This window comes from Thermobia domestica, chromosome 5, assembly GCF_964235325.1.
Source record: "Thermobia domestica chromosome 5, izTheDome1.hap1.1, whole genome shotgun sequence".
Classification (NCBI taxonomy): domain Eukaryota; kingdom Metazoa; phylum Arthropoda; class Insecta; order Zygentoma; family Lepismatidae; genus Thermobia; species Thermobia domestica.
In genome coordinates this window covers 123,335,933-123,408,021 of record NC_137458.1, presented here as the reverse complement: position 1 = coordinate 123,408,021, position 72,089 = coordinate 123,335,933, and the positions used below count along the sequence as shown (strand labels likewise).

At 35.8% G+C, this 72,089-nt stretch overlaps 1 protein-coding gene across 1 annotated transcript; it reads right to left on the bottom strand.

The window, feature by feature from the left end:
• Positions 1-19,755: 19,755 nt before the first annotated feature.
• On the bottom strand, positions 19,756-60,197 carry Rtc1 (RNA terminal phosphate cyclase 1). Its single transcript, XM_081759032.1, has 6 exons — positions 60,000-60,197; positions 36,456-36,691; positions 34,500-34,670; positions 26,486-26,660; positions 25,237-25,492; positions 19,756-19,924 (listed from the first exon to the last, which is right to left on the bottom strand). Exons 1-6 carry the CDS (start codon positions 60,133-60,135, stop codon positions 19,762-19,764), a joined length of 1,137 nt encoding a protein of 378 aa, XP_081615158.1. The 5' UTR covers positions 60,136-60,197; the 3' UTR covers positions 19,756-19,761.
• Between the last annotated feature and the right edge of the window lie 11,892 nt (positions 60,198-72,089).

Genomic DNA, 72,089 nt, shown 5'->3' with positions numbered 1-72,089 from the left:
TTCAAAGATCCTGACTTCCTTTATATATACGGTAAACAATTACGGTCACATTTACTGACCAATTACCGTCAATTCTGGCTGCCAACCGATTACCCTAAAATTTACAGTATTACTGTAAAATTTACTGTTATAGGCCACAAAAAGGCCGTATGTATGCCCTATTACCATAACTTTAATACTAATACCATAAATTTTAGGGTACCGGTTGGCAGCCAGAATTGATGGTAATCGGTCAATAAAATGTGACCGTAATTGTTATAGTGTAGTACATTTTATTGCTCACAAGCTCGTTAACGTCTTCCGTGCGTCTCAAACATAAATCAATATCCAAGAGACCTACAAATACTTGAACTTCCGTGAACATAAAAAAAATCTAATCAACGAAGTACATATATAATAAAATAATAATTGGTAAAATATTGGCCTAATATTACAACACTATTTTTTTATGTTGTTCTTGCATCATCTGGCAACGTTTTGCCACACGGTAGGGCTATTTACAAATTACTTGCTGAACACAAACTGTGACGCTTATGCAACGACTTTGCGAATATATCAATAATTGTATCTTCTTCATGCTTAGAGGCTATCTCTTGTTCTATTTCAAGTGCGGCTAACGCTGATGTTCTATCCTAACCAGACTTACAACTAAGATATGAATTGAACCTTCTATGCACGCTCAAAGAACACTCACAAGAAGCTGATGACACAGGTAGCGTCAAGGCTATTTCCACCAAATTCGTAGTTGGAGGAAAATTGGCTTGGGCAGAGCAGCATGCAGGTCCGAGATATTTGTAATTTCTTTCTCCTTCATAAGAGATTCTACATATTTTTTTTATAACAATTAATTCATGTTGAGGAAAATCTATTTCGAATTGCGCAGCAGACTCTTCCATTGCCTCCTTCATCAAGAACAGTTTTGATTTAGGATGACACGCTTGAATGCCACGAAATACAGATATATTTTCCTTACAGAATCGTCTGTCAAACTTGCTCATAATGTTGTCAACCATTGCATATAGGAGTTCTGTACGAAAATTCTCTTCAGTATAACCCTGTGTTTTTTTCTTCGGAATACTACCCGAAACCAGAAAATCTTTTATACTACTATTATCTCGCTTTTCTCTGCTCTTTGGTTGATTAAAACATTTTACGCCATTTTGTTTGACAAACGTCTATGCTTCAATGTAGAGACGCAAAGAATATTCCTCTGTTCTAAGTTCTTTTATGGCTTCAACAACCGAACAAATAAGTAGCTGGGCGTTTGCTAGGGTAATATCCTCTCCTTGTAGAAAATTATTCAGGCCACTAGTAATTCCCAAAATCTTACTAAAAACAATCAAGCATGAAACAGTTGCAAATGATTTCAGTTTGTTCGCAATACCCTCAACTTCAGTAGTCTTCTTAGAATCCTTTCCCTCTAATGCAAAGATTATAGCTCCATTATTCTTTTTCATAGCATTCAGTGAATGAACATGTGAAGTGCAACGAATACCTGAAAGGCCAGGTATGCTGGACTGCTCCAGACCTAACGCTGTCTGAGCCTGCTGTATTCGTCTATGAGCTTTTACGACGGACAAACAATTATGTAAAGTCTGCATTAATAAAAAAAAATTATTTGCTTTTTCGAACGAACACACTTCTACAATAAATTTAACTGATGTGCATTGCAATGGATATACAGGCGATTGGATGAGACTTCCGAAATTACTTTTGCACACCACCTATGTGGCCTCTCATAAGGCTCCGCCCATCGTAAGCTTGCCCCAATGCATTTTGAGTCCTTATTAACACCTACCGGTACAGAAGCCAAAGTTTCGATAATTGTTTTCGATATGTATTCAGCATTTACCTCATGAAGTTTACCAAATTTCAAAAAGTGCTCTATCGGTTTAGAATTTTTCACTTATTTCACACAAACACTAAGTTGTTCAGAAACATTAACATCTCGTGTTTCACAGCCATAACACTGAATTTTCCAGCGGCACTTACAATGACATTGATGATTTCCTCACCGCAGCACAAGATAACTTCATTTTGAATTTCTGGGGAAAATTAATTGATATTCCCTGACGCTGTATAATTCTTTAGAAAAGAGTCAAAACGTCGTAACAACTCGAATGTTTGTAAAAGATTCCCTTTATTTAAACTGCTGTCATCTTCATCTTGCCTCGGAAAGCCAATCCCTATCGACTCAAATGGATCATAATCACCACTATACGCTTTAAGCACTCTCGACTGGTAGTTTTTCTTCTCTAGATGCCTGGTTTTGCAGATATAGGACATCTCCAGTTTCTTTGGACCTCTGAAAGCAGTCATTCACATGAATGTTTTGCTGTGAGATGCTAGCAACTTCTTTAGCAATACTGTCCGAATGAATATTTTCCTAAGCAACAACACGCGCCTTATCAGTTTCGCTGCAGGTACTCACCAATAGTTTATCACTTTTATAAATCTATCTATATTTAACTTAATTTCAAGAACACATGTAGCCCTATAGCAAACTTAACACTGCGCACTCCACGTTCGGTAAGAAAATAGATTCTTTCCCGCTTAGCCACAGTTGCCAGCGCCAGCACAGGTAGGGTATGAGTAGTTTACACATTCTATCCTCCTCTGTTTTGCCAGAATCGCTGTTAAATATAATAAAAATAAGAAAGTAAATCTACACTCAATACCTTCTTGTAAAACAATTAAAATATAATATACTATGTTGAAAAACCCAGCAATATGGGAGAGGTATTCTCCTAGTCTTTGAGTCGAATCGACTTTTCATTTTTTTTTCTTAGTCGGTTATAGAAAGTGCATTCGTATAGCTTTTTAGCCTTAGTACTTCAAGACGATTATAAGGCTGTAATCACTCTAAGGGCTAGAAGAACCTCGCAATATTAACGAAGATGGCGGTGTAGAAGTCATTACCGTTCACTTTTAACGTTTAAGAAATACCCATAAATGGATTTTTAAAAAAATCTTTTCTTAGAAGTATGCATAATTTCGGTTTACTATGGATATTTTTTTCATTTATTTTCGGATAAAAACAACAATAATAACATAATTTTAAATACATGTTTGGGGGGGCCAAGCCAAGATTTGGGGAGGCCAGTGCCCCCCCGGCCCCCCCCTTAGCTACGTCCCTGGTTATAAGAAACTGTCTAAAAAAAAAAAATTAAAAAAAAATACTGGACCAAAGCTCTAGTTCACTTAACAAACTCAGGCCTCATATTTAACACATATATTAAAAAAAAAAGCAATATGAAGAGAGATGTGAGCACACAAGACATTTCTGCTGGTTTCAGAAGTTATTTTAACGTATTTACTTTGACAAGTATATGTATTATACCTATGTATATGTATATTTATTTATATCTAAACTCGAGAATCTATAGCTTTTGCGCGGACAGTATTAGGGGTAGGATGAGCTGTGACGTCACGCACGGAGTAGTACTTTCCCATTCTCGTGACATCATGCGAATTTTTAAGCAACTTCAAAGCCAATTATCTCATAAACTATGTACATTTTATTTAACATTTTTGGAGGGTGGTTTCGAAAGGACATTTTCTCCTAACCAAGCAGATAAAAAATATTTTTGGTCGTAGTGGAAATCTCCATTGTATTGTAATTTCAGTTACTCGTGTTCTCCATTTATTTGTATTTTCATACAATTTATAACAAATAGTATATTACAAAAAATAAATTTCACTCATATTATGCTACATTTTAATAGGACCTCTTGTACTTATTATTATTCGATTATTCATAATAATAATATCATTGCCCTTAAATTTGAATACCTTATAACACGTATGTACTGATTGTCTTTCAGATGACATCCTCATAACCAGGCAAAATCTCTGAGAAGCAGAAAACTCAGAGATGAGTCAGATATCTACACCGATCCAGGTACTTCAGCAGATCGACCACAAAGGCGAAAGATACAATGGAGTAATGATGAAGACAATTAGGCTGATGAATTTATAGATGATTTATGTTCGAAAGGAATCTCGAAGAAACCAAATCCCCCTTCCGACAAAAACGAGGAGAGCGGATATGTGCAGGCGTCAGCGATCCCAGAGGGACGTGGAACCACAGTCTCTACACATGATGATAGTGAGATGGCCGGTGGATTGTGGTTTCGGGTGTTTCAGTACGAACGATCGGAGACAGAAGATATAAAGTGGACTCATTGACTAATCAGCATAACTATGCTATGTGACATGTTAAATAAAATTCTGTTTTCTTTTTTTTTTAATGCAGAACATTTTATCTGATTAATCACCTTATTTAATTAGTAAGTTCATTCTCCTCTCTTTGTTTGGAGCAAATCTGCCTAATACATGCTGGTTGAACTCTAGTATTCTTATGAGCTCCGTGGCTAAGCGGTAAGCGAACTCCTTTGGCGTGGGAGACCTGGGTTCGATTCCCGGCGGGAGCTCACGTGGTTCGGATTCCACGTTAATCAGTAGGTCCACGTCTCATATAGCCTCGCTGCTGAACGGGACGTTAAACTCAAAATCAATTCAACTCAACTCTAGCATTCTTATTGTCAGGCCTTTTTCGATGGAAAGCATAACCAATGGTGATAACCTTTCTTGGGACATTGAATTCCTTGAAAGTGGCAATTCTTTTTGATGTGAAAAAAAAAAAAAAACTTTTACTGACGCCATAGGTACAGTTAATATTAATTTCAGAAGTTTTGTAGATTCACTGAATAATTTTTCTAGATTATTGCGAACAATTCATTCTAGCAAACTCAGTCCCTAACAGTGATCCGAATTCCTCTTCAGTGTAGGCTGAAGAGAGTTCCTAGCAAAGATTAGTGTTATAAAAAATGTACATTGAACACGCTTTATTCACAATTTATCTAGGAAAATTTAAAATAAATTGTGGAAATGTATCTAGTGCATACAACATTATTGCCATAAGATGTCCTGTAAATTTAAACCGTTTTTTTTTTCGAACACTCATGACCGTTTTTTTTTTTCAAATTTGCATCTACAGGGTGCGGCACGTAAAACCGGCCCGTCGTAACATTCTGGTATATTGTGTTTTTGGCCACATTTAAATAATCTGCCTTCCTACCAAGAGATGGCGTGTCGAGGTCGGGTCGACTTACGTGACCTGCAGCAGTCACGTGCAGCCGCAGCCAGTGAAACTTGTCGAAACCAGTTGAGAAAAAGGCCTCGTTGTGTTAAGCCGGGTGAGTGTCAGTGTGTGATAATGCCGTATTCGATACCCGAGCGTGTTGCCATTGTTGAAGGGTTCATTCTCACTGGATCTTTTGTGTAAACAAAGAATTTGTTTCGGGAGAACTTTCCAGGACGTTCTGTGCCAGCAAAAAGCACCATTCAGGAATTGATTGAAAAATGGCGGCGTACAGGATCGGTTCAAAATGCTCCCAGGAACAGACGACCATCTATCTGCACACCTGAATTAAAGATGCAGGTGGAGCAGATAATGACAAGAAGTCCTCGAAAGTCAACCAGGAGATTGAGTCAACAGGTTCATGCGAGTGAGAGAAGTTGCAGACGTGTTTTAAGGGGACTGAAGTTAAAACCGTACCGGATAAGTGTTGTGCAAGAACTGAAGGAGCCTGACCTGCAGAAGAGGGTGCATTTCTGTTCATGGCTGTTGAGCAATGTTGCCAGTGGTTTCTTGGATCCACTAATGCTCATCATGAGTGACGAGGCGTGGTTCCACCTGTCTGGGTACGTAAATTCCCAAAACAACCGGTATTGGTCGACAGAAAATCCACCAGGTACCCTTGCATGATGAGAAGATTGGTGTTTGGTGTGCCATTTCCGCCACACGCGTTATTGGGCCCATATTCTTTGAGACGACAGTGAACAGTGACGTGTATATGGGAATCCTGGAGGAGTTTTATACACACTTGACCGAAGAGGAGCGTCAGTTATGTTACTTTCAGCAGGACGGTGCAACATGCCACACATCAGCTGCATCATTGTCCCTTGTGCATGAGATGTTTACACCAGAGAGGACAATCAGCAAAGGCTTGTGACCTCCTCGGTCACCAGACTTGATCACGTGTGACTTTTACTTATGGGGACTGTTAAAGGGAAGAGTATACGAAACAAATCCACACACAATTGAAGAACTCAAGACCAGGATCCAGGATGTCACCAATAGCATTACAACACAAGAACTGACAAGGGTATATATGAATCTCCTCAATCGTGCTCACATGTGTGTTGAAGTGGGCGGAGGACACTTTCAGCACCTGCTGTGAAGGTGAGTAGTCATATTCAATACATTACATTTCATTTAAGTGTTGTAGTTAATCATATTCAATACATTACATTTCATTTTATGTGTTCACTTTACGGGCCGGTTTTACGTGCCGCACCCTGTAGTTCGAAGCAATTTCATCTAGTTCGAAGTATAGATATTGAAAAAGTAGCTGTCATTCTGTAAATACAATCAATTTAAAATACTGGTAAATACAATCAATTGTTCAATGTCGATTAATCAATTTCAGTTTCTCATTTATAGCACAATGTATCTATTAAGCTTATTAGTGAATGTTCTAAGAATATATGTGCTAATGCACTTTTGTTCACTATAGTAAATTTCCTTTCCGTGGATAGGTCCGAACAGAGATACTTCACGCCTAGACCTATATCATAGGGAATTTTGAGGAGGTACCGTTTTTTTATTTTACAGAGTTGGCAACCCTGTTCATACATCAACACACGCACATTTGTGTAAAAGAAAAAAAAACTACATTCCAAATCATCCGTCTTGGTTGTTACGCAATGCACGATGAACACAATATACTTTCACATGAGGTGAAACAATGCTTATGAATGTCATACGTTCTGGAAAGCAAACATGAAACCCGCCAGATGTAGGAACAGCATGTTAGCTGGGAGGGGTCCAAAGTATTTGAGGGACGTCCAATACGTCTACGTAATATCGAACCTGTCTTATACTGCACCCGAAAAGACGATAAGTAATTGTTAATAACTGTCATCTATATTTTTAGAAAAAATGATAGAATGATTATTTTTATAAGAAAAGAAAGAGTACATGATGAGGCGTAAAATAAAATATTTAGCTACATCAATCATTTCTCTGTTAAACAAGTATAGTTCGTTAACAAAGTCTACAAATGTTAGTCAAGTTTCGAAATTTTTGGGAGGTCCGGACCTGGTGCCCTCCTCCCTCGTGGCTACGCTTCTAAGCATTGCTAACTAGTCCCAAATACAATGTGGTGTTCCCCATCATACAGTTTTATGTGGAAATTATCAAGAGTATAAAATATACTTATTTTATAAAAGAAATATGTATATACTAAAATACTATCCACAGATGGGGGTGGAGTGGATTCTACATTTTGACTTATTAATATTTGGTTGACAAATTACTGTAGAAGAAGCCTTCATTATCTATATGAACTAAGAATTAACTTGTAAACGCGGGTCTACTTTCATTTGTTTTCTGCTCTACTACATATTTTGTTTTCTTATTTTGTAATTCTGCTAGCATTTTTTAAAAATTGTCATTATATTGATTTGCTTTAGTATAGTCCCGTAATTTAAAAATATGAATGCATAAAAACAAATTCCACTTGTTAATTGCTAATGAAATAAAATTCAGAAAGCTTATTTAGCGCGAAAAACCTTCTTCACTGGAAACCGTGCTGTGTTGCAGAAGCACTGCAACGACCAGAGCTTTTAACTTCTGAGATAGGGGAAAGGAGACTTAACATTCGCTCCAATTTCCGCGCTGAAGGAATCTGGTCGTTGTGAGCTCGCTGCAACACAATATAAATTAGAGGTTCTGTGATTGATTGTTTTTCCCTTTTTAAAACAGATTAACAGAACGGATAGTTCCAGAAGTAAAAAATATGTTATTTAAAGTATATATGGGAGTATTAGAAAGTATTTTTCTGTTCTTTACTACAATTGCTGATATTTTTTTTCTTGAAATATTTTGGTCGTTGAGCAACGGAAAGGGGGGGGGGGGTTCTGACGCTCACAGCTTAAAGGTCATTATTTCTCACGGAAAATAATTTATCTTGTCTAATATGAACTTGGGATGTCTAAGATATCACATATTATTATTCTCTATTGCTACTAGGTTTCTAAGTACAGTGTTGCATCAAACAGATCAATAGCAACTTAGTACAGTTTAGTATGTGTACAAAGGCGGCTTCTAAAAGCATTTTGGTGTGATACAGTAAAATGGGGTAGAACGGGGACGAGTGAGGTATATTTCAGTATTCCAATGAATTCAGGATTAATCTTGTGTAATTCCATCCCGGTTATCCTTGGAATGGCGAAATTCTTTCAAATTTTGTTTCCACGAAAAGATGGATAATGTGAGGGACGTTCATTAGACATTATAGGGAATGTCACCAGAGAAGCCGTGTTGCCAACCCAACAAAAAGTTACAATTTTTCTAGTAGTACAACGTCAGGTTTTTGCACCTATGGAATGAACATGTAAGACGTAAGTAAACAAGCTAAGACTTGTCTGTCAGTTTTGTAAACTTACACCACTACAACATCATGAATATTCAAAGGGATTCACTGCAAGGCATAGTTCCTTTCCATCACTATCGAAACTTGATTCTCTCTCTTTTATATATATATATATATATAGGGGAAGGTAGTACACAGTGGATCAGAAGGCGTTATTCATTTATTTATTGCACAAATTCATCTAGCGCATGTCAGTTATTCTGTTTTCACATTACACACTTATGAACGAAATGTCAACAACAATGGATGCTTCTCATTTGTGGTGAAGTGAAAAATCTGTTTTCCTTATGCTGAAGTAAAAAATGAAGTAATAGGAGTGAATGCTCTGACGCTGTGATTTATCTTGTAATTTAGAATATCACGGACACGGGAGGTAGGTAAGAATGTATTTGTAATATAGCATTGTTTATTTTGTTCTTCTACTTTAGTAGTTCCTTGTTGTGGGAAACTGTTTGGGTTGACACCAACAAGTACACAGTGGATCACATCGGTGTGGTACACAGTGGACTGATCCCTCTGTACCTCATTGTGTTTATAGAAGTCAATGTATTTGGCATACTCGTTTAGAAACAAGTCATGGTATTGGCATTTCACGGAGCTTTTAATATCATGTTACACGTTACAGATTAATGGTTTAACCACAAGGAAATATACGCAAGGCAACATGAAAGACATTTATTTAGATGAGAGAAGCAGTGCAATTAGTGGTGGAGCAGGGATATTTTATTAGCAGCGTTGGTAAATTAAAGAACATTGCTTACACAACTTTGAGCAGATGTGTCAAAAAATAAGAAAGTACCAGGTGACAATGTTAAAATGAAGTCAAATTATTCTGTACGACAAATATTCACTTCAGAGTTGGAGCATTTATTTCCGAAATACATAAAAATGTGCAACAAGATGTCTTAGTCTACGTTGCCGTGAGGCGTTTGGCATATGAAATTGACAAGAACAACAATATATCGATACCTGCTTAGTGGGGAAAAAAGCAAAATTTCAGGTCTAGAGTGAATCGTAATAAAGATCTTAGTATTCGAAATCCCTAAGATGTGTTGAATAGCGTCAATCTTAGACTCTCAAGATTGATGTCATTCAACAAACACAATGTTGAGGCATTCCTTAGTAATTTACGTAACTTATCTACGAAATATCCCAAATTCTGTAGCCTTTCACGTATTTTCAACTTGGACATGAACTAGAACAGATCAGACATCCAAGAAAGTAATAACAGAGAAAGAAGCCAGTGAATAAAAGGAGTTCAAATTCAGCAGCAATCTGAAGCAAACCGGATAAAATAAAGAAAATGATTTTTAGATTTCGTTTCTAAGAAGTGAGAAGATACACGAAAGTTTCGTCCACCCAAATAATCCAGATATTTCACCCACACACAATATTTGAATAGTAAGACGGCTTCCAAAATCTCTTATTGTGAAGAATAAAATACTGTCTGTTAATATCAGGTTGCCGGTAGAGTTCCATGGAATTGATCTCCGCTAACCTTTTGAAGTTTCAAAGAATGATATTGTCGAGCTGGACATATATTTTTGTCGTCATAGTGAAACTAATAATTTGCATAATAAGACTAATTGAATTCAGTACAGAAAGTTAAATTCTCCATTTTATAACAAATTGATTATGCTATTAAGCATAACTACTAAATTTACTAATCCAAAATCAAAGATTCTCCGTACAAGATACCAATTTAATTGTCTAAAAAGTTTGTTTTATAACAGTCGTTTGTATTGTTTATTTTGGTAATCAATTTCTGAAATTAATACTATGCTATTAAGATGCTTGTAATACTTCGATTCTAACTATTATTTAGAATTTTAAAATTTATTTTGTATTGTGAGTAATAAAGATTTTGACAATAATGTTTATAATTTTATGTAGATTTGGAGATTTTCAGATGGTGGGCCCCTATCATACGGTTTCTGTTCCTTTGATCCACTGTGTACGCATATATGATCCACTGTGTACGATGGTGGTACACAGTGAATCACTTTACAAGCATTAGCGTTAACTGTAGTTGTAAAATACAGAGCAGCGCTTCATATTAATAAATTACTTACGAATGTAGTGGAGACATGTGTCCATGTTCTACACTAAACACATTCCAGTAATAGTTGCATTAAATGGATTTATGCTGAAAGTTTTAAAAATTGATCCACTGTGTACTACCTTCCCCTATATATATAGCAAGTTTGAAGGAATAAACTAGTAGAAAATAAAATATTTATGTGCCAAAAAATAACCAGAAAAAATATATATACTAATTTATATAACGTGCAATTGGCAACACGACACCAGAATAATAGCTCAGAGTGACCTTGCATGTTGTAATACCAAAATTGTTTCAAACGAAAGTAAAATAAAAGTAGCCAAAACACTGGAATATAACAGTGTATGCGATGAATAGCCCCTTAGTCATACCAAGGGGGGCCTCTGAGGCCCACAACACTTTCTTTATTTATAAATAGAAAAAACAAAACATTAAAAACTAAGCAAGTGCGTTTTCTGATTAATGGGGTCAAGCTTGACAATATCAATTTGTTTCAGATTTTTTAATGCAATTAGAAATGTTAGAAAATATAACAAAAATAATTTGTGGGCCTCCGAGGCTCCTAGGTGCTCCTAAGGTTAAGTAAACGGTGTTTCTGTAAATGACTAAATTTACATGAGATGGCAGGGAAATCTTAATGATTGTCATTTCCTATGGAGCTCTTATTGCAATATTTTCAATAGTTGAGATCCATCTCTATTTTTATTACTAGTATTCAGGTTCTTTGAACAGTAGATATCGCAATAAATAAGGAAAGTCTAATTTGGATTCCTAAATATTTAGTTTTAGAGCACCTCCTTTTATTATTCGTTGCCTCGGAAGCATGAAGGGCTAGAATGATTTTAATACTATGTTTTCCTACAAGAATATTAAAATGAAAGTTTCCCAGGATAAATTTAATTTAGACTTAAATGTCGAGGATCTGTGTTTCTTTCCTTCTAAAAATAACAAACAATAGAATGAATGTGAATCAAAAAGAAACAAATGAATCAGTTTGTTAAATTTAACATGAAATCGAAGGTTTCAGATACTACTGAAGAATTTGTAGTTCACTGGCGTCTAGAAAGTTTCGTAGGTTGGGATCATGGATAGTAGATGATGGAAAAAATTGTATTCGTGGGTCATGTTACTTTACAAGAACTAAAATGATAATGGGGCCAGGGATCTTGAATTAAATGCTTGTCTTAGAAGAAATTGCTTCAAAAGAGTGTCCAAATGCATTTTTTTTTTCGGTTTCTGTGACATGTTATAGGAGAACAAGGAAATAAATGTTATTTTTTCAAGTTTTAAAGCAAATTCTTCAAAAACTCGATTGAAAAGGTTATTGTGTTGGATAGAGCAAAATCTATGACAACGTAAATTTAAAGAATCTAATTTCACTCACAAACTGAAAGCGGTGCTCAAATATGACAAGGATTAGTCAAACCATTTCTAGAATGATCCTTTTGCTACATATTGCCAACATATGGGGGGGCAGCCAGAACAGTGAACATTGTCAGTAACAGTGCTGGCGTAAGGCAAACTGGGGCCCGGGGCCAGTGAAGTAGATCGGAGGCCCTTCTCGAACAATCATGATTTATGCATTGCTATTTTTGACATTCATTTACATAATCATTCAAACTAAAAAGCGTTGTGGCAAAAGATTTTTCATATCGGTCACCGTATTCAAGATTGCCGCCAAAATATGGTGCCAGTACCAGTTAAAACGTCCAGTACCCTAATATGAAGACGGTTGAACATAAAAGAACCGAACAAAAACAGTTTTCATATTACTGGTACTGAACGTTTTATCTGATACACGTAACATGTATTGGTAGTCATTTTGAAAACGACGACCCATATGAACAATATTTTACAATATCGCTCTTTAGTTTTAAAAGATATGTCGAACGAGGTATCACTCATCCCGTTTCCATATACAATTTTGAAGTTGGGCCCTGGGCACCGTGACATTACCATTCGATTTGCCTCATGGTATTTCCTATTTGCCATAACGTTTTTTAGTTTTTAAAGGTCTATCGAACGAGGTATCACTCGCCCTATATTTCTATTTAAAATTTTAAAGTTGGGCCCCGGGCATCCACGAAGGGCGGCCCTGAGTTGCACCGTGACATTACTATTTAATTTGCCCCATGGTATTTCCTATCTGAGTTTTTGTTTGGTTCATTTGTATTCAACCGTTTTTGAGATATTTCCGTGGAAAGATTAAAATGGGCCACCCTGTATATATACACAATATAGTCTACACAGTGAGTTATTAACGCTTTCGCATTCTGAAGTAGGACTTTCGGTTCGTTTTTAGTACCAGTACATAAGAGTACGGCCCCTTAAAAAAAACCTGGGCCCCCGAAGAAAAACTTGTTGGGTACACACTGTCTACAGTTGTTTATTTTGGAGAGGCAAAGGAAACATGATAGGAAGTGTTTAGGAATACGTTGAAATAAAATTTGAAATACGTAAATTTACTTATTTACCTATGATGTTTACTTACTTCATTTCAGATCTTGTGACAATGTAATTTTAAAGTCAATTCAGTTTTTAACGTAGTCTTCTCATAGACTGATACAATGAAGTCTTAACAAGCACTTTGATGTGGTTCAGAGGAGAGGAAATGAGTTACTATACGAGGAGTGTACTATAATGATTTACAATTTCTTTTCTCGTTCTAAGTGCAGAGGACCACTGAAGTTGGAAAGGCAGTCACATGCACTTAGGACCTTCACCTACCATTTGAGAGCGTCACTGGCAATGAGGACGGATAGTAGTACACTGTGCAGCCCATTTTTTGAACTCCTGTGAGTGTTACTAATGGACAACATGAAAAATTATTATGGAGGACAACGTTGAACGTCGTGGTTCCTGTGGAAAGAGGACGTGGCCGCTGCAAGAATCCATAGGCAATTTGTAACAGTGTGTGGAGAACTGTGTAGAAGGTTGGAAAGTGGGTAGCACCACGACGGAAAAGAGCAGCAGTTCTGAAAGGATCAGTAAGTACGCCAGAAACTTTTACTTGGGGGGGGTGTTCAAAATAAAAGGGGGGGTGCTCTCAGAATAGTGATATAATTTTTAAACAAACTCAAACAAGAAAACAGTATATTTGGTTACGCAACTATTGCAATACTACTACTACTACTACTACTACTAATAATAATAATAATAATAATATCAATTCTTTGCAGTGATAGGTTCAATAAAGAAAGTTCACACATTTGGGCATTTATTATTATTATTATTATTAAACTAAGTAATACAGTGAAACCTCTCAAAACGGACGTCGGTGGAACCGATTATTTCTCCGTAAATGAGAGGTGTCCCTAAAAGGAAGGGTTCTCTCTCATAACACCACACCACACATATTTATGGCATTGGAAAAATAAGAAATTTTGTCCTCTTATGAAAATGTCCACTATTGAGAGATGCCCGTTAAGAGAGATTATTAGGAATTAACCTCCTATTTTACCCAGTAATTACATGTGAATTGATTACATACGAATTATTGTAATTATTTTGCAAAATTCTGCTATTTCAATTTATTCATCCCCAGCAAGTTTTAGTGGGTGATTTTTTCCGAAATATTAATTGGGAAAAAATTTCCTCGTCCCATGCTCAAAACACATTCGTTTAGTAATTAATACTGTACATAATTCCAATTTCATTATTTTAATATTCTAACCCTGTTGTTAATGTTAATTGTTGTAATATTATTTGATCTCTTAATCTCCGTTCCTGCCCCTTCCTGGCTACGTTATTCGCTCTGAATATCTTTCATAAGACAATTATCCATTGATTTAGTTGTTTTCCAGAAATCCAGTTTTTCAATTTACAAATATTTTGTATCTTTCTGTTTTGTCTTCTTTAATATACCCTAATTTTAATAATCTCAGGGCTCATAGTGGTCTCTGGCCTCTTGTAAATAGTTGAAAAGTGACCAAAAATGGCCAAAAGCACACGAAAAAATTACCAAAATCTCATCATGACCCTTTTTTTCTTTGTCAATTTCTCCATTACCTCTCTCTTTATTTGTTGTTTTGTTTCTTCTTTACTTCTTCTTTTTGAGCTTCCTCCTTTCTTAGATTTTCAAAGTATGCTTTGTAGTTACGTTAAGCAGACTTAGCAGATGTAAAAAGCTTCTGAGTAAGTGGAACCAGTTCTGGCCTATTTCCGAATTTCTTTATCCAAGACATTATATTTAACTTAACATTAAGAATTCTCAAAAACGTGAAGTATTCAAATTCATCACCTACTCTGAAGAATAACATACAAGAAGCATAACACAAGACGAACATGATGAACCACACAAACACACACATACACAACGTTGAGCGGAGCGTTAACTATTACGAGAGAAAACTAAAAGACTATTATTATAGAAGAAAGAATAGACACAGAAGGATTCTCAACCCCACCTTGAGAGCTTAAGCACCCACCAACCATCCACTGTGCTTTAGAAAGAATAAAAGCTGAAGTGAGAATAAAGCTGACTGTTTCACATGTGGCAGCAAGTATTGAAGCTTCCAGAAGAGTAATGAGTAACAAGTTTCTGCCTTTCTCCATTTGTTTATATATATATACACAGTGGCGTATTTACGATTTTCTTTCGGGTGGGGGGCTTTGCCTGAAAATGTGAAAATTCTGCAAGATATTTCATATACTTTACTATAGTAAGTAAGATTTCGGGGGGGGGCTTAAGCCCGGAAGCCCCCCTAAATACGCCACTGCATATATATATATATATATATATATATATATATATTAGAAAACTCCCAATGTAAAACATAAATCACACGAAAAAGTCACTTTACCTCTCAAAAAAGTAACTTTTAGTGAAAAAATTGAAAAAAAAGTAACTTTTAGTGACCAACTTGAAAAAAAGTAGATTTTAGTTTTAAAAAAAGTGACTCGCTATGAACCCTGTTCCGCTCAATAAATTTACGTGAATAAAAATATACTTTACAAAAAATTAAGCTAGTGCCAAATTGTTCCTGCATAACACTAGACAGTCTAAAATATATATAATTCTTAATTCGACCGATCTCTTCATTTCTAAAAACGTTTTGACTACACTCTTCTAACGTCTGTCTGTTGATACACCACTTGCAGAGCAGGCTCGAAACCAGCCACATAGCTTTGGGGGGGGGGGGCATGAATATGTTAGGAGGGGCCAAGTCATTAAAAATTCTCTTGCAAATATCTAAATTGTGCATTTTGTATTGAGGTCTGGAGGGGACATGAAAATTTTAGGGAGGGCCAGGGCTTCCCTAGCTCCCCTCTGGTTGCGAGCCTGTTGCAGAGTAGCACTTACCAACTGAATCTGGTATAGGCTTATTACTATATTGTCACATTTTTCCTTGAGGAGGAGGTAGGTGAATGACCGCTCAAGACGTTGCCAATTTCAGTCATCTGCTCTGTCCATCAATCTCTTTTCTCGGAAACGACAGCGGAGCCCAGAAGGGTAGGTATCAGCGGTCTGTTTTGTCAATTGTTTCAATCGAAACACCGCCCGAAACAATGAGGTCATGTGGTTCTCGAAGCCGTACATGAGAACGAAGTCGCTTCTTATTTTGAAGTGAAATAAATAAATAAGAATATTGCCTTCCTTTCTAAACGCTAAACCTTTTTTATCTTGATGTAATAAATAACCTATATGATACTGATTGATACAATTGGATTTGTGGGAGTATTCCTTTTCCATACAGGGGTGTGTGTAAAGAAATTTGGAGGGGTGTTAGGGGGGTGTTGGGGGGCGTAGATTACTCTCTGGAAAGGATAGTGACAGTGACAACACCAGCCATCTTCATCGAGGTAGAGAGGACCATTCAAGAGAACAAATGCACTACAATCTCTGAAATGGAGGCTGCTACAGTACTAATTAGAAACACCCTGCAACGCATCGTGCACAACCACTTTCAGTTGGGGAAGATCAGTGCAAGATGGGTTCCAAAACTCTTCTCTGCAGAGCAAAAAGAATGTCGTGTGTAGGGAACTTTTGCAATGACAATCATAATCCCGAAGATTTCATGTCTGGGTTTGTGAATAGTGATCAGATCTTTCTCCACTACCATGAGCCGACGACAAAGCAGCAACCAATACAGTGGAAACATCATGACAACCCACCACCAAAGAAATTTCGAACAATACCTTCATCTGGGAAGCATATGGTTACAGTGTTCTGGGATACGAAAAACATTATCCTGATCGACTGGCTGGAAGGTGGAATCACGATTAACAGTGCAGCATATATGGAGATCCTCAGATACCTCGTGCTATTCAGAAGAAGCGGCCAGGAAAATGGCCGAAAGGAGTGCTTCTACATGATAATGCATGTCCTCACACCAGTCGGGAAACCACTGCTGCCATTGATAAACAGGGTTTACAGTACTGTCATAGCTTCCCTACTCTTCGGATTTGGTTTCCACCGATTACCACCTGTTCGGGGTTATGAGAATCTCTCTTCCAGGTCGTTAGTTTGAAGATGCTCATGAACTTGGATAAGTTGTCCAAATATGGATGCGTGGGAATCCCAACAATTGGTTCCAGGAGGGTCTTCTGAAGCTGACACATCGCTGGCAAAAGTACATAACGATAAAGGGAGATTGTATTAAGAAGGTGGACACATCAGTTGCTGTGTAACCTGTACGAATATGTCTTAAAAAAAAAGTTAAAATCATTATCAGTGCCGGACTGGCCACGTTGGCTATTTGGAGATCGCCAAGGGTCCATGGCCTGAGGGGGCCCGGCAGAGATCACGAGGTGCAGGACCTGTAGGCCTTAGTCGAATTTTTGCGATCGCAATTGCTTTCTTGAGTCTTCCTACCAAAAATGTTACGGGAGCCAAAGTTCGTCTTTCCGACACTGGGTGTGAAAAAAATGAAGAGTATTTTAAATGTCTATCATGCACATTTTCTCTTCTATTTCAGCTTTCGCAACAGAGTGATTTGTTTAGTAATTTGTACACTGCTTTCAAATTTATTCTTACCTTCCCATGTACTCACGTCACATGTGAGGGGGCATTTTCTAAATTGAAAATTGTTAAAACTAGACTAAGATCTACGATAAGTCAAAACCATTTGTCTACTTCACGTTTTATATTTACAGAAAAAAAGATTTATTCCTAAATGCAGACAAAGAAAAAGTAATTGATTTGATTACCTCATCAAGTGAAGAACTGCGTAAAAAATTGTCAAACTGAAGTAACTTCACGATTACGTTTGATTGTCTCAGTATTATTGTAACTTTTTTTGCGACCTAAAATATTCACAAACATTCAGTCAAAATCAAGAGACTGATTTCGAAACTTATGAATCATCATTAGTCAGAGACTCTTCAATTTGACTGTGCTATTGGCGACACTGGAACCTTTACACTCACATTATATATATATATATATATATACACTCACATTAAAATGTGGGCGAATCGCGTGAGTGTCGCTGGCAGAGTTGGAAATAGAGTTTCATCTGTCACATGGCGCAATGTAGGGCATAATTCACGAACCTTTAGGATACAGAAAAGTGTGCAGCAGGTGGGATCTGCGACAACTGAGAGACTACGATAAGCAAACTCATATCGGTACTGTAATCCCTCTCACATTTTCGTTTTAATGAGGATAAAGTGTTTTCCTGAGCCAAATCATTTACTGGGGACGAAACGTGGGTGTACTACTATTGTCCAGTCAATGGCATAGAAGCATCAAGGATCTCCAACAGTCAAAAAGTTCAAGACATCACTCAGAACTGGCAAACTGATGGTAACCGTCTTTTGGGACCTATGGTATGTTCCTGGTAGATTTTTGTACCTCTAATTACATAGTGGAATGGAGCATCGTACCAGAAAATACTTTCCACTGAAGAGATATGTTCCACGCAGAAGGCCTCAACTGTTAGGTAAGACGGCACACACTTGCTATAGGACATGCGCACCTGCATACAGCTCAGGCGATAGTGAATCTTTTGCAACGTGGGGCTTGAAAATTCTTGCGCAGATTTTAGATTTTTCCCCAAAATGAAAGAACATCTACGTGGCAAAAGATTCATATCACATGATTCCTTCATGTACGCAGTCGAAAATTGGTTCGTGTCAGGATTCCATCTTCTATTGCCAGGGTTGTGAAAAATAGGTTTTCCACCTAGACAAGTGCCTCACCAGAGGAGGTGATTATGTCTAAATATAGTGGAAGGATATACATCTTCGTTCTACAGGTATTTCTCTCTATATCTACTATCAATAATATACCTAAGGTGGGAACCTTACTTTCTGACTTCTTGTATAAAAACATGGCTGGCTTGTTGGTTGATTTAGTGCATGAAGTGGTTATCGATGGCCACTAACTAATAACCAGGACAATAGCTAGGACTATTGATATTTTTCAGAAATGCGTTTAGCATTCTGTATTGGGCAAATAGCGACATATTTTAAGAGCACTAGGCGTACTTACCATAAAAAAACATGATAATGAGTGTACGTTGTATCCACAAGGTGATTAATGACTATTGTATGTAATTCGCCATAGAAGAGTATTCCGTGGAGAATGTAGGCAACATTTACAAAACCTCTTCTCATACGATGAAAATGTATATTGCGTCATTACGTCACATGGTGATTTGTGTTTGCCTATGGTTGTTGGCAGTTATCACTCAGTATATCTTGGGAACGAACTGGATGTCTTCGCGATGAGGTCCCAAGTTATTGACTATTTATAATGAACAAGCACGCCTGCGATCATTCCAACAAAATCTGCAGTATTTTTAACGAATCTGAAAGTTACTAAGGCAGATTTATGAGTGAAACATGAGTTCATGACTTCCATTCGGAATAAATCCCTCTTCTCTGATATCAAAGTCAAAAGTGGTCCTATCTGCTGAGAAAGCGATGGTGTCCATCTTTTGGGATTCCAGGGTTCTTGCTAAAAGTCAAACTGCGACTGGGAAATACTATACTTACGGACACACTGCTCTCTGCAACCAAGGAAAAACTTAAGAGAAATGTTGAGAAAATGTATCTTGTTGCATCTCAACGATACATCCACTCATGGCTCGGCTATTACAGTGGCAAAAGTGCATGAGTAGCTTCGATGTGATTTCCCATCCCTCTTATTCTCCAGATGTTGCTCCTTCAGACTATCACCTTTTCCAAAATCTGTAAGACATCTTTCTGATGCTGAACATGGAGGAAGGTAGTTTAATAAAGACACGATTTAGGCTATGAAATAGTTTTACTCAAATTTTGGAAACCAATTCCTAAACAAGTCATTAATATTTTGTTCATACCTAGACGGAGATCTTCCTCTTCCTCAGTCTTCTGTTGTACCTCTAACTTAAATGTAACATCGAAAAAATCACGAAGATGGCGCAAGAACTGGATCCTGTAAAGAACGAAACAAGACAATCTTAATTACAAACTTCCAATATTTGTAGAAACAATGAAAAATTTCAGTATCATCAATGCTATCCTTTAGAGTTTCGTTAGAATTCAGAGAAACAAAGATCTGAGCAGATATTTACTGTAAATAATAAAGAGATGTCGGTGGCATAAAACCATGTGAACTAACAGGATGAATAACACAGAAGTTTTTACTAGAACTATCCATACGTAAACCTAACAAGAAACATGTTCAGTTCTTCATATATACACACACTTTATTCGTACGATATTTGTGCTCATTCATACTCCATATATATAGGATAGAAGATCTTCCAATTCTGTGTGTCCTCAATCTTTCTTAAAATGCGTTTCCTCCATCTAAAACTAACTGCACCATTCCACTTAAACTACTCATCTACAAAGGAGACAACAAGTTAATCACTACAGTTTACAGAAAAACATTTAGTAATTTGTATACTCATAAAAAATCAGCATATTTCATAATTACTGAATCACATGTATAGATCAACTTCTTCATTACAACGTACAAACTAGTAGCTTCAGCTATAATTTAAAAAAAGTGAGATCAGCCATATTTTTAACTTACGTATCTTAATTAAAGAAAAATGCAAAGAAAAATGGTATAATGCAGCTCAAAAATCTGCAAAAATGGTAACCAGTATGTTGAAATCTCAAACTGAGCGTAAGTGGATTGCACTACCGCTGTTTCCAAGGTTATCATTTACAGTAAAGAACACTGTTCCAAACATTAGTTTATTCATCAAGATATTGATTTTGGTGTTTGTGAAGTTAGATGCAAATGTACAGTTCCTACATTAACACGACAAAACGCAACATCAAAAACTGAGTTTAGATATTAGAAATTCTAAGAAAGAAGTAACATTTCAAAGTGAACATGACACACAACATTCACATTTTACATAAATCGTACACATTTAACACTGTCGTACATTGAAAGGAACACATCTGAATCGTTTGGCATTTGCATTACAAATCTAGATCTTCACACACATATATTCTTTAATACGGTACTATTACAGATAGCGTTATTAAAATATGACTAATGAAGTTACATATAATGCTGTGGTCAATACCACCATATTTGTTTCAAGATCACTAATGAAAGTTGCATTAAGAGAACGTAACAGTTGAAGTACTACGGTTATTTCGTTATGAAGTGTAATTATTTCAGAGAATACGATATTTGAAAGTAGGACCTTTCCATTCTTATTTTATTTACGTGGCATTTGTAGTATGTAAAATTTCTTCAATTCTTATTAGAGAGATTCACAGGGAACACTTGTAGGAAGCGTTATAAGTTACAACATTGGAAACTACAAGGTTTGTCTGATTTCATTCTGAATAAAATGTGTGATTTGAGTACGTTGTCACAATTTATTCCCTGATGTTAAAATTTGCCACACAAGAATTGGAAAAAAATTTGATTCACCTCTTACGACTACCAATATATGATTGTTACAAAAGCAGCACTCCTCTTTTCTCATATATGTAAAAAATAAAATAGTTTGCAACAAACTTTAGACCTAAGATGACTAAGTTTTGAAAAGCAAAAAAAGTTGAACGTAACTTTGGTGATAATTCTGTACACGAATGCACTTTTTTTTTTTTTTTAAATACCAATACACTGCTGCCTCCTCTATAGACTTACGAAAAGAATTTACAACGAGATGTACTAAAAGCGCAATGAAATAATGTTCCCGTGTTGCCGTTATAACAGACTTTGGTTGTCTCTAGACGATATAAGAATAGCTTCTTTTGTTTTATGTTCAAAATATTGGATTATTCCACAACGTCCTTTTATGCACGCCGCGGAAGCACGTATTATTTTTTTAAGTGACAGAGATATAAAAATCTACACAAGAGACGCAACATTATCGCTGTACAACAGTCCATTGCGTAAGTGCGTATGAGGGAGAGCAGACTGCAGCAAGATGTACGTCAGTGACAAATTTTTGAACTTCCAGTAAAAACTAGGGAATTATTATGCTTTATAAGTTTCATCAAGGACATTCAGCGACTGTAGCGGTACAGAACATCAATGCAATAAGAGACTCTTGCTGTCCTAAATTCAAACATAGTTCCGGCCCAGAAACAACAATTCACTGCTCTGCTTGACAAGAGCAACTGCTGAATTTCACAACAACGTTCTGTGAACAGCTGTGGATGAGAATCCACATCAAACAGTGGAACAACAATTGGCCAAATACCCTCCATTCATCCATTCATTGTAGTCTTCAAGGCCTTGCTTATGTATCTAAACTGGAACATTGGGTACCTCATCATATGTTGGCACCACTGCAGAGGCAACAGGGTGTGGACATCTGCAAGCTTCCTATTGACAGTTACAGAAGAAAGTAACTTTTGGACAGGATGGTGGTGGCTGGTAAGAAAGACAAACGTAATTTACTATATTAAATACAAATGTCAGTTGATCCCTAAAGGTGCGATGGGAATAACAGGTCAAGGGGCGTCATTCTGTACGCAAAACTTTGTTCTGTAACGCGATGCAGAAGCTGGACCAAGCAATTGTTAAGTGCTCTATCGATTATAGCAAACTAAAATGCACATTTTGCTTACGCAAACCGGTATTGATGAGACCCAAGAAATCAACCTACAGAAAGCACTCTTATGTGTGTCGTGGTATATGTGTGATATATTTTAAACTGCTGATATCGAAATAAGATAATTACAACAGAGATTATTGTCAGCACCTACATAGATGGTTAGACGCTACATTGCTAACATTAGTCCATCTTCAAATGTGCGGAGACAAACGTTACCCACACACGGCAAGCATTAATTATGCGAAATTACAATCCTGTGCAGGAGAAAATCCTCTAATCCACCTTCTTTGACAAATCTTGAGCCTGCAAATTTAAGACTGTTTCGCAAGTCTTAGAAACTACCCAGATCAGAAAACACAGCGAAAAGTGGAGTACGTGCGCTAATAGTAGTCCAGTTTTCTTCAAGTAAGAGCTCTTTTCCAGAGCGGTATTCAAAAACTGGTTGATATATTACACAGTTGTAGATAAAGATGTGATTATTATGCTGAGAGCACTGTATGCGAAGTATGTTCTTAATTTCTTTTTTGTCAAAAAACGTTATTTATGGGATGAGCCAATAACATACCAAACATGAACCACAATAAAAAAGGAATATTATGATGAATGACTTCAACAGAAATAACTGTTGTTTAAGCATATTTTTATTCAATACTTTCTAAGTACTTATTCTTTTCCCGCACAATGTTGCTATTTGTCACGAGGTTCTTTTATTTCCGCTTAGAACTTACTTTCGGATAATTGTTGTGTGGTTCCAATAATGGTACAACATGTATATTCAGAAAAGACCTGACAGACGAAAAGCAACTAGCTACATATGATTACTTGAATGTTTGATAGTCTCAATCACTTATGAACTATACAATGATTATCTTTCAGATTGTTTAACAGAACAAAACTCTTGGAATAAAGTTGTTTAAGAAAATGAAGTTTTTGATTTTTTTTCTTTTTTTTAACTAGCTCAAGTTCACTTTCTGAGAATTTTAATAATAAAAACTACACAGAAGGATGGGTCGACTAATCAATCTCTATGTGAGTATAAACTATACAGTGTGTTCAATTTAAAACCGGCTCCCGGTACATACATAAAATTTTGAGACAACCTGTAACTTCTAAACCAATATATATAAAACCCTGAAATTTTGTACGAAGCAAACATCGATAGGGGGAAATCGTTTGACGTATTCCGCAGTATCAACAAATGAATAATGTTACTAACCCAACAGGTTTGCAACACTACTTAAAATAGCGTATAGTGAAAAGTACTTAAAATTACTTATTTTCCTTTGCTTTTATAACATTACAGAAATAACTCTTAGTAGTTGTAATTACAAGTTCTCGCAATTACATAACCCTAAACAGTGTTGCAAACTATTTCAATGTTTATCATATCATCGGAACAGGTTGAGATATCAATTTGCTGTAAACGGTAACATTATTTGTTCGTCGATTAGAATTCACAGAAGTATTCAGAATATTTATTCCATTTTTTCCAAAGAAGTAAAATTTTCAATCTTTTATCATTTCCTTCCTATTTACTATTCCAAATACATCACATCATAACCATGGTATCAAACGCTACGATACTTTGGATATGCATTGTTCCGTTCGTCTTAGTTGTTAGTATGATAGCTTCCAAAATTTGGACGTTTGTGATACTGTGGCGTTCTTAGTTTGCAACATTGACTAATATATGTGCTACTGTAAGTTTTCGCTAAACAGTAATTTGAAATTTGTAAAAATCTGACTAGTGCCATTTGAAAAAGTTAGCTTTATGTTGAGTCAACACTGTTCATTCGTTGGTTTGGCAAGGTATATCAAAGAATTTCTACCTGTTGATATTTGCTCTGTACAAAATTACAGCGTTTTTCATCTATTAGTTTAAAAGTTAAACAATAGTTTCAACTATTTGGAAAAAAAAAGTGAAGCCCAATGGAAAGCTGTGGGCTGTGGAAAGGATACTTTCTTTAATAAACCCAATTATACAAAATGAAACGAAATCTTTATTTTAACTTTCAAAGTTGTGCCTTTTAGGCCAAAGGAGACGAATGGAAATGTGGGAGGAGACGGAAGAACTCCTAATAACTTTACGGATACAAAAGTAATGCATTAAAAATAACAGCTTCTTCTAAGTAGTCACGCAACACCACTGATGTACGACAGAACAGTAAACATGCAAACACATTTACACGTTAAGGAAAAAAAAAAGTGTACCAAAGTTGGCAACACTCGCAGTAACTTTGATGTATACAACTAAGATTGGGAGTAATTCGTCAACTGCGCTGTATCACTCTTGTGTGATACCGAATCCCGCCAGGTATGAAATGCGCATGCGATCAGGCTTTTGCAGGCACAAAGAAAGCATCCGACCAGCCACACTGCCCCGACCTCGCATCTAGCGACTACCATCTGTTTCTATAACTAAAGAAACATGTTGGTGGAAAACACTTTGGCGACGACGGTGACGTAAGGAATAGTCACTACGTGGTTCAGATTCAGATGCCGGATGTTTATGATTCTGGAATACAAAAACTTTATACGAATGTTTGAATAATGTTGGTACTTATGTGGAAAAATAGCTTTCGTACCAGTGTATCCAGTGTCCAATACATTTCTTGTATACCTTATTTTTCATTTGCATCTTTACTTTCCTGATAAACCTCGTACATGAATAGAATTAAGTTACCTAATGAAAACTTGAAATACTTACGTGTACGGAGAGAGAGGTCCTGATTGATATTTCGACACATCTTTTTGTCCTAGGGCCATGAATAATACAGCTAAATACTGGAAATTAGAATCCACACAACCTCCACGATTTATTTCTTCTAAAAGCCTAAATGCAGCTTTCTTTCCTAAATCTTCTGGAACAATCGGCGTTTCTAACTCACTTGATGGTTGTGACGTTGCCTCACCCGTCAAGAAAATGCCTTTTGTCGTTTCTGCTACAAGACTAATTCCAAAACCTGTAAAATAATTATACGGAAATTTCACTAATTTATAATACGAAATTTTTCATGTGTTCACTACGTAGTCCTACAAATATTAAGAACCTGGTATTAATGGAAAAATAAACAAGCAAAAAATGCTGGCAAAATTGGAAAATAAAATAGCAAAAATTACACAGAAACAGCTTTTCATACAGTTAATTAAACTGGTATTAAAACATTCAATGACAAGAATACAATCGATCCACCAATTGAATAAATAATTTGGATATTATGAAGTAAAATGAAATTCATTTTGCAATTATTATTTATTTAAAATTCTGGAAACTTAAAAATTGTGAAATGCATACGCATACGAGACGACCTCTACATTCATTAGTATTTAAATGTAATGAAATGCAATAAAATTGTAAATGCATTTACGCCACATTCAATTCATACACGATTCATGAGATCAAAATTTCCTTCAAACATACTGGAACAGTAAAGTATACTAGCAATAAAAGAAAGAAAAGAACCGCATACGCTAGCAAAACATATTCAAATAATGCCGGAGAAAAGAAAGGTGCTCACGAAAAATAATTTTGTCACCATTTGCCCTGACCATAATGAAGGATTTAAATTATAATAATTTTCAATAACTATTCTATTAGGACTTGTTTCCATTTTGTACTAAAACACAACACACACTGAGCAAGGCTATGTGATAATGTGTTAAAAAAAAAAGTGATTGTGTGTGTGTGTGTTTTTTTTAAAACATATTATCACATAGCCTTGCTCAGTGTGTTGTGTTTTAATAATTTTCAACGTTAAAAATTTATGTTAAAATCAGTATTTAAAGAAGTCCACACAATCTGATCGAATTACAGTGTTTCTCCATGTTTTCTAGCGCACAAAGTAATTTCAGCCTCATTCTAGGGTTTCCAGGTGAGTTGTAGGTTCAGAGGTTCAGGATCAGGAATACTAGAGTGAAAAATATTATCTACATTTACTTGAAAATATTCATTTTACCTGGCGATTTGCCTGAATTTCCTCCTCTGTAATGGTCTGTGTAAATATAAACATCGGGAATAAACTGCAGAAGAACACCTTTAGCAGCTTCCACAAGTCTATTGCTTATAGCTGGAGAGACTCGAACTGCAAATGCAACGCCTCGAATTCGTTTTATTTTTCCTGCATCTGTAATCTAAAAGATTATGTTAAGTTTTACAAATAAGAAAATGTACACCAAATTATTACTCTAGTCAATCATAAAATATTCATCTACGAGAATTTATACTTTGAGCACCATGATTTTATAGAATTAAAAGTGCAGAGAAATCTGAACCAGCACCATTTTCTCAGTCCCAGCCTTAACAAAAGGAGGGGAAAAAAATCATAAATAGCCTCTATTCAATCAACCACGTAAACTCAGTTGGTAGGGTGAATGTTACAACCAAGGACTTTTGAATATTAAGAACAAATCTGAAGTATATTAACTCAATAACACAATGACACCAGCAAACAAGTGAATTTCGACGTACTTAATTAGTTACTAAACTTAACTGGGTAAGCGTTTGATAGAGGTTATATTTTTTCTTTCTTCTGTTTCAACAAGTACTTCTAATCTTGGTCGAGTTCCTTTCCTATTGTTATTGACTGTAAATGAATTCATTGTAAATTGCTTTCCCCATACTGTATCTGAAATTTGTTAACTAAACGTGGGGCACGGTGGCTCAGTGGTACAGCCCTCATCTCTGATGCGTGGGGTCCCTGGTTTCATCCTAAGTAACGTGAGTTTGTGATGCGTAATCAAGTTCGATGTTTTACCGGTGTTCTCCCGTTGCCTTTTAATTTCTCATTCCACCAGTATTTCATTATCATTTACTTTCATTACTCATTCGTCTCCTTTAGCCTAAAGGACATAATTGTGAGACGTTAAATTAAATATTTCATCTTTATTTCTAGTTAAATAAATATGAAAATATGATTAAATGATAGTGATATGAGCGTTTAAATGTGTGTTTGACAGTTAAATGGTCGTCTGTGTGGCTAAAAAGTGTTAAGTAGTAAGAAGAAATGATTAGTAATATATCTGATATGTACGATAATTATTAAGTAACTCACCGGAGAACAATGGCTATGTGGTAAAGTGCCAAACTCTGGTGCGAGGGGTCCCTGGTTCGATCTTAGGCCAAGTGAATTGAACAACATCGTGTCCGAATTTGCTTCGGTTCTTCTTCTCCCACATTGTATTGCACCAATTTTTTCATAATCATTCATTTCAACTAACCATCTGTATCCTTTAGCCTACATGACATAACCACGAGATGTAAAACTTAGAGGGGAAAAAAAATAGATCCAAGTTTTTGCCTTGCTTCCGTCTATTTTCGTCTTTCTTCGATTCTTTTCCAAAGTTTTACTTAAAATTACATGACTAAACTACGAATAATTATAATCAAAAATATATTTTCAATTAAATATGAAACTGGTTGAAGCTTGGACGAATAGACAATGAATGCTAAATTAACATGTTATATACGCCTACACTTTACTTGTGGTGTAAGGGAGATTCGTAACGCATTACCACTAATATTCTATCTATAGAGATCAGCTTCTTTTATATAAGAGTTCTCTGTGAACTGTGTTAACAGAAGTGATAAACCAAATATTGATTTATTTTATTATTTATTAACGTTCAGTATTTATTTTGATTTATTATTCTTTTCATTCTTAGAAAATCAACAACACTGTTGGCTTTAACTAAATAGTAAATGTGTCTTAGCTAGGAAATATTCTCTCCTTAAGGGGGCAGACTACTAAATATTTTTCAAAAGCTAACTATTTTTCTTTTGCCAGTTTTTCGTAAGTGAGGAGAGATAATGAAATATAACTTACCTCAATAATAGATAATGTTATTCTACACCCGAAAATACGAATCGGCAGAATTTTCAGTGTTGCCATCCATAGAAATTACAGTGTGACCAGAATTTGAATTACCCAATAATCTAGGTTATGGAAGCGACTAGAAAAATTGATTCAACGGCAATTGATGACCTATCATGCTGTCTGTGTTCCTTGTTAATTACTTTTTAAATAATATTTGTATTTTAATTCTACTGATAATTAAAAGTTATTTATTTTGTACCCTTTATTACAAAATAAATACAAATATTATGTAAAAAGTAGTTAACAAGGAACACAGACAGCATGATAAGTCATCAATTGCTGTTCAGTTCATTTTTCCAGTCCCTGCTATAACCTAGAATTTTGGGTAATTCAAATTCTAGTCACACTATAATTTCTATGGATGGCAACACTGAAAATTCTTCCAATTTGTATTTTCGGGTGTAGAACAACATTATCTATTACTGAGATAAGTTACATTTCATTATCTCTTTTCACTTACGAAAAACTGGCAAAAGAAAAATGGTTAGCTTTTGAAAAATATTTAGTAGTCTGTCCCCTTAAAAACAAGGAACTGAAAATAAACTTTGATTTGACTTCTATTAAAAAGTTGCTTAAAAAGATAACGATTTCTAATTAAAATACGCATTCATTTAAATTTAACTATTGCTGCTAGCAATTTACGAAATATAAGAAACGAAATATAAGCAACTTATATGAATTCATTGAGCTGCTTGCTTCTTTTGCAATTCTATTATGCACATTATAGCATTATTAAAATAATTTCTTCTGAACTTTATCCCATTTTCAGCATCGAAGATGTAAAACAATATCCAAGTGTTGAGTATAAAGCTGGAGCCAAGTGCACAGAAAGCACGTAGTACTTGTAGAAAACTATTAAATACGTAACTTCAAATACATCATTTTACACCAGTACCATTATATGCATATTTTTACGCATTTTTACATACAGTTTGCAATTTACGCATATTTTTGAACACTAATAAACTGAAGTCATTGTCATGGATAAATAAAATTAATGCAGTAAAAATTAAGTACGATTTTTATTATTTGTGTTCAATGGTTCAATGTACCATGTTTGTTAGGCTAACACTAACCGTCTCCAGATGAGGAATCGAATCTATTACCAAGTGCAGCGAAAACTAGAGCTGAACTTCCATCCACTTGGGAATATAACTTCAGAAACTTATCAAACACAAGATGAGAGTTGCTATTTTCATGGTGTACAAAAAGTTGTTTCCACTGCATTATAAAATTTAATCCACTAATCTTAATAATATAACTTGCAGAACTGCAGGGATGAATGTGGTGCAAATTCAATAAACTACCGCAAACCAATTTCTGTAAACAACTGATATATTTGGTCTAGGAATTAATTCGTGCGGGTGGACAAGAGATGGCGCAACGAACGGAGCGTACCACAGTTCCGTGTATCCACACATGTGTTGCAAACCCCTGTCATCGCGTATCGTTCGTAGTATAAGGCAGTGGATTAAAGCGTCAACAACACCAGTTTGTAGTTAAGTGAACATGGCGCAATTTGTGCCTGATAAAGTGTTTTTGCGGGGTGTCCTGCTGCATTACTTTAACATGCAGAAAAGTGCGACTGAAAGTCATCGTATTTTGGTGGAAGTGTATGGTGACCATGCTCTAGCTGAGCGAACGTGTCAGAAGTGGTTTGCACGGTTTAGAAGTGGTGATTTCGGCTTGGTAGACCAAGAGCGAGCTGGACAGCCAAAAAAATTTCAAGACGAAGAATTGACAGCATTGCTCGAGCAGGATTCGTGTCAAACGCAGGAACAACTTGCAGCAGCATTAGGCGTTGATCAAACAACAGTCTCCAAACGCTTGAAAGCCATGGGAATGATTCAAAAGATGTCACATTGGGTTCCACATGAATTGAAAGACAGAGACGTTGAAAGACGAAAAACCATTTGCGAATTGCTGCTTCAACGACAGAGCAGAAAGGGGTTTCTGCATCGAATTATTACGGGTGATGAGAAGTGGATCCATTACGAGAACCCTAAACGAAAAAAGGCCTGGGTGAAACCAGGTGAACCAGGTCCATCACAACCAAAACGAGATATTCACTGTGCAAAGGTTATGCTGTGCATATGGTGGGATATGAAAGGTGTGGTGTACTATGAGCTGCTGCAACCGGGTGAAACTATAAATGGAGAACGTTATCGACGACAATTAATGCGTTTGAAGCAAGCTCTGGCCAGAACACGACCAGAATGGGAGAACAGACATGATAAACTTATTGTTCAACATGATAACGCTCGCCCACATGTCGCAAAACCGGTCAAAACCTATTTAGAAAATGTCGGATGGGAAGTTTTACCCCACCCGCCGTATTCACCAGACGTTGCTCCTTCGGACTACTACTTGTTCGATTGCATGAACAACGATTTGATTGGACAGCGGTTTACTTCTTCAGAAGATATCGAAACATGGGTCTCTGACTGGATCGCTTCCAAGGATGAGGACTTCTTTCGCCACGGAACCCGTACATTGCCTGACAGATGGGCGAAAGTGGTGGTTAGCGATGGACAATATTTTTCTTAAGGTATTTATGTATTTTGTGTTTGTACTACAGCTTCAATGTGTGCGTACCAACCGCACGAATTAATTCCTAGACCAAATACAAGAGTGAAAAAGTTGCATGATTGGACCGAGAATCGAACTCACGGTTACCGTGCCGATACGTTGTAGTGTGGTTTAACCACTACACTATTTCAACAACCGCACACTCCATCAAAGGAAGATGATTGGGTAGTGTAGTGGTTAACTCATCGGCACGGCACACTGGAGTCCTAAGTTCGGTTTGTGGTCCATATTTACATATTTTCACTCTTCATACATCACTAAATTCGCAAGTAATGAGGAATTGGTGTGTTACAAAATAGGATATTTCCTCCACTTATCACATAATTTTATAAACACTGTTTTAATTTAACTCATGTGAAAGGCTCGGGGCTTTATGCCTTTGTTGTTACTTAATAAGTAAACATATTCTTTATACGCAATGCTTGCCACAAAAGTTTACGCCATCTTAAATATGAAACCTATAAGACGACGACTTTTAGTTTAGTGTGGGATGCAAATTTCATATGCAACTAGGAATCGAACCTAAATCTTCTGCATCCACGACGAGAACACCGTCAGCACAGTCTTAGCAAATAAGAGTATGAAATTAAGAATGAACACATTATATGTTAATATGTTTGATTTGTATCTTGTGATTCTTCCATATAGATTAATACTGAAGTAGAATTGGATGGAAAGGAATTAAATTTTCTATCACATACATAGATGATTATGAGATTTATGCCAGCCTGTGCAAACAGTTAAGATGGAGATTCTGTACAATAATGTTGGATATATTATCCACAGTGAGAATTGAGTAGTGTGGTATTTCATGTGAGGATTAGTAGTTGAAGTATTAATATATATAGTAGAGGTTGTGGAATGTGTGTCCAAGCATGTAGAATTATGAATAATTATTAGTGGAATATCTGTGGAGCAAATAATACAGTCAGTAAACATATCAGGACCTTGGAAGAGAAAAGGCGAATCCTGAAATCGGGGTTTTGGGAAATCAAGCTGAAAGTTTTGCAAGTACAAATCTTTGTTTATCTTGATAAGATAGCATGGGCAAATCTTTGCTTATCTTGAAACTGTGAGGATACTAAGGGCGAACCAGGGCACAGCGCGGTATTTATGCGTTGTCCAGACTTGTCTGATGTGAGGGGGAAAAAAATCGAACTTTCGAGTTCGCTCTTTCTCTCCCAGCGCGGCCCCGATTTCTTCGCCATTAGCTAAACTTTTGGAAAATTAATATCTGCCTAAAGCCTATTTACTTTAAATAATCCATTTCCAAGTTATTAGTATAATAATCCATCTCAAAGGAAACACTACACACGAGTAGCGACAGGTAACGCCATTGTGGACCCACCGTTGTTCAATTGTGGTCTGCGTGAGACGCGTTATACCAAGTGAGTATTAGTGTATCCGGTTCCAAAGTGATACCAGTAAAATGAACGAACAAAGGATCAATTTGAAGTTTTGTTTTAAGCTTGGCAAGACACCGAAAGAAACCCATGATATGCTGGCAGAGGTTTATGAAGATCAAACAGTGTCCTTGAAGTGTGTTTACGAGGGTTCGACGGTTTTCGAGAAGGGCGGGATAGTGTTTCTGAAAACCCCCGTAGCGGAAGGCCGTCAAGCTCTCGCACAGACGAAAACACTGAAAAAGTGAGGACACTAATCACAAACGATCGCTGATTAAATGTGCGAATTATTAATGAGAAATTGAACATTAGCCGTGAATCTGCGAGACTTACCCTCACCAAGGACTTAGGGAAGAGGAAAACGTGTTTACGACTCATGCCACATTACTTAACTGATGACCAGAAACACGCACGTGTTCTTGACTCACTGGATTTTATCGCTGTGGCGAATGAAAATCCAAACTTCTTGAACTGTATTGTTTATGAGGATGAATCCTTGTCTGTGAGGTACAATCCGGAAACATAACATCAAAGCATGGAATGGAGTTCTCCTGCATCATCTCGTTGGAAAAAGGTCAAAGCAGAAAAATCACACATCAAAATGATGCTAATCACCTTTTCTGACAGTAATGGCATAATCCACAAGGAATTTCTACCTGAGGGTTCACAATGCTCACCCTCACACAGCCAATATCTTTAGACAATTTCTGGCCTAAAAGAGGGTGGTGCAAATTGATCATCCACTATATTCGCCAGATCTGAATCCTCCTGACTTCTTCCCACGCCTCAAACTCGCGTTGAAAGGAAAGAGATTTGACGATATTCCAAACATCCAACGAAACGTGACGAGGCTCCTGAGCACAATCCCGAAAGAAGACTTCTCAAAAGGTTTCCAGGACATGTACAGTCGTGTTCAGCGCTGCATAGCTGCGAAGGAGACTACTTCGAAAGACAGTAAGGTAAGTTTCATTCACATTGTATCTACTTTCTATTTACGGGATCATTCACCGAACTTTGTCAGAGGTTGTATAATGAAAAGAGTAAACGAAAGATTACTAATCGTAAGTACTGATGGAAATGGGAGTACCCCTAAAAAAACTCAAATATCCCAAGTTTGCCTATATGGTCCAAGTCTAGGTTGAACAGATATACCCATGATTCCAAGGGTTTTGTCAATGGACAAGAGGATTCCAAATGTTAACTTCGGCATTCATCATATTCTCCTTTAATCTAGAGGGCACAACTGATATCGATAACCTTTAAACTTCTTTCATTTTCTTCCAGAAAATCTCTAGGAAGGCGCTTCCTGTCACTCAGGATTACGAATATATTGCCTAAAGAAAGAAAACTTAAATATAATCAATTATAGTAGTAAAATCTTCCTTAACGGACGCCTCCATAATACGGACTTTTTTCCTCCTGGCAAAAATAAATGTAATTTTACGGAACATAACACTTACTTCTACGGACACGGAGACTGCTCTTTTTCCTCCAACGTTTTAGTAACAGATATTCTCAGTTTATACGTATTTAGCGCACACGTACAGACACCCACACAAACTTTCTGCAATTTGAAAATAAATCTGCAATACAGTATAGTAGACAAGAGATGCTTTTCCCACAAAATGTCTTTGCCGTAAGTCAATACCTGGTGAACTACAGCTGAAAGCTGAACTTACAACTATTCTTTTACCAGGGGGAGAAGAAAATTACCACGCAGCATTATACATTTGCAGTACACCCCGTGGCATCCAGCGATACTTTTGTTTCTTTACAGAGGAGACTTCATTATCATCTCCCTATCTCACTTATTCTGTGTATTAGCCTATATTTACACCTATACTTATTATAAAATGTGTAATTAGTTACTGTATACAACTACCGCATAGGTGTAATTTAACTTTGTGTAACCTCTCTCTAATGGACACTTCTAATTTACGGTCGAACTATGATGACCCATCGGTGCCAGCTATTTAGAGGTTTCATTTTAATGGTTTTATGAAAATGAGAATGATAAACAGTATTTGTAAATTATTTTCTCAAATCTGGTTATCAACAACAGTTCTTCATCGCTAAAACAAAATATTTCCTATATTGCTCCTTACCTGAACAGGCCTCAGCTGTTTCCTCACAGGGCACTTGAAAATAATTTCCCCTCCTCCTTCTGGTGCCATGCCTCTCTTTGTGATTTTAAACTCAAGGCCATCGTCTACTATTAAAAATGTTTTGAGGACTGGAAGCATTCCGTTCTTAATAGCGTCAACGGATGGCTCTCTCTGTTATGTAAAATATATACTACAGTTAACAATAGAATTTATTACTAGCACTGATCGGTAACTTATTATTTATTGAATTCACGCCTTTTACTACACAGTCTTTGAATAAATGTACAGGGTGTTTCAGTAGGATGTCACACCTTTTAAAATAGATATGCTGTTGGAATGAATAACAACGCATAACATAATCAAAAGTAAACGAAAAATTAGCAGAAATAATTAATATTTACAGAACGTACTGGGAGTACCTCTCTTCCTACCACGATCAGTCAAATACACACCTTAACATTTTACATGCAAACAATGGGCAAAGAGTTACAATTATTTAAAAACTGGGACATTCCCCCGAAACAGTCTGTACTAAAAGAGTATGGAGAAGGTACACGCTTGCTAAAGAAATTAAAAAAAAAAAAAAGTGTAAATAATGTCTTTACAAAGTACTAAGATATCATCAAAATATTCGCTTCTTATAACTGAAAATTCTAAAGAGAACAAAACAATATATAATTCACGACCATTAACTTGTAGTTTAGGCAGTTGTGCAACAACACAATTTTGGTCTTATATCAATATTTTATCAACAATTTCAGTTTTAAGTTTATTCTGAAAAGAAATTTTACAGATTAACAAACTGATTTATATGGAAATTTAATCAAATTATAATCTAAATATGAACTGATGGGGTTTAAGAATGAAATATGCGAACGACATCCATATTTTCTATGTACAAAAATTTATTTAACAATATTTTCACCAAGTGTAACAGTACCACGCAAGATACTTAACATGCATACACATTGTAACTAAAATAAACCCCCGATTATAATTTGAACACATATCATACATTAAATTACAACAGGAGCCAACGTAACATTTTTGGAACATGCAAACGCCTTGAGAAATAATATGACGATGTAATTACACAGAAAAGTCTGGACATCTGACTCGAACTTCGATTTTCCGCTTGTCGAGAGCTTCTCTAGCCAATTAAGCTACAAGCAACACAGATAGTTTTCCTCCGGTTTAATGCCTTATTAGCAGTGATCCATTTTGCTACAACGTAAATTTTGTTTTATGAAATACCTTCTACATAATTTTACTAATTTTCAATATTTTTCAGTCAGAACTAAAGTTGCGAGATCGTATGTGCTCAAGATACAAGTTTCGTACAGAAGGAAACAAAGTATTATTGTAAAATTTCTATATACACACAAGTGCAAGCGCCTAGCAGTGTCTTTTGACACTTAACTCTCAGATCGTCAAGATCACTGGCATCGTATGAGCCGCCAAGATAGGATAATTTTTGACCCATGTATATATTTGTCGTAACTAGATAAGCAAAACAGCCGGCTTTTGAGGATGGAAGTATTTCTCCCCATAAAATACAGTTTAAAAAACGCTATTTGATTTTTATGATTTTCTTATTCAAGTACTAAGTATCACACAGATTAAGTTATGCCCTTTACTGGAAAATTAAATCTTGTGTTCCTCATTGGAACACCCATTACACAAACACATAAAAATCTATTATATGAGTTCATAACCATACGCTGGCACAACTAATACAACCTTCATAATGCGCATTCTTCAAAAAATTATGTGATATAAAGAATTGTTATTAGTTATGTACTGATAATAATAACTGTCTTGAGCACTCAAATACATTCTGCACTTATGGGGACAATTAGGAAGTTCACAAACATTTGGTTACTATCACACTGAATTCTACATATCAATTTATTACACTGTATTTCAGGTTATTCTGCTGCCATCATCTTTACTTACCTCATGATTTGTTATCCCTTTAAGAGTGACGGACAGTGGCTTCTTACAAAAGGGACCCAATGCCATAAGGACTTCTAAGTAATAACCGATACTTCTCAACTTGCAGCATTCATGCTCTATGTGACCTCCATATAACAACCCAGGGTGATAATACAACGAAGTACCAGTCTCACTAACTTCAATTCTTGTTCCATTTGTTATTTTATCTAGCAGACGTATCAGATTCACTTCAAATTCTTAAAATAATGGAAAAACAAATAAATCAATGATAATAACAGAAAATGTAATAGTGTTTCGCTTGGTAAATCAATAACATTTTCAACTGTAGTGTTTTGATTGGAATCTTATCTTAAGTGCTAGGTAAAGTTACAAATAAACAATAAACAAAAATTTCTACTCGTGAGAACATCCAAAACCTCACCCTCTCCCTCAACCCACGTAAAAAGATGCTTGACAAATTTCTGTCGACATATATTGTGTCATCGGTATGCAAAATCATTCATCGAGTTCAAGACCATTAAGTGAATGTTAGTTCAAGATTGTCAACTGAGTGCTTGGTGTTTGTGATCTTAAAAGATTGTTGCATGTCTGTAGAAATTAAAATAAAGAAAAATAACTATAAAATTTCGTACGTAGTGTTGGAAATATGCATAAGAAAAGGAGTATTTTCAAAAAGTATTTCAACAAAAAACTTCAAAAATTAAGGAACTAAGAATTTTACGATGAAATTAAAAAAAAAAAAAAAAAAAAAACTTCATTTTGAGTTCCTTTTATGTAAATGTGGCAAACGCACAGTGAAATTTACAAAGAGAGCGAAAATTATGTGCTTAAGGTTACTGTGCCCACCCCCTTGTCCGAGCACTTCGCCTTTTCGCCACCAGATGCTCACTTTTTCATTTAGCAATCACTGCTGGTACCTCTACTGGGAAGAACTGAAAGATCGTACCGCTCAGTTTAAATGTGTCCAGGATATCCACAATTGAAGTGGGCGGGGAGAGGAATCCAACAGTTTTTTTTTTCCTTCGTGCACCTTCAGTCAGTCAGCAAGCCGTGTTGTTCAGCCGCAGGGCAAAATCTCAACCATTGACGGGTAACAGAAATCTTTTCTTTTTGCAGGTAGGAATAGAGTTTTTGTACGAAAAACGTGAATTAGGTTGCAAAGAGCGTCATTCGCATCGCGTTGACAAATTTTCTTTCGTCCGTTTATCACATGAAGCTCTTTTCTTTTTTTTCGATTATTACCAGAATATGAGATAAAAAACCTAAATGGTTCTTTGTATACAGAAAACAAACAATACCAATATTTTCTTACATATCAGTATTATATGATTTTTTTTTTTTTTTTTTTTTCATGAAGTGTATGATGCTTGAAAAATGGACAGAATGAATTTTGATTTTTCTATTTGTCCCTATCCTTCTGAGTAGAGAGAATGCTGTGGCGCAACTAAAGGGCCTGCAGGGCCCGCAACATTGAGAGGCCCAGAACAGAAAGAGGCCCATTTCAGTTTCGAAGTTAAACTTTATAATGTTAGGATGTTAAAAATTATGTGATGTTTCAACTATATATCACTTTTACCTGTGAAGACGGTAACACCTGAGCGATTATTTAGTAAATTAAATGCCAACAAAACTTATACTGACCAGCGAAAACATTATGACCACTCGCTACTTTTTGAACGAAATCATCGGGCTGAGATAAGAGCTACAAGGCACATCACAACCGCGCGCCAAACACGACAAGAATCTCACTCGATTAGTCAGTGTGGTGCTTGTGCCTTGAATGGGGAAGGACGACGATATATCAGGGTGAGTAAATGGCTGGGAGCTTCATTTCGGAAACAGCGCGACTTGTCGAGTTTTCGCGATCTGCAGTGCTTATGTATTTCAAAGATGGGAAAAGGACAGTGAAACCAGCATCGAACCAAACAACAAAAAGTGGGGCGACTACATCTCATTAAAAATGTCGTAGACTCTCGAGGTTGGTACAGAAGAATAGACGAAAACTATAGCACAATAATAATAATAATAATAATAATAATAATAATAATAATAATAATAATAATAATAATAATAATAATAATGTGCTTTTTTTGCATATGAGCAAGTTGTGACTCACTGATAGAACATAGAAAGTCAAAACTGTTCTCTGTAAATTTTACGTGACTCATGGATGTGGATAGAGGGGGTCCGTTTAACATTTTTGCGGGGAGGCCCATTCGTCCTTACTTACGCTACTGAGAGGTAAGGTAAAATAATAACACCAATATATACATATATATAAACTCCTGGCGCAACAGTCCCTTGTGATCTGAGTCTGCAGCGGGCTTATGTTAGTGGTCAGCACAACTACACCCAACGTAGCCAGCTGTCTAGATTGAAGTCCGCTATCTTTTAGTTTCCCAACTTTTCTCTCGATGTTTGGTCAACACAGCAATGTTTGAGTGCCACACCGGGAATTAAACTCTGGACGACGCACACCGTATCACTTTCGCTAATCTTTTGGTAAAATTCAGGTTAGGGTGGTACTGAATTATTTTTGGAATATGCCATTTCTCATAAGGTAAAGTTCAAAAGTATTGTGACATAATTAAAAAGCTCATTATCAACCACGTATTCTTGCCTCTAATATCACTAAAAGTTTTCGAGATATGTGTCAAAAATGGTTGAAACACTTGAAGTTAGTTTAGTAACTTGAAGAAGATAGTGGCCTTATACATACACAATTGCTCCAATTTTTATTTTTATTCTTCTCTCTCGTAAAGAAATACAAAATCATAATTTCAACCATTTTGGTACATTTTTCATAATTTGAAGGGCGAACAGCCGGTTTCTTTCCTTACGTTTTGAACTTGGGATTTATATTCTTCTTGTCACTTATCGTGAAAGTCATATAATGACATAGGTCCCAAAGCTAGAATATATTATGCGACAGAGGTAATGACAATTTCATCTTTAAGATCTATTAAATTTGACATTTATTGAACGTTAGCGGTTTTATAATACGAATAAATTTTTTGCAATAAGGTGCATATAGTGGTCGTAAGAAATGACAAAAGCTACCATTGACCTTTATAGTTTGACTGATGCTTTTTCGATCATGGTATTCCCCTTAAATTTTGTAAAGGATAGTATCATTTTAATTATCTTGGCCTAATTTCCTAAAGCCTCTCATTCGTACGCTAAAAGAAAAATTTCTATTTTTTATGTATAAGAATTCAGGGAATGCAAATTTATTCAAAATTCGTTTACAATTAAAGTCGGCTAAACAGATATTCCTTTGAGATTTCTGTATTTTGAAAACAAATTCACGATTTCAGTTCTTTGTCTTTACTTGTTTCCATGTTTTTTTTATATCAATACTGTATGATCAATTCCAAGAATTATTTTAGTTCCCCGGTACATCAATTTATAACAAGCTCCAAATACTGCTACAATTTTAATGTGGTTTCAGGAGAATCTGCATATCTCATCCTTTTGTTACTCTCTATATATTCATCTACTATGTAAACAAACATCAGTGAAAGAAAGAGGCTGAGAGCTAACACGTGCTCCGTGAGGAACGTTGTCATTCCTTTTACTGACATATCTAGAGAGTCTAGTGTTGCCACGAGACAAGACGAGATTTCTGGCTGTGTCGTCTCGTCTCATATCGAATGGTTCTGTCTCGTCTCGTGGCAACACCAGAAAGGCTGAGGCCCACAAAAAGAGCTGTTATACCAAGTGGTTAAAATTACAACTTTTAACCAAGTTTTGTTTGGTAGCACAACACACAACACGACTGCAATCTTCCAGCAACGGCTGCTTAGATTCGACTGAACCAGTAATTACTTCGATAGGAACATTTGTCAATACCGTCAGTACAGTCGAAAGGCAAGATTTCCCCATTTATTCTGATATCCTTTTTTCAGAACCCCTGGCGCCACTTCAACAAATAAGGAGGCCTATGTAACTTTCCCATTTAAAAAATGATTTAGCTTCGAATAACATCATAAAACAATAAAAAAGATAAATTTTGTTGTCAAATCAGCATCTTTTCAAAACTCAGTATCGAGAAAGGCTGACACGTTTCTGTCTTGGTTCGGAACGAGAAAGACAATGAAACAATAGTTAGTTACTGATAAAATTGCCACTTCTACTTGCACTTCTATAACAGGATTTTTATACGTAGATATCTCCACCAGCCCCCGGAATAAAATCTTCTGAAACACTGATCTCAATGAATGCTTTACATTTGTATTTGAATCTAGAGCACTATCACAAAATAATTAAACTTGAATCGATTGAAAAATGGAAGTGAAAGTTGTTTGTAAGAATCATTTTCAAAAAATTCTTTAGGTATTCCCTGTTCTTTGTAGGATTTGAAACATTGAATCATTTGGATCATTTGAAATAATAAAAGATGGAATACATTTCGAAGTCAAATAATTTATTCAAGGGTTAATAAATTTTTAAGCAAATTCAGAAACTGTGTTTGTATTTTTCGAGACACGAGACGAGACATTTCACAAAAAGTTTCGTATTGTATCGTGTCTCGCTTCAAAGAGTCGAGTCCCGTCTCGTTGGAACACTAAGAGAGTCTTACGCATTCTCTTTCCACGAAAGTGAAACTTGAAAAGCACATTCAGTCAATTGTTATCATAGAATATACTATGGGCATAGTCACTGATGTGTAGAAGGTGACACAGGCGGAATTTGTTCTTATGGAGCCCTTGGCGAGTTGGAGCCGTGGGGCTCTATTATTTGGATTGGAAACATTGGTTCAAAAATATTTTACATTTAGTATACATATATATACACATATATATATACATACACACACACACACACACGTACATGTGTGTTACATATACTTTAATTAATGTGTGGACCTGCGGACAAGGTATAGTTCGCCCGCCCAAAAAACCGCCTCTGGGGGGTGGGTTCGAAGCGCATTCCTGAAACATAGAATTATGCTAATCGTAATTTTCTGAGATAGACTACCCCCCGAGGAATAAGTAAATAAATAAATAAATAAAAATAGTTTCGTAATGTTTATCTTCCGTATACGAGTAATTGAAAAATTTTAGTGTCTCAACAATGAGAGCTGTATACAGGTGATTCTGGCCCAAATTTTCGGCTCTCTCCCCCACGGTTGTTTTAAGAATTTTTATCTATTATCTACTCCCTTGGAGTAACTGTTGCTCTGTATTTTCATGGGCTTGCAACCGTCAGAATGAATATCCTGGCTGCTTTCCCAGCTACCCATTCAGCATGCAATAGATACATGCAATAACAATCAAATCCCACACAAACTACTCTACCCATCAAATATTTTAACATGGAAAATTCTTTTACGCAACGTATTTCGTTTGTTTAAAATGGAATAGACCTAAATACAACTTTTTTTTAATGTTCTTCTGGAAATTCGATAGCGAGATCGCTCACATCAAAAAATGAGATAATTAGTGCTCTGACAATCTGGTAGAAATACAACATGCCATATATACACATTACTGTGATTACATTGCTATTTATTCAATGATTATTTTGCTTAGAGCTTTCTTACTCTCCAGGGTACTCTTCAAGGGTATATAATTACTCTTCACTTATGTAGCGAAAAAATATTCAGCTTGCAAATTTATTTCGAGAACTTCTCATTCCCTAATGCATGTTTATTCTCTGAATTTGTACGTACAGCCGACAAACTTACATAGAATCTCAACAGAGTTCAAATGTGAGGTGTCTGCTGGGAAGCACAGGTCAGTTGTATGGGAGGGGCTTTTAGAATGCAATTCTAGGAACACTGTGGGCTTTTAGAGTGTAATTCTAGGAACGCTGTAGGGGGCCATCCCGCTCCACCTGAGACAAAAAAAAAATCTGGAGGCACACAACTAGTTCACCACACTGGCTATAAACAAGTTCTGGTGCAACAAAGTTCTGAATGAAATATATATATATATATATATATATATATTTACTATTCCATTTTCCGAACAATAACATTTACCGATGACCTGTTAGCCCCTCCACCACAGCCACCATGAAAACAAATTCAATCGGAATTTGTCCAGCTCGTTTGATCACGAATAATTATCGTTTGATCCCAACGCTTACTGATGTATTACACACAATTTGGCTAGAGCTTGTTAGCCCTTGATAATCGACATGTATCATTCCATAGATATTTCAATCGCAAATAGGTACGCAAAGTTTGGTCAGTTTCTGGTAGAAAGTATGACAGATAAAGTTTATTGTTTATTTAACAATGGTGGCCTCTAACAATGCAACTAACAACAACAAGTGAAATCGACAAGTACCATTTCATAGATATCTAAATCGTAAAGGAGTGTGCTAAGTTTGGTTAATCTGTGGTAAAAAGTATGGCAGATAAAGTTGATTGTTTATTTAACAATGGAGAAATCCAACAATTATTTATTGAACAATTGTGGCCTTAAACGATAAAACTAACAATAATATGTGAAATCGACAAGTACCATTCCCTAGATATCTCAGTGGTAATCCGATTGGTGTGCCAAGTTTGGTCAGTTTCTGGTACAAAATATAGCAAATAAAGTTGATTCTTTATTTAACAATGGTGGCCTCCAACAATGAAACTAAGAACAATATGTGAAATCAACACGTACTATTTCCTACATATTTCAATCTTAAATGGGTGTGCAAAGTTTGGTTAGTCTGTGGTATAAAGTATGGCAGATAAAGTTGATCGTTTATTTCACAATGTAGAAATCCAAGGATTGTGTATTTAACAATGGTGGTCTTCAACAATGAAGCTAACAACAATATGAGAAATCGACACATATCTTTCCCTAGATATTTCAATCTTAAATGAGTGTGTAAGGTTTGGTCAGTTTCTGCTAGAAAGTATGGCATATAAAGTTGATTCTTTATTTAATAATGGTGGCCTCTAACAATGAAATTAACAACAATAAGTGAAATCGACACGTACTGTTCCATAGATGTCTCAATTGTAAATGAGTGCGCCAAATTTGGTTAGTTGTGGTAGAAAGAGTGTAAGATAAAGTTGATTGTTTAGGTAACAATTTAGAAATTCAACGATTGTTTATTTAACAATGGTGGCCTTCAACAATGAAAGAACAACAATATGTGAAATCGACACATACGATTCCATAGATATCTCAATCGTTCATGAGTGTGCAAAGTTTGCTTAGTTTGTGGTATAAAGTATGGCAGATAAAGTTGATCGTTTATTTCACAATGTAGAAATCCAAGGATTGTGTATTTAACAATGGTGATCTTTACAATGAAACTAACAACAATATGAGAAATCGACACATACGTTTCCCTAGATATTTCAATCTTAAATGTGTGTGCAAGGTTTGGCCAATTTCTGGTAGAAAGTATGGCACATATAGTTGATTGTTCATTTAACAAACCTGGCCTCTAACAATAAAACTAACAACAATAAGTGAAATCGACACGTACCATTCCATAGATATCTCAATCCTAAATGAGTGTGCCAAGTTTGGTTAGTTTGTGGTTGAAAGTGTGGCAGATAAAGTTGATTGTTTATTTAACCATGGGGAAATCCAACGATTGTTTATTTAATATTGGTGGCCTCGAACAATGAAACTAAAAACAATATGTGAAATCGACTAGTAGATATCTCTGTGCAAATCCGATGGGTGTGCCGAATTTGGTCAGTTTGTTTTAGAAAGTATGGCAGATAAAGTTGATTGTTTATTTAAGAATAGTGGCCTTCAACAATGAAACTAACAACAATTTGTGGAATCCACACGTACCATTCCCTAGATACTGCAATCTTAAATGGGTGTGCAAAGTTTCTTCATTTTCTCGTAGAAAGTACGAAAGATAAAGTTGATTGTTTACTTAACAACGGTGGCCTTCAACAATGAAACTAATAACAATATGTGAAATCGGCACGAACCATTCCATTGATATCTCTATCGTAAATGAGTGTGCCACGTTTGGTTAGTTTCTGGTAGAAAATATGGCAGACAAAAGTTGACTGTATACTTAACACTGGAGAAATCCAACGATTCTGTATTTAAAAATGGTGGCCATCAATCATGAACCTAACAACAACATGTGAAATCGACACATAGCATTCCGTAGATATTTCAACTTTCAAGGGTATGCAAAATTTGGTCAGTTTCTGGTAGAAAGTATGGCAGATATAGTTGATTGTTTATTTAAAAATGGCGGTCTCTAACAATAAAACTAACAACAATAAATGAAATCGACACGTACCATTCCATAGATATCTCAATCATAAATAAGTATGCCACGTTTGGTTAGTTTGTAGTATAAAGTATGGCAGATAAAGTTGATAGTTTATTTAATAATGGAGAAATCCAACGATTGTTTTAAAATGGTGGCCTCGAACAGTGAAACTAACAACATGTGAAATCGATTGGTACCATTCAGTAGATATTTCTGTGGTAATCCGATGAGTGTGCCAAGTTTTATCAGTTTGTGTTAGAAAGTGTGTTAGATAAAGTTGACTGTTTACTTAACAATGTAGGCCTTCAGTAATGAAACTAACAAGAATATGTGGAATCGACACGTACTATTCTTTAGATATCTCAATCTTAAATGGATGTATAAAGTTTGGTCAGTTTGTGGTAGAAAGTACGGCAGAAAAAGTTGATTCTTTACTTAAAATTGTGTCCTCTAACAATGAAACTAACAACAATATGTGAAATCGACCCATACCATTCCATAGATATCTCAATCGTAAATGATTGTGCAAGTTTGGTTAGTTTGTGGAAGAAAGTGTGGCAGAAAAACTTGATTATTTTTTAAAAATGGTGGCCTCTAAGAATGAAAGTAACAACAATAAGTGAAATCGGCACGTACCGTTCAATCGACCTCTCAATCGTAAATGATTGTGCAAGTTTGGTTAGTTTGTGGTAGAAGATATGGCAGATAAAGTTGATTGTTGTTTAATAATGAAGAAATCCAACGATTATGTATTTAACAATAGTGTCTTACAACAATGAAACTAACAACAATATGTGAAATCGACACATAGCATTCCGTAGATATTTCAACTTTAAATGGGTGTGCAAAGTTTGGTCAGTTTCTGGTAGAACGTATGGCCATTAATGTTGATTGTTTGTTTAACAATGGTGGCCTCTAACAATGAAACAAACAACAATATGTGAAATCGACCCATACCATTCCATAGATATCTTAATCTTAAATGATTCTGAAAATTTTGGTTAGTTTGTGGTAGAAAGTGTGGCAGAAAAACTTGATTGTTTATTTAACAATGGTGGCATCTAACAATGAAAGAACAACAATATGTGAAATCGACACGTACCATTCCCTAGATACTTCAATCTTAAATGCGTGTGCAAAGTTTGGTCAGTTTCTGGTAGAAAGTGTGGCAGATAAAGTTGATTGCTTTTTAAAAATGGTGGCCTCTAAGAATGAAACTAACAACAATAAGTGAAATCGGCACGTACCGTTCCATCGACATCTCAATCGTAAATGATTGTGCAAGTTTGGTCAGTTTGTGGTAGAAAGTATGGCAGATAAAGTTGATTGTTTATTTAATAATGGAGAAATCCAACGATTGTTTAACAATGGTGGCCTCGAAGAATGAAGCTAACAACAATATGAGAAATTGATTGGTACCATTCAGTATATATCTCTGTGGTAATCCGATGGGTGCGCCAAGTTTGGTCAGTTTGTGTTAGAAAGTATGGCAGATGAAGATGATCGTTTATTTAACAATGTAGAAATCCCACGCTTGTGTATTTAACAATGATGGTCTTGAACAATGAAACTAACAACAATATGAGAAACCGACACATATCTTTCCCTAGATATTTCAATCTTAAATGAGTGTGCAAGGTTTTGTCAGTTTCTGGTAGAAAGTGTGGCAGATAAAGTTGATTCTTTATTTAACAATGATGTCCTCTAACAATGAAACTAACAACAATAAGTGAAATAGACACGTACGGTTCCATAGATGTCTCAGTTGTAAATGAGTATGCCAAGTTTGGTTAGTTTGTAGTATAAAGTATGACAGATAAAGTTAATTGTTTATTTAACAATGGAAAAATCCAGCAATTGTTTGTTTAACAATGGTTTCCTCGAACAATGAAACCTGTCGAACATTCGACAGGTACCATTCGCTAGATGTATCTGTGCTAATTGGATGGGTGTGCCAAGTTTGGTCAGTTTGTTGTAGAAAGTGTGGCACATAAAGTTGATTGTTTATTTAACAATGGTGGTCTTCAACAATGAAACTAACAACAATATGTGAAATCGACACGTACCATTCCCTAGATATTTCAATCTTAAATGGGTGTGTAAAGTTTGGTCAGTTTCTGGTAAAAAGTACGGCAGATAAAGTTGATTGTTTACTTAACAATGGTGGCCTCTAACAATGAAACTAATAACAATAAGTGAAATCGACACGTACCATTCCCTAGATTTTGTAACGTCCATTAACCAGATTATATCCGTTTTTGCTTAATTTTTAAATTGTTCATTTTATTTTTGATTGTTTTAATTTTATTAGTTGCATATGTTAACATTGGTGACGGTGGCGCCATCTACCGTTTTAGACACAAACTATTTGGACGTAATGAATAACCTTAACCTATACAACTTACTTCTTTCAAATCGGGCACAGACGTAATATTCATATATGTTAACTATTGCACACGTGAACAAGGTCTAGACAGAAAATACTCAAAGAATACGATCAGTCAGTTTCGTTTAGTAATTTCTGTGTACATGTTAACCAAGGACAAACATCCTGCTTCGTAAAGTGGTTGGTTAACGTACAACCTGTAGCTGTTTCCTGTTTCCAGTTCTATAGATTGCATTAACTTTCTTTTTTAATATTGCTTCCATCATTTCGATAACAGCAATAAGGTTGAAACTGTTTGTTCGAAAAACCTTTCTTATCCTTATTCGTTTCATGGTAGTCTATTTCAGTATTTGCAAAGACTTCAAAATTATGTCTAACAAATGTTAAAATTAAGATCCAAGAATTTCATAAAAAGACACTCCAGTTGTTGTTGTCATGACCTGAAAATGAAACTTTGGTAAGTGGAATCTTTAGCTAACATCTGAACAAATTTGAATAAAATATAATTTCTCTACTTAACATGCGCCCCGTAATGTTAATTACAATCGTTTATCATTTTGCAATACAGTTTAATTCTAACCTTACTATAAACGTATAATTATGTTTGATAAGCTCTTCGATGCAAAAATAAAACCTTACTCAATTATTTAGTATGATTAAAATTATTTTAAGTAGCATTAATACAACAAAACTGACCAAAGTACTGAATATATATTAACTAGCATAACACCCGTTCTTTGCACGGGGAGAATACGTTTCATTTTGGACATAAAGGGCTGAATTTGGATTTAAACTACATGGGAAGTGTCACTGTTCGTCTCTGCGACCCCGAAAACTATGGCTTGACACTAATATTGGTCATTTTGTATTTTCTATCATATATATATATATATATATATATATATATATATATACTTCTCCCCTACACCCTATTTCCCTCTCCCCATAATTTCGTTGATACCATACGGGAAATTTCCAAAATATTTAGAAAAAAAGAAACTTGATTTTTTGAAAACTAAAATTGGTGAACTCGAAGATAATAGTAAAAACGAAACCATTCGCGACATGTATAAGAGCATCAACAACTCGAAGAAAGGCTATCAACCCCGTGCCTATATACTAAAGAAAGACGACGGGACAATTCTCATTGATACAGATAGCATCTTGAATAGATGGAAAGATTTCTTTGGCGATCTGCTTAACATGCAGCCAAAAACTACTGTTCGTGGAAAAGTGTAATGCACACAGCAGAACTGTATATTCCAGAGCCTAGCCGAACAAAAGCAGAAATCGCTACCAAAAATAAATAAACACAATGAACTCCAACAAATCAACCAAAATAAGTGAAGTGAAAAACACATCGGATCACAAGAGTAGACACGTCATTATTTTAAATTAGATCGTGGAAAAATAACTTAAGGGAATAGTTAATCCTTGTCTCATTAACGAGAAGTATTTTGCTTAAATCCCGTGGCCAGCCAGTCTGATTATTCTTCCCCGTCTGTCTCAGTTTCTAAGTAATGTCATGAGGTGATAACTATAATATCTAGACCTTGATCCGATCCCTCATCGGGTCCGCGGTGGCTCAGTGGTACAGCGTTCACCTCTGGTGCACGGGGTTCCAGATTCAAACCCTGCTCCCGCCAAGTGAACTTTGTGGTGGACAAACACCGTGTGCGTGGGTTTCCTCGGGGTTCTCCCGTTTCCTCCCACTTTCTTCATTCCACCATATCATTCATTTCTCATTATCACCGTCTCCTTTAGCCTAGCCGGCATAACCGTGGGACGTAAAACTCAAAGATTTCATTTCATTTTTTCCCGATCTCTTATCAAAATTTGCATTTCATTTTTAAGTTCTTGAAGATTTTGAATATTTATAATTTTTTAAAAATAAAGAGAGCTGTATCAAACGTGAACCGACTCATTGGTGGGGTTAGCGTTTACCTTTTACTTCAGCGCCCAGGCTATATGAAAGGTGGACCTACTGAGCAAATACCAATCAATTAATTGTAATGAAGCAAATAAAGTATAAAATAATTAATAAGTGGTTGTTTGATGTTGAAACACAATCTCTTATTCGGTTTTGTATCCGCGACAAATATTGCTACCAGAAATCAAACGTGGGCATACATACACAGAAACTTCCACGTTAGCTAGTGACCAGTTAAAGTGTTTACATAGACTTATTGTTTGATGTGGAGTCTAAACAACATATATTCTCAGAGAATCAAATCCATGATTTCCATGGCACAGGCGATGAAACTTAGCATTAAACTAAGTAATCACTGAAGTTCCCTTTTTAAGATATTGTGATCCTATTAAATAGCTTCTTTCAGTCCTGTCTGGAATTTTATTACCAAGTAAACAATAATAATAATAAAAAAATAAAGAAATTAATAAAATGATAAACCACTGGTAGTCTATATCAGAGTTCCACTCAATTTCTGAATCCTGTAACTAATTTCGCTTAATACCATGTTTTCGATGCTTGGATTAAGTGGCTTATAAATTGACAATGGTTGATTTGTTAATAAAAGTTTAGTGACCCTTGCAGCAGCGAGGCTATGTGAAACGTGGTCCTACAGACTAACCTAGGATCCGAATTATATGTGCTCCCACTGGAAATCGAACTCTGGCCTCCCGTGCTAAAGTCGAGTACACTAACCATATAGCCACGAGAAAGCTCATTAGAAGTATATAATGTGAGAAGACACTTTTCGCACCCTCCTTCAAACTTGTTGATTAATTGATTGGTTTGTATTTAACTGTAAGAGAGCATAGATGCTATACAGAATGAGACTTACAGTTTAAGGAGGGATCTGAAGCAATGTAGTGCGTTTCACATTCTCACATTGCAAATTAAACTTTCTCGTAACTATTTCCATTCCTGATAAAAGTTTGTGTGGTTCGGATCACACCGTAAGCTGTAGATCCATGTGTTCTCTAGCCTTGGTTCTGAAGGAGCTAAATTCCAATCTAACCACCGGGAATTAAACTCAGAACCTCGTTCACCGAGGGTATGCGCATTAGTCACTTCCTTATTTTTAATTTTAAGCAAAAACTGAAGCACTAAATATACTCGTCTTTTCTTTTTTGTCGTTCTATTTTGAAACTCTCATACCTTCTCTTAATACATTAATTTTACTCCCTTTTGTTCTAATTTTTCATATTATACAAACATAAGAGATATCACACAAACACCGAGAGCAGTTAGAAAATCCATGTGCTTTTCAATGGAACTCGAACCCATGGTTAAACTACGTCTTATAATCCGCAGTCGAATGTTACAGACCACTCATCTATGGATACCGCCGACTAGATCAACGAGCTTTTTAAGATTCTTCTAAACCAATATGGCGCCGACCACACTATCTATGTACACGTTGCTATTAAAAATTGATGAATATAGCTCCATCTCTGAATAATAATAATAATAATAATAATCATTGATAATGCCAATGGTGGGTACTGAACCTTCTTTCCCATTATTGATAAAACAACATAAAGAACAATACTACGCTACTACTCCATGTCGAATTTAGATCAAAGTCTATTTTTTTCTTCCTGGCGGGAGCTCATGTGGTTCAGATTCCACGTTAATCAGTAGGTCCAAGTCTCATATAGCCTCGCTGCTGAACGGGACGTAAGATTTAATAGATACCAAGTAAAGCCAACCCTTCATTAGCAAACGTAACTGTCAAGTTTCGTAGCTCTAAAATAACCTATAAAATAGCTAGATATAATTTGGTGACAGTTTATTTGCAATGAAATACTGAAAAACTGTTCGAAATACTAAATGAATAGTTTCTTTAATCAACATTTTCCATATTGCTTTCTGTTCAATAATATATATTAGAGAAAAAAAGAAAAAGAAATTGTTATTTTTTAAGTTTAACATCCCAAGGTCTTTAGACTAAGAGGTGGATGATTAATGAAAGTAACTGATTGCGATTCATTTTTTCCTACTCGCCACAGAGACTCGAATCCGGGACCACGTGCACATCAGAGATAAGATGAGAGGCAGGGTTGGCTGGTTTAAACCAGCTAGTTTTTTCAACCTTGGTTTAAACAAAACAAAACAAAACAAAAAAAAAAAAAAAGCTTTAAATCTTGTGAACTTCATGGTGACGTTTCCACATATCAAACCATCCGCATTACGTTTATCTACTTTTCACCTTTTAATCAAGGGGTCCCGTGTTCAATTCTCGGTCGAACCACAACCCATCTTTCAAGTGTAAACCAAGTAGCGATTCGAGTGTCCCTCTAAGCGAAAGTCTTCCCCGTGATAACTTTGGTATTTCATAAGGATGTTAAGCCTAAACATACGAAATGAAACCAAATTATATATTTTTACTTGAATGAATGCCTGTTGTTTTATAAAGAAGCCAACGTTGCTTAAATATATTGATCGAATTTGGCAAAATTTATTAACTGCCTATGTAGCTACCAACATCAGCTTGGATTTGACTTGGTTTTTATCTTATTGAATGATACCTACATACCAAGTTTGTAATTTAATACCTCAGTTTTAGCATAGTGATTATGATACGTTGTCCTTAAAATTTTACATACAAATACATTTGAAGTAATCAGGATTTACCCAATGGCTAAGGCGGGAATTTCCCGATTTGTATATAATTTTGTATAATGTTTTTACTTGTGTAACTGTTTATCTTTTTGTCCTTCTGAAATGACTCTTGACATTATTTTAACAAGTAGGCCTATGTAAAGATCAGTACAACGTATTTTTATCAAGAGTCCTTCGTGAGTGAGTCGGCAATCGCATTTGTGACCAATTAGTCCCGGTTTCGTGTCCAAATGGACAATTTCTTTTGGATGTAAGCCGAGAAACGGTTTGGATTCTGCTTTAAGCTTATGTGACCCGTTCCAGCATAACCTTGTTGTTGCATAATAACACCATGGCGAAACAAACTAATTTCTGTCCATATCTAATATAAATACATGGAGTAAATTAATTAAACCAAAAAACCTGGTTTAAACCAAAAAAACCTGTTTTTTTTGTTTTTTCAATAAAAACCATGGTTTTTGCCAACCCTGATGAGAGGATTTGTGATTTGGTTTAATATGTATGATTTAATTTCGTATATTCGACAGTTGTGACATATATATAATATTCTTGCATCCATACATGATACACAAATCCTTTACTATGAAAAAAATTACAGAAAGGATTCGAACCGATGGTAAAGTAAGTATCTCTACAGAGTTCAGTGACACTAACCACCAAAACAGAAGCATAATCTCGAAAGTGCCTTCGTCTGCATGTGGCTAGTTTTCTTATTCTATGTGTCAATAATATATTTACCCGGCGGCAACGTGAAAATATTCCACTGGCTCTTGTAAGACTACGCACGTTTCTATCACAATGGAGGGAAATAAATATCCCGGTATGTACAGAGCCGCAATTCTATTTTTTGGACAATTTCTGAAAGGCAGTCTAGGCTTTTCGTAATTAAAGGTGTACAAAGACAGCTCTACTGTTCATAGTTAAGAACTTATTGGTAAAATTGGTTAATTGATATTCCGCTAAAATAAATAAAACTTAAAACAGGACAAGTGAAACAATTATTATTTAATTATATTTTTGAAAATCACCAAAACTTAAAGTAGAAAGGAAAGAAATAATAATAATAATAATAAAAAGGAACAAATTATTTCCAAGTAACGCATCGCAAGAACTTGTAATGCGGCAATGACGTAATCCTTTCTATTTTCAGTTTTCATCGATCTCCTTCCAAAAATACAATTACAATACCACTATTTTAATACTCAAACAACCATTTGCAACTCATACATATTACGAATAAAAGAACATACACCCTCCATTCCAAAAGAAACCGAACGTTTTAAAAAAACAAAAAAGCAATGTACATTTTGGAACAAATCATTTTTATTAATCAATGTATTCCCCTTCTGCATCGATACACATATTTGCACGCTCCAACAAGTTGTCAAACGACTTCTCCATGTCCTTTATTGGAATGGTCTTTAGGACGGCGGTCGTCGCCTTCTCAATGGCATCAATCGATGCGTGCCACTTTCCTTTCATCGTCAAATGCAGTTTCGGGAACAGATAGAAATCGCACGGAGCGAGATCTGGTGAATAGGGCGGATGATGCAACCGAATAATGTGATTTTTGACCAAAAATTCAGTTACAAGTCGCGAACGATGTGATGGTGCATTATCGTCCAAAAGAGTCCAACTGCCGATTTCGCGATATTCGGGCCGAATACGACGAATTCTTGCCAGCAAACGCTTCATGACGCCTAAGTAAAACTCTCCAGTGACTGTCTGGCCGGGCTGAACAAATTCTTTGTGGATAATTCCTTTTGAATCGTAAAAACAAATCAGCATCATCTTAACTTTTGACTTCACCAAGCGACTTTTTTTGGGTGTTCCTTCATCCGGCGCTCTCCATTCAGCACTTTGCCGCTTTGTTTCGGGCTCATATTCAAAACACCACGTCTCGTCACCAGTTACAATCGATTTCAAGAAGTTTCGATCCTGCCGAGCACTTTTAACGATGTCTTTGCAATGCGCAATTCGATCAACTTTTTGGTCTTCGGTGAGTTTGTGTGGTACAAACCGCGAATTAACCTTCTTAAGGCCCAAAACTTCGGTCAAAATGCGGTATGCGGTTGTTTGAGGAATGCCTAATTCCATTTCAATAACTTTCACCGACGATTTTTTTGTTATGTTTGATTAATTCACGCACTTTTTCGATGTTTTCTTCCGATAATCCGGTTCTGGGACGGCCTGATCTTTCATCATCATCCAGCGTCTCTCTATCCGATTTGAATCGCCTGAACCACTCGTAAACTTGCGTACGGGATAGACACTCATCACCATATGCATTTTGTAGCATTTGGAGCGTTTCACTAAAAGTTTTACCCAGTTTAACACAAAACTCAATTGCAGCTCATTGTTTGAAACTCATTTTCCGACCGATGTACAGAACACACTGACAGTTGAAACGCAATAACTTTGTTGCCGTGCATCCAAATGTCATGACATTTATACCAGTTGTCAATGAGGGACTACGCCATCTACCGGTAAAATATTACAACAGATGGCACTAGTGGTACTATTTGTTTTCAAAAGTTCGGTTTCTTTTGGAATGGAGGGTGTATATATTAAAAATTGACTCACAATATTGTAAGATTTACTTTCGACGAACACAAAGAAAAACCATGTAGTAACCATATCTTATGAATGAGTAACTCAGACAAATAACACGTCATACACATCCAACAACAATATAACGTCGCCAACAAATCCAATTTCTTTTAACACATACAAGGTAACGAAAGGGAACCTACTAAAAAGTTACTCTCGCGAAGTGTGTATTCACTGGTGAAAAAAACATAAAATAGGAGCTTAGACATTGAAGGGGAAGCCCTCTGACACCCTCCCAACACAATATATAACAATAACATTATGACTGCAATAAATACTTAACTATCTTTAATAATTTAAAAATAACAACATAACACATTAACGTCACCAAACTACTTTCTTGACAATCCGCCCCATTTCCAACTAACAAACTAGACATGGGTAGCCGTGTGCACCAACGAAGTTCAACTGTTGAACGAGGTGAAGTATATAACTGTAATTTGGTATATAAACAAAATGTCAGAATGGACAAATTCTGGCTAGTATAGCCACACTTAAAAAAATATCCTCTTCACACACAAAAAAGAAAGAAAAAAAAAAAAACATACCAGGCAAATCCTGGATTGGAGTAGCCAATTGAAAAAAAATTTTGGTTTAATCCATTGTATTTATATAGAATGATTTAAAACTAAAGTAAATAATATACTACGAATTAAAATAACATTTTGTATATTTGTAGTTATTAATTAATTGAACTCATTTTCAGTTAGATTCCTAAATACTGAGCTAAAGCAGCAACCGATTGTGAGAAACAAGAGAAAACAAAATAATTTCTTGTAACTTTTCGAAATGAGGTGCAGCTACTTTCATTACTGTAGTATTATTCTGTTATAACGTAAAACTTGAAATAATATACTCAATGTGTCCATTATTGAATTCTTTTATTGCTTACAGATGGTGAAATACAACAAATCTTCAACATTTTGACTAAGATGGATAACATCGATTCAGTTTAGCAAGTAAGATCAGAAAAAAAAAAAAAAAATATCATGAATCACTGAAGTATCTAAAAGTTCCAGTTATCAATCAAATATATATTAACTTATGACTATTTAAAATTTATAACAGAATTTCGGTTGTATTTTCTTACAATGGAATAAATCGTATCATAAAAGAAATTTCAATGTTTCGGTCATGTAATATGAATATCCCATCGTCATTATACAGGCAGCATGCATATCTAAGATTAAAGGTTTGATCTCATTTTGCTACAGGTGTACAAGGCATAACAAAATTATGACACACAAACCGATTATTATCCTTCCCATTATAGCAACATTATATTTCATTAACCCATTTTCCTTCAGTATTCACACTGTCAAATAACATGTGTCGGTTTACCGAGCGATAATATCCTCACTTATGTATGTCATTATTTCACAATTTCTCCATTTCAAAGTCTGGAGAGAAAACTATAATGGCAAATACGAGGAACGCTATTTGTGACCGTAACATTAAATAATCTAATCTAGCCACTAAACCACACACAATGAGTGAAACGTGACTATATACAAATGAACATTTAAATGAACGAACGAAAAAAATATATACTGGACAGTGTTTTAGGGTTATTCCATTATTCATATTAGTTACTTGGGAACAAATTACTAAGAAAACTAAATCTTGTGCCATTTTCTTCCTTAGAACTAAAGAATTCACCCAGATACATTATATTTAGTATTTTGCAATTAAGGGCAGCAAGCTGATGCCTCAGGTACATCCATGACCGAGATCAATGTTGCATCAGTCGACATCATGAGCCAAACTAGTTATGTAATCCGGAAAAAAATATCTAATATTTCAAAGCGATAAAATTTATAGATTTATCCAAACTATATATATTTCCAACTATGTCGAATTAGCAACACTAATAAGGTAACGTAGCAATAAAGACCAATCGATGTCACCCTCATTGTTCCGGAAGATTCTACCAGCCTATTACGTAACACACTACATCAGTGGAGACATAATTCAAGAATGTCGGGGATGTGTGACGCCGCACAAGTTTTAACCTGACATCGTGATATTAAACATTTTCATCACATATATCGCACCACAAATATGAATAGTCACTAGAGACTATGCGTCGGTAATTATGATGATAGTGTGGTCGGCGCCATACTGATTTTAGAAATTTCGAGTTCCTGGTTGGCTAACAAGATTTAGGAAAATTTGTATTACCTAAGTCCTACAGATTTAAACGTCATCAACACGTCTATGTTAAATACGTTAGATACAGTGATGATGAGAATGAAAGAAATGGTGGAATCAATGAAGTGGGAGGAAAAGGGTTAAGTGTCGCACAATAGATCTCGGGATATTAAGCCTAAGTGACACTAGGCATTTATTCCGTTAACTCTCGCCAGCTTTTCAACAGGACAATAATGACTTATGAACAAGTTCGACTAGACTAGTCTAGGTTTAGTTTCGTTCACTTACTTAGTACAGAGGTTTGGCGCAGCGGGGCTTATAGAAACTTAATTCCGAAACTAAACTTGAGTTAACAGCCGCAGATGGCGGCCCTGGAATACCAAATTCAAAGAAAAATGAACAGATCAGTCGAAATATCAGCATCAGAAAAAAAGTAATAACGGTCATCGGTGTAGGGTGATTAATTAGGGAGAAAACCGCAGTTAAATTCTAGACTGAATGAATTCACGTATTGATGCGATATTACGTAAACACGGAACAGAGCACAATGATACTGCGGGGGCTCAGTGGTAGAGCGTTCACCTCCGGTGTTTGGGGTCCCTGGTTCGATCCCAGCTCGCGCCGTGTGGACTTTGTGGTGGACAAACACCGTGCTCGTGGGTTTTCCCGTTTTCTCCCACTTTCTTCATTCCACCATTTCATTCATTTCTCATCATCACAGTCTCCTTTAGCCTAACCGGCATAACCATGGGACGTAAAACTAAATATTTCTTTTTCTTTTTTTTTTTCCACAATGATACTGCTTCAAACCCAGTGTCTTATTAACTAACCTAGAACATATATTCTCAGTAACGGAGGGAAATACAGAAACGTAGAACACAAACTAATAAGACGGCAGTTCTATCTAAATCAAATATGGAGAAAAGAGGCAAAATTTTCGGCGCTATCCCATTTTATGGGGGTATAATCTATAAAATCAACGGAGGAAATACGTTGCTTGATTTCACATTAGGATTGTACAAGTAATCAAAATATATTGGATCTTACTTCTTACTGTAAGTGAAAATATGAAAGAAAAAGTGTCCAGGTAGTACTCAATAATAAAACCATGAAGAAATGAAAATAGGGGAAGACAGTGTACAAAAGGATCATAGAAGTTTCACAAAACTGTTCCACACGAAAGGCACGTTTTGTGGCATATAAAATGTTCTTCCACTATCATCTTGTCTGGATATACCGCCGTCTCTGATACGCCTACTTCGCTACGGCTTGGGCCCCCTGCTGCGCTCCTGCTCGGTCCGATAGCATTCATGCTTTTTAGTAACTAGGCCTATCTAGCACAAATTAGTTTGTCTTAAGGTAATTCACATTTTATGCACTGCAGTTTTTATGCTGTATGTAGACACGCTGAAGTTAATTTTGCCATCCTAAAGTCAATCTGTATCCAGTAATGCAAATTCTCCCTTAAGAAACACTTTCTCTGACAATAAAAGTGCATTTCTCGTTACGCGAAGTTCTCCTTGTGTAGTAAAATAGTAAGGAAAGAAGCATTTTCGTGCGTGTTTTAATTTTTGATGCTCCACGAACATGCATTTTATTCGGAACTCCGGCCTAAAATCTCGATCTAATAATTTATTTGAATTATATTATACTGTAGTAAGATAGGATGATGTTTATAGTGCTGGTTGGAAACACGAGAAGGAAAGGACTATATATATATATATACCGTGGCGGATCCAAGGGGGGACAACACCCCTTACTTGAGGCTCAGGTATACACTGGATAAAATGACCCTCAAACCTGCTTTACACTGGATAAAACAGCAAAATATGTTTTAGTCCCTCCCTTGATCCTGGATCTGCCCCTATGTATATATAGCGCTGTTTCCAACATCTCACAGCTAGGAGGAACTAATTTTGAGTAGTAATACAACACGCATGAATACGTTTCTTGTGAAAAGCAAATAAAGCATGAAAATAAGTAATATTTGTGAGTTACCATTACGAGTGAACAACGGAAATAAAAGAAAAAATGAAATGAATTCTTTGAGTTTTACGTCCCAGGGTTATGTCGGCGATAATGAGTGATGAATGAACTGATGGAATGAAGAAAGTGGGAGGAAACGGGAGAACCCCGAGGAAACCCACACACACGGTGTGTCCACCGCAAAGTTCACTTGTCGGGGGCTGGGATGGAACCCGGGATCCCAAGCCCCAGAGGTGAACGCTCTACCACTGAGCCACCGCCGCGCACGGAAATAAAAGAGTAATAATGCATAACATATATTTAAATAACAAAAAATAATAGTAATTATTTAGTAAGGGGGGCCAACACTAACGAAGACAGAAAACAACGTGACCTGCGAAGCTATAACCCGCTTTCACTCGCTAACGCTCGCTCGGCAATACTGTCTGAGGATTGAGTATAGCCCGCTCCCCCCAGTGATTTTTAACGAATCATAGTGATTCTAATGGTTCATATTAGTTCATAATGAATCGGAATCACATGTTATAAAGATTTAAGATGTAAATCTTGTGTTAAGGAGGCTTTAGTATAAGTAGTAGTAGCGGTAGTAGTAGTAGTAGTAGCAGTAGTATTGGTAGTAGTAGTAGTAGTAGGAACGGGTTAGAAGCCCCGCAGGGGTTGGTTGGGTTCTGTTCTCGATATAAGTAGTAGTAGTAGTCGGAGTAGTAGTAATAGTAGTAGCAGTAGTAGTAATAGTAGTAGTAGTAGCAATAGTAGTAGTAGTAGTAGTAGTAGTAGTGACTCTTCCAGTTCCGGTGACAAAGAACTGGGGGGAGCGGGCTATACACAAGCCCTGTCTGAATTAAATATTATTAATCCAACCAAACCGAATGTGAATATCGCAAAACAGTGGGTTACAAATCTGGCACGCCAAAGTTAAACAATTGCCCAAGTAAATAGTAATAAAACGGTGAAAACAGGTTCACGTGGATCTAATTCGGGACCGCCACCTGCGGAAAATTAGCCCTACGCTAATTTAACCAAATTCCACTGAACTGAACTACCCTACCATAAGCTAACCTATACATAACATGCTGGACCTATTCCGTGGCACAAAAATCCCGAAGAAACCTACGCATATACTGTTTGTCCACCGCTAAGCCCACTCAGTGCGAGCTGGTATCGAAACAGGGACTCCACACACCAGAGTTGAACAGTAACATTGGTCTATTGTGGTCCACGCAGTACTTTGAGGTATGTACAATTGACAACATAAATCTTACTTTTGTATCTTTGTTATTTATAATGAGGTTAAAGTTAAGGAGCCGTACTTCCCATTTAGGGAAGGATGAGAAACGCCATACTTTCAGGAATTATTCATTGACTATCTAGGATGTTAAAAAGTAGGTAATAGACTGAGTTTGTTACCCCCTTTCTAAGTTCGTAGATACTCAATGAATAATCCCTAAAAGTATGAGCGTCCAGCTTCTTCTGGAACTCAGACGGTCTTACGTATACTATATCCCTGAGTTCTTGCCCTTGTACTTAGGGTGTTTAGGTAGTGCAACAGTAAGATGTATCCTCGTGCACGGGAGATGAGAAGTAGCTGTTCTTAACTATTACCGTTGTAAAATCTGCTCACCTTTCAAACCAGGTTCATCGTCTTGTGCTCGAATGGCTGATAGTTTTAAAGGTTTTCCACTAAGTGTTGACAAAACTAAACGTTGCCGGAGAAAGTTACAACCTTTGTAACTTAAAATATTATTATCTTTTGACATGTTGGAACTCAAACCAGACGACTAACCATGTGAAGCAAATTCAATCAGTGATGCCAGGTACATAACCAAGAGTTTCCCCTCAAGGAAGCATGGAATTTCCAGCACATTTGATTTCTTCATATTGCAACCAATTTATGGAGACATATTGAAATAACATTTACTTTTTATACATCTACAACCATAGAGAAATTAATTATTATTTTCTCTGTGCTTGTTATTTTCTCTATGCTACAACTAAATGAAGAAGCTCGGTAAACTCATCCCAAAAAATCCTCCCTAACGCGATCATAGAACAAAAAAGGGTCCATGATCCGTAAAGGGGGTCCAAAACTAACCTAGCCTACCTAATCTAATCTAATCTAACGTAACCCAGGGGCGGATCCAGAGGGGGGCGATCGGGGCGATCGCCCCCCCACAAGAGGAAACTTTCTTATTTTATATATAAATAAACCCATCCATAACAAGTTTGGAGCTCTTAAAAGTAGCAGTATTACCGCCGACCGCCCCCCCCAGAAGTCCGTCCTGGATCCGCCCCTGACGTAACCTAATATAACGTTATATTATGTAATCAAACGAAAATCAATGAAAAGAAGTGGAGAAATTGCAAATTTCGTTTGGAAGAAATTACTGGACCCCCTTAACGGAACATTGACCCAAAAAGTTCCTTATATTCTATAACCTTAATTGAAAAGTTTTTTTTAAATACTAAAACCACATAATTTCTAACACATCTTTCAAATGTCAAACTTTTTAGTAGGTAATTTCTTAAGTAACGTTTTACATTCGTTTTCTAAATCACAGTTTCATCAGTTTAGAACCACTTTTACAATATCTTAAAAACATGTTAGTACAACGATTATTATTATTATTATTATTATTATTATTATTATTATTATTATTATTATTATTATTATTATTATTATTATTATTATTATTATTATTATAACTTTACATTGGGTCTTGGCGCGGGAGACCCGGGTTCGATTCCCGGCGGGAGCTCATGTGGTTCGGATTCCACGTTAATCAGTAGGTCCACGTCTCACATAGCCTCGCTGCTGAAAGGGACGCTAAACTGAAATTCAACTCAACTCAACTTTACATTGGGCTTTTTTCCGTAACGGTTTGCGTCAACGCAATGTAAAGGCTGCTTTTAATTTACGATAATAGGTTTAGCAGTTAAAAATTATGTTTGGACGTTTTGCAGAGCGTAGTAATTATGTTGTAATTTAATTATAAATAATTATAAATTATAAGTTGTAATTTATAACAGCTATTATCGCAAACTAAACACTAATCCAGAGGATCATCGCTCTATTTCCATTATGCCTTTTCAAAAAAAAAAAAAAAAAAAAAAAGAAAAAAGAAAGAAAGAAAAAAAGAAAAAGAAAAGAAAGAAAGAAAAGAAAAGGATACTCTTTCTATTTAGGCTTTTAGATTGCCTATTCCGTCTATTTTGTTTTAGACGGAAACATTTATTGTTGCAGCTGTGTTGCCAAAAATTTCCTATAATATTCTATGACATCAAAATTTTATGGTTCTTTTACACGATATCATTTTGGAAAGCATTTTGTCTTGACGTAGCAAACAATTCACTGGAGAAGAGCGCAATTATGGCTCCGAAACTAAAGCGTGAGTTAGCTAAAGCTATAGTGGTTGAACAACAGTTCTCTCCAGTGGAAATATCGCAGGTAATAATAAAAGACGAAAACTTCAAAGAAGTATGTGGGCAAAAAGCATCCCTACTCCAACTTATTTTTCTTTACTACAATTCAATTTCCCACACAAAACAAAGAGTATGAATATTTAGCACAAAATATTTCGCTTCCTTTTAACACACCACGGTGTTGCAATCGGACCAGAAATGCTGGGGAAAATGCTACGAAATAGATAAGGTTTTATCGACAAGAAATGCCATAGGATATGCCATCACATGGGAAATGCTGTAGCATTTCCTATTTTATACGGAAGGATATCGATGATACGATTTTTGCTACGAGAAATGCTACCGTCTAATACTAGCCTATTCTCAAATAATCAATTCGGTTTTAGGAAGTGTAGATCAATTATTAATGTCGCAACTACCTTTCTAAATTTAATAAAGCAAGAGAAAACAAATAAAAAATATGAATTTTTTCTCGTTTTTACAAATTCCTTTGACCTAATTAATTACGAAAACTCTACTGAACAAACTACACAAGTATGGCATTAGAAATCATGCTGACTTATGGCTAATATTATTTAACTAACCGAGTGGAATATGTTGAAATTGGACCAACCAAAGCACAGATATGACACATTAAATACAGGGTCTCACAAGGGTCAATTTTAGAACTATATTGTTTCTTAGATAAAGTGGACCATTTATCTCAATATGACCTTTTAACTTTTGAACTAATCGGCAGAAATGGCCGAATTTTTGTAGCATGCAAATATCGACAGGGGGATAATGTTTGATATATTTTGTGATACCACCGTTTTAACAGTTGTTGCCAACCCAATATAAAATTGTATTATTTCAAATGGCAGTACGTCAAGTAATTATGTATTTCAAAGGTACATGTTAAATGAAAACATATCAAATTTTTTATTCATTCAATATAAAACTCATCTATAAAATCTCTTAAAACGTTCACTTTTTGCGATACTGAAACATGTAACTCCTTGATAAAATTACAGCTGATGGTTTAGTCGGTAAGGCGTCTACTTAACAATAAACAGCTCCGTTACGATCCTTAATGGGAAGATTTCAACCAATTTTACACTGGTTCAAATGTGTTTTTGGGGTTCACTCAAGCTTTGAGAAGTAGATTTCTGGAGAGACTTAAGAGCAATGACGACCAATCATAGTGCTGACCAGTAACTACATCACCTCCTCTCAATACTGAGGTTATGAAAGTCTAAGGACATACTTTCCCACTGCCCGTGAGCATATGGCACTTCCTGAAATGAAGAGTGTAACTATACCAGCAGCAGCATGTCAGATTTTGCTTGGAAGGAGGAGGGGAGGCTGAGCAAGACGCCCCACTTGTTTTCACGTTTTTCATTGACGACCTATATTATTATCCTATTTGATTGAAATGCATATAAATGTCAAACTCATGGGGTCCATTGTCTCAATGGAATAACCAACGACTCCTCTAATCTATACCTTCTAATTTAATAAGAGTATCGTTCATCGTGTGGATCTGTTATGAACTACAACCACAAAATTCATAACGTAAGGTCATCGTAGAGCAGTCAGTGTTCTAGCGTTAGGGGACCCAGGATACCCTCTGTATCCCCTCTTCATAAAATTCCTGTATACGCATACGTCATGCGTATAAATTGTTAGTAGTTAACAACATGGATGTATCCAAGAAATCCGGTCTGATATCACTGTGTATTTGATACTAAGACGAATATTATACAGTGAAATTTATCATTGTGTCTCCCTCTTAATTATCACTGTTATTTTCAGCTATTCGGGGAGATATCAATATCAAATACAGGAAATGTTGATATGTGTATCAAGCTTGTTAATGGGAATTGTAGTATGATAATTAATCGGGTAATATACTTTTAATTGGAGCAGACTTCCTGACAAATGTTGATTTGATAGTCAGAAACAGAATCATCTCTTTTTCCCCTTCTTTTGCGTGAGCACAGGGAAGTTTTGGATACTGTCAAATAGGAATAACAATTAAAATTGTCTCTGGGTAATAAACACAGAGATATTGATTTGGTTTTGTATGGAGAAGCGGAAGTTTTTTGATAACTCTTATAAAATTATTGGGAGACAAAATAGAACGTGGGTTAAAACACATGAGTTTGGAATGGTACAAGGAGAGGATAAATTGCTCCGCCTTTTTGGATAAGAAGCAAACTTAATATTTATTTTAGGTGGAAAATATTCCTGAATAAATAACTCGTAATTATATATAGCTGGCATAATTTGATTTGTGTGATCGAATGTTGAGTTGTTTGTAGACGGTGTAATTTGATTGGGAGGCTGTGTTTCATCGTTGAAGGTAAGAAACCTTTTTGCATATGAACTGAATATTAAAAATATAAGATGAGATAAATGTCCTTTTACCTGTTATTATATATAACTGTAGAATAATGAATATTTTAGCGTCCCTTTCAACAACGAGGCTATATTTTTGTATATGTAATGATTATTCTAAGACTTTGAGACTTAGAGACTTTGCTTGTAATGATTATATAAACAATCCGAACCACATAAGCTCCCGCCGGGAATGGAACCCGACTTTCCCACGCCAAAGACGCGTAGGCTAGCCACAATGGAGCTGTAATGTTTACTTTGTTGTTGGATATATTTGCGAATATAGTGAAAATATAAGATGAGAGAAATGCCCTTTTCCCTCTTTATTGTATATATTTGTAGAATAATGTTTATTTTGGTACTAGGGTATGACCACAGCGAGTATTGAAGGAAGGCGCTTTAAGATAAAAGGAAACGTTAGAAGAATTGTTGAATAGCATACACAAATTGGGTTAGAAACTTATCAGGTTATATTGTGAATATAAGTGAAATGTTGCTTTATTTTATTTTTTAAAAAAGAAATGAATTTATTTTTCTTTCTTTTTGTAAGAGAAGAGACTTTTTGTAGGAGAATATGATGAGAACATTTTAGTTTTAAGATGGAAGGAACCTTGTTAGACAGACAGACAAAGATAACAATGGTCTTTGAGGATAGGACCGAGTGTTGTCATTGGGAAACCGGTTGTAGGCGTGGGAATAGGCTGGACGGATGTCAATCAAAGGGTATTGGCGCGAAGTGATTTGTGCTCAGCGGGGATTTATTGTTAAGGAGGGGTGTTGCTGTTTCTAACATGGCCGTCAATAAGTATTTCCAATCTTGTTTCATTGAAGGAAAGATTTTCTGTTTCTATTGAGTAAATGCTGTATAAATACACTAGTTTTTTAAAAATGAAATTGCTTAATCTAAATATTTACGAACAGAATAGGGAATAAAAGAGACTACTAATGGCGTATTAGCGGCGGTTATACTATACGTATTGTACATTTGCAAAATGAGATTTATGAGTTAACGGGAGACGAATGACTAAAGTAACTGAATGATGATGGGCGGAATGAAAATGTGGGAATAGGCTGGACGGATGTCAATGAAAGAGTATTGGCGCGAAGTGATTTGTGCTCAGCGGGTATTTATTGTTAAGGAGGGATGATGCTGTTTCTAACATGACCGTCAATAAGTATTTCCAATCTTGTTTCATTGAAGGAAGGATTTTCTGTTTTTATTGAGTAAATGCTGTATAAAAACACTAGTTTTTTTTAAAAAATGAGATTGCTTAATCTAAATATTTACGAACAGAATAGGGAATAAAAGAGACTACTAATGGCGTATTAGCGGCTATATTATACATTGTACTATATTGTACATTTGCAAAATGAGATTTATGAGTTAACGGGAGACGAATGACTAAAGTAACTGAATGATGATGGGCGGAATGAAAATGTGGGAGGAAAGGGAGTATTGAGAGAACTATGTAACGTATTTTTATTGTTTGATGAAATTTTAAATGATATGAAACCTTTAAGTTTTACGTTCCACAGTTATGCCGGTCTGGTGAAAGGAGACGGTGAGGTTTTTGTACTATAGCTTTTATGAAAGCTCTCAAAAACATACATAGATGGTGGGAGGAAACAGGAGAACCCGAGGAAGCATATACGGTGTTTGTTTAGCACAAAGTTTACTTGGCGGGGGCTGGGATTGAACCCGGAACCCCAAGCACCAGAGATGAAAGTTCTACCACTGAACCACTGGGGCCCCTGATGAAATTTAAGTTACTATATTGTCGTGTTGGGTCATTATACTATAAAGAGCGTATATGCAGTTTTTGTATTTAAGTTTGTGTTGGTCCGAGTTTATGAATAGTAAGGACATAATAATGCATTTCTACATTGTGAATGGAATAAAACAAGAAACACTTTACTCACCTAATGCCCACATGATTGTTTTGACAGAACACACTGTCGACTTAACACACTTTACGTTATGGTAACTGATACTAATGTATAGCAGAAACTGCATATGCTGTTTCGAATGAAAGAACACAGGACTTTACTTGATTTACAGTAAAGTGATTTTATATGTATGCGGAATATACTTTTGTGTACGAGAAATAAATAAATAAATAAATATGACGAATCGGTGTAGAGAGTCCCATTTGTTTTGCGTGACCGCCATTTTTGTTGAGTAAGAGTTTGCAGCGGCACGCGGAAATTCCGTGATGAAGTATATGCGACTCGCCTATGCCGCTATGTGGTGAAAAACGCAGGCATTGCCTATATGGGTTTGGTACATTAAAAAGATGACTTTTCCGGTACTGTATTATGCTGAAGCGTGCGTGAGAGATATTTGTGCAAATGGCATGCAAACCCGCAGATTTAAAAGAAAGATGGCCGACATTGCCAAGCTTTATGCACAGTGAGTAGTAATAAGAATAAATAACAACAACGATTATTGTACTATACAGAGTATACAATAATGGGTATGACTACACAATCAGTAGTAATGGCAATAAATATGTACAGCAATGGATGGTGTGCTATATACAGCATACTATACTGCGTATAGGTACACAGTGAGTAGTAATGGCAATAAATATGCATAGCAATGGATGCTGTGCTATATACAGCATATTATATTGCGTATAGGTACAGAGTGAGTAGTAATAGTAATAAATGACCAATGGATGACGAATGGATGTTGTGCAATATGCAGCATACAATATTGCGTATGGGTGAACAGTGTATAGCAAATGCAATGGATGACAGCGGGAAGGCATGATATATATATATAGTGTACATTTTTGCCTATGGAACCGCAAAATAGATCCAGAGCGGTTAGTAAGGACATTGGATAAGAAAAGAGCAGCGGCAAGGGTTGCTGTGTTATACACAGCGTACATTATTGCTTATAGATGCTGACATCGGAACGGATGACATCGGAAGGGATTGTATGTTATACACAGTACAGAATACCACATATGAATGCGCAGCGGTTAGTAAACGCAATGGTTGACAACGTTAAGTGGTGTTATGGTATACACAATAAATAATACTCCGTATGAATGCACACCGTTTAATAAACGCAATGGGTAACTTAACATTAGCTGCAAGGTGTGCTATGTTATACACAGTATAGACTACTGCCTAAGATTGTGAAAAATAGATATACAGTACGTAGGAAATGTAAGAGCTAACATTAAGTCACGCTGTGTCGTACCCAGTATACATTAGTTCCCATGCATACGGAAAATAGACGTATAGCTGATAATAAATGCAGTATTTAACACACTATTGATGTTAGCGAGTGGTACCATGTATACAGTATACATTATTGCTTATGGATGATCAGTAAACGTATTGCATAAGAAAAGAACAGTGTCAACGACTCCGTAATATACACTAGATGTAATGTTAAAGTAAAACATGGCGACCTTGCATAATACAGACATTGGGCATTGGGGTACACTGGGTGGCCTGGCTGATGGCTACTATATAGTTTAGTTTGATTTTGTTTATGTATAGCAAATAGGGGCGGTAAATGATATATATAAAGGATACCACTTAGTATTGGCACATTTTAATTTAATTTTTATGCCTCGTATATTTTGATATACATAATGCATGGCACATACCGGAAGTCAGTTAGTATTAGCATAAACGGTTTATTTTAGTATATAATAAAGCATTGGAGATCTGTCAGTATAACAAAGTATTAGTAGACCATTGTACGTATACACAGTACCCGGCTATCATTTAGTAATCTCGAAATTTTTCCGCCATTTTTATATTAGTACGGCACAGATGAATGCATAACCATACCGGATGTCGTTTAGTACTGACATGAATGTGAAAATTTCCCATCTTTGATACGCTGTATGGAATAAAGCATAGCACAGAAGCGCAGTGGTTGGGATACGGGCCGTATAATTTTACTATGTAATAATGTATGTACTAATGTAGAGGAAATATACGCAGTGGATGGCTAGCATTTTGTATTAGGCTTACCAGCTTATATTTTTGCAAGCAGTCATATATTAGTACGTTTCATACCTTGTTTGTTTTGACGTATAAGTATACGCAGTGCTTGGCTAGCACATTTTAAGTAGGCTTACGTGCAGATTTTACAGCATACATATTTTAGTATGCTATTGCACGTATATACAAAAGCACTTCGTAAGAGCCTGAACGGGTTATTTCCCGCCAAACTTATTTTACTGCATTGTTATCCGCTATGTATCAAACTATAGAACATATGTGCACTAGTATGCAAATATGGCGGATACCAATTAGCAAACATTCCGCTAAATAAATATTTGTTTGTGTTGTACGTATTGAAGTATAGGAAATAGCCGTAGTGGCTAGTATATGTATCATATGAATTAGTAAATGTTCCGCCGTTTTTATATTAGTTTGAGTTTTAACTATGATACTTATAGCAAATACGTACAGTGCATATTAATGCGTATCGGGATGATATTACCCCATTGTAGGTAGGTGGAGTGAGTGGGAAGGATACCTACCGGTTAGTATTAGTGTGAACGTTGTGCATACTATTAAACGTAGTACATGATAATGTAATTGATTATTTAACACAGTTTTATTATTTTATGAAACTTGAAATAAAATGTTGACGGTGATAAACTATTGTAACATGAATACATCTTAGTGTCCTTTCCTATCTTTAACTGAATCCCTTCTATAGGAGCTCTGCTTATTAATTCGATAGTATGCTAAGCATACTCCTAAGACCATTTTGTGTGATTATTTAACGGTTCGATTTCAATGAAATCTCATAAAGAGAAACTTACTGTGAAAATACTCATATGTGTGAACCTACAAATAATTCGCTTCTTGTAGAAGCTATGCGAGCAACATAGTTGCGACAATATTAAAATTCCTGTTGGAATCTCAGAACAATCTATGATTGTGATCCAATAAATTTATGCGCTGTGATTATTTAACGGTTCGCTTCCATAGGAAGCTCTGCAAGCAACATAGTTGCGGGAATATTAAAATTCCTCTTGGAATCTCAGAACAATCTATGATTGTGATCCAATAAACTTATACGCTGTGAACTTACAAATAATTCGCTTCTTGTAGAAGCTCATAAGAAGACTTTGTGTGATCATTTTCAAATTCCTTTGGAAACTCGTTACAATGCGCGAATATTAAAATTCTTATAAAAGCCCATCTTATTCATTGGATTGTATCTTATCTCTAACGTTTCGCTTCCATAGGAAGCTCTGAAGAATCTACGATTGTGAGCCTACAAATAATTCGTGTTATTTATTTAAGCTTTCGTAAAAATACTCGATGAACAATCTTTGATTTGATTATATTAAGTGCTCGTTGTAAAAATATTTTCAAAACACTGAAAGTTGTAAAGTAATAAGTATTTTGTTTTTCCCTACCATTACTAAAGTTTTTGATCGCCGGCATAAAGATTGTTTGTTTCCGGTATTTTTTCTCCTTTGTCAGTAAAGCTTTTTCATTGGCACCGTATTTCTTTGTTTTCCTCCCCCGCTATTGTTTTACCAGTAATGGAAGGAATTTCTTTTGTTTGTGTTACTATAACTGCTAAAACATGTTGATACTAGTTTGCACCAGTTTATTATCTTGTAATGTATATATACCGTATTGTTAAGAAAATGTTATCTTATATTTGTTGGTGAGGACAGCTGCATGACGTATTTTGTTGCTTGTGCAAATTTAAGCTAATATTTTTATTATTATAAAAAGATATCAGAGTTAATACATAAAAAGAAATTAGTAATAATATCAGCTGTATTATTAGAGTTGTACATACATTCATAAATTCAAGATTTTAAGAACAGCAGAGAGCGTAAAAGGCAGTATAGAAAACGCCAAAGGCAAAAAAGGATTGTTGTGAGATTTCCATCAGAGTTAGCAGATTAAATTAGAAGAAGATCGTAAGTACATTTATATTATACATAATTGATCATTTACGCTTGAATTCTATGACTTTGAAAGAAATATTTAATGTTAATAAATTTATACTTATTGGATTTTCCATGTAAGCAAGTATTTTGAATAAAGAAAAAAGGTATCAAGAATGAAATGAAATTATTTGTACTTAGTTCATTTATGTATAACGATGTTAGCGAACATAGGTATTTATTATTATTCATTTATATTTTCCAACTATTTATCGGTTCACACTCATTGAGTCTTTTATTAAGAATTTGAATATTTTTACAGCATAGCTGTTTTTTATGATTTTTCAAGAAAAAAATATTGCATATGTTGTATCTATTTGTTTATTATGTTTGTAAAATACTTAAAATTATTTTATGTATATTTACAGATGAATTTCTCGGCGCATTGTTGGAAAACGAGTTTAATGAAATCGACGAGATGTACCTGGCTGCTGTTGTAGAAGGCCTGTATACTAACCAACGCGTGTTGGAGACTTGGTTGCGAATAATGGTTAAGAAACACCAGGGACTACTGGGAACAAAAGGTATGATGCCTTGCATTGGACTCTTTTTCAATTTTATCGAAACGATCATTCGGTAATTTTACAATACGTAATACTAGTGCCGATATTGTTGATTTATTTACACAAGGATTTTTCCATGAACAAGTCATGTACCAGTGGGCACATAAATTCGTACACTTAAATTATTTTAATCAGTGACAAGTTGATAGGATTAATGCAGCGCAGGTAGCCGAATTTTGTAATTATGGTTCGCGATTTATTTCGGTTTATAATGTGATACCATCTGTTGTTCAGAATCCCGTAACTTCGGTCCACCAAGAAAGTCAACCCTTGGAAAATACACTTCAAAAAGATTTTAATTTAATTGATGAAATTCTTAATGAACAATTACTTAGCGAAGCAGATGGTACACATATGAATCAAAATTCCGCTGTCGTGAATCATGATGAATAGGGAACATCTGACTATGTGGAGGTCTTGTTTCATGAAATATCTGAAATTTGACAAAATCATGTGAATGTTGTAGCTGAGGAAATAGAACAATCAAGTGTACCATGTTCACGCGATCCTCGGGGTTACCTGATGAGGTCTCCACAGCCCGGGACGTCTGGCTACGTTCATATGGGCAATGTAGCGAACAAAGAGATGTTCAAAATACAGGGGAAGGTAACATCGAAGTGGTGCGCGAAAACAGAAAAAGTTTCACTAAGTTTAACTTGGTGGGACATGAAATTGCGGTTAGGTCCAGAGTAAATGAAGACATCAGAAATCATGCAGCCTATATTGAAAACATAACGAACTTCGCATTAAATAATGTACTTATTGGTGCGAGACCTAATGATTTTGTTGGGATGCACATTGATTCATCGAATAATAAGGATAACAAGGCAATATATGTTCCATGGAATCGCCGCAAAGATATTTCTGCACAATCCATATTATCTTCGATCACTAGAGTGATAAATAGTAATGAAGACTTTTAAGTGAATATATCTTCTTTTATTTTCAGATAGAAACGTGATGTTTGGTGCTGGAGAAAGTAGAAGTAATAATTCCTCACTGAACAAATATTTATCCCTGAACGAATGTTTAGTTCAGTATTTACTAGATCTTCCGGGGAGCGATACGGACAAACTTTGTTTGCCAAAGAGTATTGCTTGTGGCATAGCTAAGCATACTGAAAACCACCAAACTTTAAGCCATTTAACAGACCCAGATCGAGACACATTAAAGCATAGAGATATTGCTCTCTGTAAGCGTGCAGGTGTTACTGCTAAAGGAAGGACTGAATGTGATTTTAATGATGTTGAATTATCTCAAAAACAGTTGAGTCCGAACTATCAAATTATTATTTATGAAAAAGATCCGGAAAAGATACGGGAATTAGGCTACGTTACCCAAAAACTGAAGTACAACTAACGGATTTGGAGGGAGCAAATCCCATTTATATCTATTATG

What these genes read in the sequence shown, in the direction of transcription:
- Rtc1 (XM_081759032.1), bottom strand. Translation starts at nt 60,135, where the DNA reads ATGTCAAAAGATAATAATATTTTAAGTTACAAAGGTTGTAACTTTCTC. An exon ending in AAATTCAGGCAAATCGCCAG is followed by an intron (nt 25,493 to 26,485) that starts GTAAAATGAATA and finishes ATTATTTTACAG; the next exon opens with GTTTTGGAATTAGTCTTGTA. An exon ending in GGACCTCTCTCTCCGTACAC is followed by an intron (nt 19,925 to 25,236) that starts GTAAGTATTTCA and finishes CGTTCTTTACAG; the next exon opens with GATCCAGTTCTTGCGCCATC.